The sequence below is a fragment of the Vitis vinifera genome, chromosome 2 (assembly GCF_030704535.1).
Source record: "Vitis vinifera cultivar Pinot Noir 40024 chromosome 2, ASM3070453v1".
Taxonomy (NCBI): Eukaryota; Viridiplantae; Streptophyta; class Magnoliopsida; order Vitales; family Vitaceae; genus Vitis; species Vitis vinifera.
Genome location: NC_081806.1, coordinates 3,956,489 through 4,026,302, shown reverse-complemented (window position 1 = coordinate 4,026,302; position 69,814 = coordinate 3,956,489). Strand labels below are relative to the sequence as shown.

Below are 69,814 nucleotides of genomic sequence, written 5' to 3'. Positions count from 1 at the left end.
TCTTCTTTTATAGGATTAAGCAATAGAATTAAAATTTCACTATTGATGGTTTGATCATAAGTAAGATCATTTTCCAAGTCAACATCATAAGAACGCTCATTAAGATAAATGTTATAGTCATTTAATATAGCAGGTCTTAAAGATTTGAACAACTTCCTTATCAAATGGATCTCCTAAACAAAGTTTAGGTAAATTTATAATCTCGGATTCTGGTGCCACCTAACTAGTCTAGAACATACATCTATACCTAGCGGGACAGTTCCATGTTGAAGAGAAAGAGAAGTATCCATCATTGTGGATGGAAGTTGTTTGAATTTTCCTGTTCTTATAATAAAAATTCTTTGTTGATCTAATATCCAGCTTAACATTATAACATTTTTAGTCTTCTTCTAAGTGGGGATTAATGTCATCCCCTCTCCACATTTTAATGCACGCACACATTATAACATCCAGCTTAACCTAGAAATATTTTAATGTAGATTACTAAAAACAGCCAAAATTAGAGTCGATTGGTTGTATTGGCAAAGATGTAAGCAAGCAATATCAGTAGTAAAAGCATTTCTTCTCGTACTTCTATACGTCATTTCCCACCTTTCTTTCTACTCATATTCTTCATCAGAAACTATTTCCTTTTCTCATCAGGACTCTTCATGCATCTAGTTGTCAGCCTACACTGTCATGACATGGTATCAATGACATGACAGCGTCCATATCTAGCCTACACTATCATCATATAGACCCCTACACACCTTACACTATTTCACCACCATCTCATCTGAAACATGAAGTCGTTTATAGATTCCCCTCTAACATTGAAAGTATCTTTTTGGATGGGTAAGGAAAAGACACTTTTGGATACAGAACATATACCATCTGGAAGTGTCCAAATTCCTAATCAGTAAAGATTACTTTTTGTAAAGAATATTGCATATTGGTTCTTTTGTTTTTTGACTTGTTTGTCATGTTGCAGTGACAAGGAAAGTTAATCAAAGCGGGCATCAACCCAATGCTAGAAGATGACAGACTTTAGAGATTCTTGCTTGCCTCACTCAATGTAATAATCTGACTCATAAAATTTGAGTTCAACTATAAATTACTAAATGAAATATTACTATTGTGAGACCAAGATCGATGTTAACTCACGCCAGTAATGACTAGCAACATTAGTTATGGGTAAACAGAAGTTGATGTATGAACATCTAACTCTTATAAGCATATTGGAAGAGTTTTATTTCAGATCGAAGTTGGAGAGAATGGAGTTTTATTTCTTGTCTTGGGTCACACAATGAGAAGGGTATATACAAGAATGCATGTATTTGTGTGAAAGTACATATGTGTTCATACTGGTACAATACAAGAATTGGCATATGTGATCTATATTTTTATTGGGAGACTGGTTCCCCAACTGGTCTCGACCAAAAAGAAAAAACCTATAAATTAATCTGGCCATTATAAATTTTCCTCCTAATTTCCCTTTTGTGGTCTAGTACAAATATTGAGCATAAAATTAAATGCATTCAGAGGAAATGATATGAATGGATTAAAGAAATTTAGAGACTGGCGCATTGCAAGAGCAATTAGATCTTTGAAGACGTGAAGTACAAGTCTTTTTCCCAAAGCCTTGCTGTCAGGTAGAGTACACACCTTGGAAGCGTCAAAGGGTGAGTGACATAAAAATTTTGGTTAGGCTAAATAAAAATTAGGTGAAACCCACAAAGACCTTTTCACAAAAGTAAACTCTACAGTACTAATGTTTTTTCATGCAAGGACATGTATGAAATGAACTGCTCCATTTTACACCCATGGATATATAGTAATTATTAGGTAATGGAGTAGAGGAAGATGTTTCCTATGAAGGCCTATTGTTGGATCTCCTTTGTAGAGGGAGTAATCAAAGGACGAATCAGGATCAATACAATGAGATTCTCTCACCATTTTTATCTCCCCCCGTGAAGAGAATGGAGTTGGAATTTGAGAAAGGCGATCGAGAGAGATATTCCACAAGATTTGAAAGATGAACCACAAAGGAAATCCAGCGAAACAAAATCATTGTGAGATTTACTTCAAAGGAAAGAAAGAAAACAGGAAAGAGGAGGACCGCCCTGTGTGTGACAGATAAAGCCTGATATCATAGTACTTGCCTACTGGGTAGCCTGGTGTACCAAGCGAGAAGGCCATGGCTTATAAATCTTAATGCATTTTTTGCCAAATCCATAAGAAAAGACGAAATATTTCACATACCCATTGGACCATTACCATTGTATTTCATTGGTTTAAGATACACATAAATTAAGAGCAGAAAATGAAGAAGAAAAGTAGGGTATTTGTGAATGAGGTGATGATAAAAGTACCTGGAACTAGAGAACTCAAAGACCTTTCCTCTTGGAGAGAAGATGATGAGTGCAACTTCAGCATCACAAAGCACTGACAGCTCAAAGGCCTTCTTCAATAGCCCACTCCTCCTCTTTGAGAAGGTCACTTGCCTACTCGCTGCATTCTCTATCCTCTTCATCTGAGTTTTTCCCCTCACCATTGTTGCACCTTCAAGAACAAAGGGAACAACAAGGATTTGTATTCTAAATATGGATGAGATATCTGGATATGCATCTCTTTGAAGCCAAAACTGGAAGAATAAAAGAGACATATCCAGGACCCAGAAAAGGTTTCCATAAATAGAAAAAGGGAAGCCACGAAATCTCACCCAAAGTAGGAAATTCCCAGACAAGCGTTTCTGGTGTAGAAGATCTGCAGAGTGTGAAGCTCAGAAACCCTAGGAAGATTTCCAGAGGAAAAAATTGACAGCAGCTGGTGTGTGACTGATTTTCCCTGCCCCTTTCTTTTCCTTTCAAGATCCAAATCCAAGCTACAAAAATAGGATATCAATTCAGTTATTAAAAAAAGACTCGGGAGATCGTGAAGACCACAACCTCATCTCTTTCTTCTTTTGGTAAACTCTGAAAAAACACACACCCAAAAAAAGGCAGAAAAGTATAAACCTAAAAATAAAAATAAAAATAAATGTTATAATCAGTCCACTATTATTATTATTATTATAGAGAATAATTGCTATGAGGAATCTTGGACGACCTTAAGCGGCACAGAGGCTCGATGCCATTGGAGTTGCTAAAGTGACACGTGGTGGAAAGCCACTGACAACCTCCGACTCCGGTGAACCTCGGAGTTGGAGAACAGCGTGAGGGTTGAAAGATGGGAAACATTCCTGTCGGTGACCAGTCGTAATTGCATGCAAAATTGGAGCACTCTGTGGCCACCACTAAAAAGCTATAACCACAACCCCTTCCTTTACTTGCTTATTTCAATAATATTTCATCAGTGGTCCGTACATCTTTTTGACAGACGTCGACTTTTTCCGTACAAGTGGGAGGACCAGTGGCCAATGAGGTGGCGCCACGTCGGAGCACAACCAGACCGTGTCACGTGGATCACCTTGTGTGGCGGGTCAGGTGACTTAGGTCCCAGTTTTGGGCGGTATTGGTTATCCACGAAACAGAACTACCCACTGGACTGGGCCTTCCGTGGATTTTTGTCTTTTCCTTGTCATTTATGGGCTCTTGTTTAGATCAGGAATTGTGGGCTCCACTGCCGAGTGTGGCCCATTTCCTCGTTGTGCTGTAATGGATTTTAATAAGTATACCAAGAAGATGGTGTTTAACACAGGGAGTGAAGGGGACCATGCCCACTTGATGGACCATTATTTTGCACGGGTGAAAGCTGCATTGGCCCAGTTTTGTGTGGGATAACCGGATAAGATTGATGGCTACAGAATGGGTTCGGGACAGGTAACCCGCATTCCGACATTATCCCATCTGTATAAACCCATTTCCAGCCCGATTATACTAAAAAAAAAAAAATTAAACAGGGCAACTTGTCTCACGTTTAATTTTTAAAATTTAAAAAAAAGTTAATTACATTAAAAATAAATATATTTTATAAATGAAAAAAAAAAAAGACTACCCCATTTGTCATCCCAGTGGCTCAAAGATAGAGCTGAGAATAGAGGAAGAAGAAGGAGAGGCCATGTGATGGAGAGCGACAGTGAGTAGTGGTAGCAGAGTGGTCTTCCTTTTTTGCCAAGACGTATACGAGATGTCATCCTGTTTGCTGAGAGGCACCCAACACCCACCACCAGCTCTTTGTCTTTCGTGGACCCGCATGCACACGCTCCTCACTCCGACTGTCGGGGTTTTTTTTTCTCTTTCTCCTTTCACTCATCATACCTTAATTTTTATGCCCTCATCTGTTCCCAATTTTCTTAAATTAGTTTCCTTTGTTGACTTTTTTTCACTCGTGTAACGGTCCAAAACATTCACGTTTTTTCTTTTGTTTCCAACCATGGCCGCGGCCGTTGCCGACATCTTAGGCCTAAGGTTTCAACCAACCCAAAATTGCTTTGTGAAGGAGATTACACTAACGTTAGTAAAACTCAAATAGTATTATCACCTCATGGTAAAAAGTTAAATGAAATTTTCTATCACTAATAATCTAAATAATTTCATTTTACTATTATAATTGCATTTATAATAATAAATAAATAAAATCAAAGTCAACACAAAAATAAAGCTTTTATTCCACATGTTACATGGCATATGATTAATGCTTAGCTTTTTTTTAAAATATGATATAGTTACCAATTTATCTATAAATCCAAAATGTGCTTTTACTCTCTTGTCATATCAAAAAAGTGGCTTTTCAATACCATATTTTAAAAAAATCATTACAAAAGTGACAAGTAAAGAGTGACCATGTGGTCACATAAGCTCTATTTCTCTATTTTCGATAATAATCTTATTTTTTGTAGTTAAACTTTTTTTTTATATCTAATATCATTCTTTATATTTATATCTCATTTCTTCGTACTAAGACTTAATTCTCAACATTTTTATTCAATAATTTAAATTTAATCAAAGACATCAAAAGTTCAAATTAAACAATGTTGATTTGTTGTTTATATGGATTATGGATTATGGATCATGGATTATGAAACTTGTGAAAAGTTTAAGTGAAAAACATAACATAAGAGAATATGGAAATTAGTAGCATATCCAGAAAATAATCTAGCTATTAATTTAAGAGGAGCAAAAATTAAACAAAATGTGTGTAGTTTAGTAATAACGATAATCTATTCAAATCCCCTTATATATATATATATATATATATATATATATATTATTTTTTTTTTTAAAAAAACATGCATTGGATCCACCCCGGATAAAAATTGAAGAAACCAAAATACCCCTAGACATGCATTGGATTCGTCCCTAATGAAAATTCAAAAGACCAAAAACCATAATCATATGTTTGATAGTTTATTTAGTTATTTCTCTTGTTCTTGGATCATTCCAAGATAATTATAGTGAATAATTTGTTATAGTTTTGATGGTAACTTAAATCTTATTATGTTTAATATACTCATTGTTTTACTATGAATGTATAACGAAGTCTTATGGGCTTTGTACTTAAAATAAAAATAGGTTTTGGGCTTGTTATAGTAGGTTATGTTATAATATAAAACCGAATTAATAAGTTTGGACGTTGGGCTTTGAGCTTATTATAGTATATTATTGTATGCTATGGTATTATATAAAGCCAAATTAATTGCCATTGGGCTCAAAATACAAATAATTACACTTTAAAATTCAATTGAGTCTGAGGCCCAAAATAAGTTTTGATGTTGGGCCAAAACTGATTCAGTAAAATCAAACCAAGCTGGCCTTAAAATGTTTGGGTTGGTTCGATTTTTCAACAAAAAATAAAAAATAAAAAATCGAGGTTAATTCGATTCTTTGGCAGACATAGACCGACTTTGTTGGTTCAGTGAGCTTTTCTTCAAATTTTAAACCCGATCAAATTGACCTTATTTGCACCATGGTTGGGATCCAAAGGGGAAGTTTGAAAGAGGGGAGAAAATGAGCATGTGTAATGGGCCTATTTTTGGGCCCCATTGGCCCAAACAGTCATAGGAGAAACTACCATAATTGGTCTTCCACAAATGACGGAACCAGCCCAGCCCAGCCCATAAAATAGTAGCTGTTAATCGATTAAAACTAAAAAATTTGGATAATCAAGAGACATCCAAACGTCTCTTGTGATCCTATAAATAAAAAACTTTATATATATATATATATATATATTTGAAATAAATAATAATAATAATTAAAAAATATTTTAAATAATTAAGATATTAAAAAAACTCAATTGTTATTCATAATACCATTTTTATTAATATAGCATTTTACATTCCTAAACTACCCTCCCTTATTCCTTCCCCCCTCTCTCTCTCATCCCCAATCTCACGTCCCAATTACCATTTTTTTTATTTTTTATTTCCCAACCCCACCTCACATTTTAGAATTTTTTTTCTTTTATTTTTATCTTCCTTTTTATCTCTACCCACCTAACCCCCACCCCACCTAAACTTTGTTTTTTTTTTTTTCTCATTTCTTTTATTTTTTCACACTCAATTTTTTTCATATTCTTCTTATATTTTAAAACAAAATAATTTCTTTAAATAATAAATTATAAAATGATTTTTTCACCAAAAGTATATTATATAAAATGATTTTATGATATTTAATGTTTTAACATGAAATTCATAACTCAAGATTTTTAAATAAAAATTATTATTAAAATTTAAAAATAAACATTATTTAATTCGAATGGTTTTTTAAAAAATGTTTTTTTTTTTTATTGTGTTCAATATGATTTTTTTTGTAACCCAAACAGAAATATTGCATTAGTTAAAATTTGCAAAAAAAAAAAATTAAACATTGAAATTAGTAAAATTGGTGAAAATTGGCAAAAACAGATCTTGTTAAAATTAATAATTTATGTGGCTACTATAATGTTTTCTTACAAAAAATTAGTAATTTAGTAAATATTATAAACAAATAAAATAATTAGAATTTTATATTTATTATAAGCAAAAATTTATGTCATTAAGAATTTTCTAACCATTATAAACAAAAAGTAATTTAGTAACTATTATAAACAATAAAAAAATGTGACTTTTATAATTATTATAAGTAAAAAATTTAGCCCAACCATTGCTGCCCGTGGTCGCCGACTTCCATTCCTGCTCCAAATCCTAACTGCCGCCACCTCCCACGACGCCAGAGCCCCACCCACGTCATCAGAGCCCCGACTAGGTGGACGGTTTTTTTTTAATAAATATATATATTTCTTTATAAAAAAAATTATAAATCTTACCTGAAAATTGTCATCAGATGATTGAATTTTGTAATTCATTATATTTCGTATGTGATTCGCAGTCTTAATCAATTATAATTTAGGTTTAATATATTGAGAGGAGATTAGAGAAAGTTATTTATTAAAAATCGTATATGTGAAAAAAAAATATAACAAAAAAGTGTTACGTTTAATAAAATAGATGTTGCGAATAACAACCCCTAAAAAAGTTTAGTATTTCAAAATTTGAAATTTTTGAAAACATGAAATGGTTATATATATATATATACAACTCTCTTAACTCTTAAAATACAAGTATACAAATTAAGAAGGATGAATAAAAAATAGTAAATTAAAATTTAATCTACAAATCCCACATTTCATAGTAGTTTAAAAACAAAAATAAGAATTTTTTTTTAGTCATAGTAAATGAAACAAAATTTTTTGTTGGGCATTAAATAATATCATCCTTGGCATCTTCTACGGTTCTACTTCTACCCACTCCTGAAGCTCGCCAACTCACACACCCACCAAGACTGTTGAGAGCAATGATAACTTCATCATCAGTCATATTCGTTTTAAACTGAGAGGACACTGAGGCCCGAAAATGGTTGAAATATTGTGCCCCTGATACGGATCAAAAGTCAATGTCTAAAAGTTGATCGAACGTTGTTGATATGGTCGGTTCAATTAAAATGGTGGCATAATTAAAAAATTAAATATATAGAAAAAAAAAGTATAATATAAAAGGAAAAAAAAGTGAGAAGTCTTTGTAATTTAGTGGCCTATAAAAAATGCAACAAAATTAGCACTTACCCAACTGCGCAATGCTCCATAGATGATTCACCTAAACAACTTAATGTCACCTGAATGGATGGATTAATTAATTAATATTATTAGATTAAAGTTTATTAGAGAGAGAGAGTAATATGAAAAAATATTGAATTTTAAAAAACGTAATAATTACTTTTTTTTTCAAAGATTGTAATCAAGTGTCTTTAATCGAGTTCTTAATGATACATGGATTGAGAAAATTTATGAAATTTTGTATTTTATATTTTGAAAGTATATAAATTATGTCATATCAAAATACATTGGGAGAAATGTGTTTTGGACTTTGTTAGGTTCAAAAATTAAAATTTGACTCATAAAAGATATAAAATTGATGAAAATGATATAAAATGTGAAGAGACCAATATACCCCTCAATACCATAATGTTTGACTAATTTTTTTATCTTAATTTTTTTTAATAATCATTTTGAAAGTGTATTATTTTTAGTTATTTTTATATACACAATTTTAAATATATATATATTCCAAGATGTTTTATTTTTAAATAATAATAATAATATATATTTTTTTAGAAAATGATGTATTTTTTTTCAAATCCTAAATTAAATTAAATTTTATTGAGTTTAACAAAATAAATAAAAATTAAATTAATGATTTTCTACATTATTTTTTTTATAGTCAATAAATATCATTTTTTGAAAGATAAAAAATCTATATCATTTTTCTAAATTTTCACAATTCATCTAGGTCTTGTGTTTAAATGAGGAATTTATATGGATCAAAACTTAATTTTTAAGTTTAACTAGGTAAAAAACATAATTGTTCCAAATACATTTAGATATAACATATATAGGTGTTAGAGCCCAAAGAAAAATTAATATTTTTAAAAAATAAAATTTTAACTTTTAAAAAATTGATTAAGATATTTTAACTTTCAAAAAATTAATTCAATAAAATTTTATAAAAAAAAACTAATTTACCTTTACTCAAACCTTTTTAGACTTGGGAAAAATCTAAAATATATGATTCATTTGTAGAGAATAAATAAAAAAACAGTTTTTCATATTTGAGCATTTAAGTATAATTTTTAATTTTGTTTTTAAAAAACATTCTTCAATACTGATCTCAAAACTTCTTTTTTAAAATTGTTTTAGAAAATGTTTTGAAACGTGCTAAAATTATTTTCGAAAAACGTTTTGAAACAGGTGGGGAGCTTTTATAACCCAAACTATACCCATCGTGTTGCTTTATTTCAATTTTAAAAAAAAATTAAAAAAAAAATTTATTTATCATTATCCAAATACGAGAGAGGGGTTGCATCTTTTATCAAATATTTCAGATATAAAATTCAAATTATTACCAAGAATAGAAAATTTTGTACCCTTGCTAAATTGTAGATAACCTGGTCTTAAAAAACAATATTAAAGTGATTGTATGTTTTTGAAGCATGAGAATTAATATTCCGAAATTAAATTAAGTAAAAAACATTTCAAAAATGTTTATTTTTTATTTTAAAAAAATGAAGGGGAGAGGGAGGGGCTTCGGTGGTGCCGTCGGTGTGCTTTATATAAATCGGGTCGTTTCGTCATAAAAGAGAAAAAAAAAAGGGAAAAAAGAGAAAGGGTGGAAAATTTCTCATCATCTACGAACTCTGGACCTTCTCTCTCTACAAATCTCTATCTTTCCAGTCCTCATCAATGGCATCCGAAGAGCAACAGCAGCCGCAGAGAAGAGAGGAACCAGCCGATGAATGCCTGCATAAGACCAAGGTGGTCCAGTTTCTCGGGCGCACCACGCCCATCATTCTTCAGAACGAAAATGGCCCTTGCCCTCTTCTCGCTATCTGTAATCGCCCTTCTCTGTCTTGCATTTCTAGGGTTTCTGATTTCTATTTCTGTTTGTGCAATTCTTGTTTTTTCATTGCTTACTTTCTCAATTTTGGGGATGGTTAATGAGGAAATGCGGGGAAGTGAGGGAGATATGGCCTGTGTGCGCTTTTGATTGTGAGTTGTTTGGGAGATGAGAATCTGTGCACGACTGTGCCCGATAAGGTTTCTTGGCCTAGTTGAGTTGAGTTTTCCAACTTCTTTGGAAATTAGAAGACGAGGAGAAGATAGGTGTACGAGGTTTTTGTTTTGGCTTCTTTTTCGTCTATTTTCTCACTTGCCTAACGGACAAGGAAAATTTTATTTCATTTCTAGGGTTTCTGAATCTTTTACTTTTTCCTCTGTATCGTCTATCCGTGCTTACTCGTTATGAATCATCTCAAGAATGCGAGGAAATGCAAGAAATTATAATTTTGATTTTTAGGTACTTGATTATTTGGGAACCTGGATAACTAGAACCTCCATTCAGCTTAGTCTCATGCCAGTATTTGGCTTGGTTGGATTTTCAATTTTAGGAAACCAAAACAACAGAGAACATAAGAATAAATAAAAAAATTCTTTTGTTTAATCTTTATACCTAGTTTTTCTCAGAAACAAAAGGTAGGAAATCTTTATAAACTTCTTGTTTTTCTGTTCTTATTGGAATCGCATGCTGTGCATCTAGAAATGCTCACTCCACAACATGTATGTATATATATACATTATGCATAAACTTTCACCTTGTCAACACTGTCTAAAGATTTAACCTATTATGTGTCCTCTTTTTGTTTTCTGGGAATTAGAATCAATGCTGTTTTGCTGATGAATGATTGAGTTTGCAATAGGTAATGTTCTTCTGTTAAAAAACAACTTGAACTTGAGTCCAGACATTGCTGAAGTCTCACAACAGAAATTGCTTTCTCTGGTGGCGGAACGGTTAATCGATTCAAACAGTAATATCAATGTAAGATCTGCTTTGTCTTGTCATCTAAATTTGTCGCTAATTGTATATGTTAGTTGAAAACCTCTTTTTATTTGGATGCAGAATAAAGATGCAGGGTATGTTGAAAATCAACAGCAGAACATTTCTGATGCAATTGATCTGCTCCCATGTCTTGCAACTGGAATTGATGTGAATATAAAATTTAGAAGGTTGAAACTTCTGCTTTTTCTTTTTTTCAATTGTTTATTATTATTATTTTGCTATCGTCATGATCATCTTGACCAAAAAGATAAGTGGGGTTTGCAGAATTGGTGACTTCGAGTTCACTCGAGAATGTGCAATCTTTGACCTTCTGGACATTCCACTGTATCATGGTTGGATAGTTGATCCCCAGGTGTGCTCTCAGGAGCTTATTATCTCATTCTTTTAAAGAAGTTTTCTTATTTTGAAACATTAGAGTTTCTTTTTTCTTTTCCTAATTCAGTGTCCTTTAAAGATTGTCTTTTACCATTATTTCATTTCTTGTACTTGATTGGCTTGAACATATTGGAAGGATATCCATTTATCGTGTCTATCACCTATTACAAGTTTATCTCCCTATATATTCAACGTATTAATATGAAGCCTGTGTGATGCTTGGGAGGTAGGCAAAGGGGACTAAAGCTAAAAGTTACATTCTTAACAAAGAACTTTGTGAAAAGCTTAATACAAGTTTGTATCACTTGATACTATGTAATATTTAGTGGCTTTTTTGGAAACCCCCATAAGGTCTTTTGTACCAGGCGTAGGTGCTGGAAGGGAAACTATGATGACAAAGACATTGTCACTTATAAAATATTATGGGCAACCACCCACTTTGTGATCAGCAGATGGTGGCCTTTCTGTAATATATAACTAAATCTATCAACAGAATTTCTATAGATCCTAATTTTTAGCAAACAAATATTACTACATTCTTTATCTGTAATTGCCAAGCAACCCAGCAGAATTCTTAAAATGAAACTTAATATATGTTGAGAAAGAAGAGATGTTTTCTGATAAGATATCTCACAATCCTGAGAATTTAATAAAAAACTCATCATAAAATTGCCAAAACACCAAAAGAGTAAGGCACTGATTGGATGGAATATGTTTTTCTGTGGTAACCGCCTTTTGAAATAGTGAATTGAAAAATGAAAAAATATGTAGAAAGAAAAAGAGAGGTGGTTTTATGTGTTTAGCATCCTCTACTTGTAAGCTTGAATTCCGAATAAAATAGAACATCCAAGATGCAAGCTAAAATTACCTACATTTTCTCCAATATTTCTCTCCATTTACATTTAAACAAAATTATACACAAAGCAATTAAAAGCACTGCTGTAATCCTCCATCACGTGGTCTTGACAACCATCTGGATAGGGATGTTCTGCCAGAAACCCACCAAGGACTTCTCTGTTGCTAATGTTGGCTGGAAATGAAAGAGATGTTCAATCTATCAACTCAGCTGGTAAGACTAAGAAGATGCCATAGTTGCATGTTGAGGATGTTAAGAGTGGATCCAAGATTGTAGGGTAGTGGGTGGGGTTGGAGTGGAAGGTGGATGAGGATAGCCTGAGTTGTACTTGTACAATTAGAAGTTCCAATGCATGAATCACCAATTGGTGATGGGCCTTGGGGTTGAGAGATCAAAGTGAGAAAATGGTAAAGGTGATGAACAAGTAGGTGCTACAATTTGAAATATGAGGCCTTGACCTTGATTTATAGGAAAGAAATTACAGAAGTAGATGGAGGAGAAAATAGGCTTCTTGGCTATGGTTTGTTGGTGTCACACATTGGTCAACTGAAGGGGTAGATGGGATTTGGTCATCTCTGTCTGATTAAGTTGAGAATAAATTGTCTTGTTTTTATCATGCACTGCATGATGCATGTGAATGAATTTTCTGTTCATATATTTTAAAACTTTTAGTACTAATGTTTGTTATCAAAGCATTTAAACATGAGTGTTAAACATCTATTATAAATTTCTTTTCTTTATTATTATTTTTTGTTTCAAATTGAGTGATGATATGAGCACAACAACAGAAAAATGATGGTTATTATTACATGAATCTTTTATACTAGCCATTCTATGAACTGTTAGGCTTGAAGTTGGAGCCTCCCACAAACCCTCCCAACCCTTTTTTTTTTTTGATCAGAAACGAAAAAGATTATATTAATAAAAGAACAAATACAGAAGAGAAAAAAGAGACAAAAGAAAGAGAAAAAAACCAAGGGAAGGATGAGAGGTCCTTCCTACACAAGAACCAAGGAAAACACCCAACAATAGAAAACTAAAAACAAAAGAAAACCCAACAAACTTCAAACTCTTGAAACGCAAACCCCAATCCAATTGATTTGTAGAATGCTTAGAGGAACTCCTCTAAAAGCTTCAGTACAAGAAGCCCATAGAGAAGAGTAAAACCGAATCAAATCCCAGACCACCTCTTCCGTTCTCTCTTTATCCTCAAAGATTCTATTATTCCTTTCTTGCCACACCATCCAAATCAAAGTAAGGCAAGCAATTTGCCAAAGAATCTTGTCTCTTACTGAGTTCCCCAAGCCTTTAAAGGAAATAACCAACATATCCTCAATGCTCCTTGGAGGAACCCAAATCACACCTACTAGATTGAACAACCTGTGCCAAAGTCCAATGGTGACGGGACAATGCCCTTTACCGCTGAGTCAGGCTTTAATGACATACACGTACACACAAACACACACATTTGAACCAAACAAAGTCGAAATGAAGCATCTTACCTAAAAAGGAGAACAAGCTACACTAAGAGTACAAAACCATGATTCTGATAGAGCTTCAATAATTTATGAAAAGTTTCATTGGCTCATATGGAGCTGGGAATATTAGGGTTTCTTTTGCTTTAGTGTCCCCATGATCAATTTATTTCATACTGAGGATTGTACATACCTACATCAAACTTCTAACAATTTTTGCCCCAAATTCTTTCTGTGATGATTTTTTCAAGATTCAGTTTTTTGGGTAAGATGGTGCCATTTAAGTGCCTACACTTCATTGCTCTCTAGATGGGCATTTTGCTTATGGCTTATTATTACTTCATTTTTAGTGTATGTTGTAGTTTCCATTACACTCTATTCAAAGAAGATGAGCATTATCTAGGGTTTTAGGATGCATAGTGGTCATTCTCCCAACCACCTATTTAGCCCTTCCTTTGGGAGACAATTTTAGGTCCTCTAGGATTTGGGATGGGGTGGAGGGAAAATTCCAAAGAAGGTTGTGGAATAGACTGTACTTGTCAAAAGGAAGAAGGCAAATTATGATAAAAAGCACTTTGTCCAACTTGTTGATTTACTTAATGTCTCTTTTTGTCTTTTCCCAAAGAGGGTAGTTATTAAATTGGAAAAGATTCAAAGATATTTTCTTTAGGGAGGGGGACCTTTGGAACTTAAACAACATCTGGTGAATTGCTCTATAGTTTACATGGACAAGCAAAAAAAAAGGGTTAGGCGTAAGAAATTTATCCATCTTTAATGAGGCTCTTTTGGGAACAAGTAATTGTAGGGAAGTATGGGCAAGAAGAAGGGAGTTGGTGTTCTAAAGAGGTGAGAGAGGGTTATGAAGAGGGGGTGTGGAGGATCAAGGGTGGTTGGAGGCTTTCAAGGGTAGAACAAGTTTTAAGGTGAGTTTCAAGAACAGGTTGGAGTTTTGGAAAGATAGGTGGTGTGGGGACACTTCTTTAAGGGAGACTTTCCCAAAGCTCTAATCTATAGCCTCTTTAAAAATTGATTGGATAGCTGATGTATGACACAGTGGTAGTTGGAGCCCTAGGTTTATAAGACAATTGCATGATTGGGAATTGTAGGAGGTAGACGTACTTTTTAGGAGGTTGCATGAGCATTCCATTAGTATGAATACTAAAGATAGCTTGGTGTAGTTTACGAAGACTAACAACTCTTTAGTTAGGTCCTCCTATTTCTCCTTATCAAATAGGAGGGTGGAGCGGTTTCCTTATGGTGCAGTATAAAATTCCTAGGTGTCATCAAGAATTAGCTTCTTTGCTTGGGAAGTAACATTGGGTAAGATTTTTGCCCTAGATGTTTAGGCCATTTGGAGTGAGAGAAACAAGAAAGAAGAGGAAAAAGACTTAGAAGGCTACTTCGTTGTGTGTGTTTTGGACCATTTGGAGGTAGAGAAATAAGAGAGCATTTGAAAATTGTGAAATTATGGACTAGGCAATTAAACATTCCTTCTCGTATCTCTTCTGAGATTAGGTCAGAGTGGCTATTGAGGATTGTTTCTTGTCCTTGTTAGACTTTGTGGTTTGGTTAGGCTAGGCTTGATGTAAGGTGTGGTTGCTGGTTTTTGTGCCTTTGCACTGTTCTTTTTTTTTTTTTTTCCTGCCTTTTGGCTTTTTCTTTGTATACATTGTGTATGCCTTCACACTTTTTCTTTCGTTGATAATACAATCTTTACTTACCTATCAAAATAAATTATACTTCAGTTTTATCTACATGTACACCTTGCAATCATGATAATTCTTTTTCTTTAAAATCTTAGATGTCTCATTTTTTGAAGCATGCTAGTTGGATGTTGGAAAAAAAAATATATCAGATGCTGCTTATCAGGGTGTCCAATTGGTTAGGGCAAATGCTGAGATGTGTGGTAGAGGCGCATAGTCCTAGGTTTGATGCCTACCATTGGTTGAATAATTTAGATTTATACACTGTGTGTACTTTGGTGCGCCCCTTTTTGGTGCTTTAATACCATTTTCATTTACCTATAAAAAAAGGAAAATGGCTGAATGCCATGGATTACTAGTTTTGGTTATGGTTGGCAAGGTCAGCACCCCAAGGTTTGGGCCCCCATGGAGAGTCCGAAGGGCTCAGCCATGAAAAGTTTCTCGGTTATTAAAAAGAAGAAGAAGAAGAAGAAGAAGATCAGATGCTACCAGCAGAATGACTGTTTTCTTGCCTGGGGCCACTTTGCTGCTTAGAATGTGGTTGATGCAAAATATCTTGACTAGGTTTCAAGCATATACTAGTGTTTCTATATGACATTCGGATTGATGATTGATTCTTCTTGTGCATGTGTACCAGGATTCTGAAACTGCTAATGCAATTGGGTCAAAGTCCTATAATGCTCTCGTGGGGGAGCTTGTTGCCCTGGATTCAAGAAATATGGAGGGTGAGCCTAAGAGTACTCCTGAAGAAGACTGTATCGATTTTGCTGCTGCTACAACTGCCACTTTAGGAGTTCCTTCTCCATCCCTTTCAAGAGCTAGATCTTTTGAGGATTCTCCACATTCTATCTCTGATAACCAGACAGTAAGAAAAGGAGACCTTCAAGAAGAAGCGGAGCTGTCGAGAATTTTGAAACTGTCTGAGGCTGAATTGTCAACTACAGTGGATGATTCTCTTATAGTTAATGCTATTGGAGGGATTTCTATCCATTCAGATTCTGTTGTAGTTAATACTAATGGAGAGATATCTGTCAGTTCAGGTGCAAGTTCATACCCCAATAAGTGTATGCCTGTGCCACTTGTGGAGACACTAGAGGTGCACACTGGTGGTACAGACCAAAATTTTCATCAACAAGAAGCAGCCATATCAGATGACTACAATGCCTTAAGCAGGGATGAGAATAATCTGCCATCTTCCCAAACTACTCCTGCAGAAGGGGTTTGTTCATTGTCAAATACTGATGGGGGAAGTCACATCAATCAGCCAGCTTCTGAAGAATCTAGAATGCATTTTCCAAGTGATGATGTGGTTGATAAGACTAATGGTGAAAACTTGGTCCAGAATGAAAATGCACCTTCCCCTTCTACCAGGAGAGATCCTATATCTGCAGATGAGAGCAGTGTGGTTATTTTAGGAGGGGATGAAAAAATTCAGAAACAATTCACTTCTACAGCCAATGTTCATGAGCAAACTGATAATCAAAGTGCTTGTGGCACAACAGAAGCTTCTGGTTTATCTACTACTAACACAGATTTGTCTGGTGGTAGAAGACTGAATGTAGTTGTGTCAGCAGATTTTACGCCAAGTGTTGATGATGGTGAACCCATATATGAAGGAGAGGAGTGCATATTGGATTCAAATACAACAATTTATGAAGACCGAGAGCCCATGTATGAAGGTGAGGTGGTTCTAGCGGAACAAGCCGACAAAGACTCTGTGGATTCTTGTAATATAGGTTTCAAGGATGAACTCACTCCACTACAAGGTAAGTGGTGTTCCTTATTGGATAAATTGATGTAGATGTTCTTAAAGTTTATTAAAACTATGAACCTTCATTTTATTCACTACAGGGGAACTGGTCAGGAACTTTTTGAAGAACAATGCTAATCAATTGACCGTTTATGGGTGTGTTGATTTCTTGCTTTAGCAGTTCTGATCCTATCATCTATGTGTTCTTCTATGCTGGGTATAGGAGATTCTTATGTTATTGTTCTTCATATATTTATATTTTTTTTTTTGCAGCCTCTTTTGCTTACGAGATAACTTGAAAGAACGCGAGCTTTGTGTTTTTTTCCGTAATAATCACTTCAGCACCATGTTTAAGGTCAAGTCCAGGCTAGAATTTTTTTTCTTTTCCTATGGTCTAATCAGTGGCTGATCAGCTGCCAACTACTCCAGCAGCAGTTGAAAAATTAAATAAAACAACTCCAAGACTTTAGATCCTATACTTTTAAATATCTTTTGAAGGATAATTACTCAATCTCATCTAATCTGCAGCTAGATGGTGACCTGTATCTTCTGGCTACAGACCAAGGTTACATAAATCAGCCTGATTTGGTATGGGAAAAACTAAATGAGGTAAGATCATTCACTCGTTAATATTTTTTAGCTGGTGGCATGTGAATCATTAGTTTCTTGAATCTTTGGTTTGGGTCACTAATCCAGTCCTAGTTGAAAGAAAACTTAAGTTTCTCTTTTAACAATCTGCATTTCGCTAATTGTTAATAGAAAATGCCCAAATTTTTTAGTTAAGAAATAGCTAAATTGTCATCTCTTGGTGGGCTTTCTGAAAGTACATTTTGAAAAGAAAAGGAAGCAATCAAATAATTTTTTTTTCTTGCATATTTTTTTGGGTGAAAAAACAGTATTATGAAGAAAGCATATTCATTTATGTTGCTGACATGCTGAGGTGGTGATGGTGTTAGGGGGCATTGGACCCCCCCTAAAGCATTTTTGTTGTTTGAAACATTGATCTTTTCACCTTTTTTCCTTTGTTGCTTCCACATAGTATTGAAATACTAATCAAACAGTATCTCACAAAGGATTTTATTTTCAAAATTTTAGAACCTTTCAAAATTTTATCAAAAACAAAAAATGTATTAAATATATACAAAAGAAGGATGAGGAATCCTCCCTTAAATTCAACGAACTCATCAAAACGTATGTTTAAAGCATGAGGGGAGCCTTGTCCTGGTTTGAGGAGATGTAAATTTTGTTTTTCTTATATGGGACTAAAACCATGTTCTATGGGTATCCTTGTATAGTGGAGGAGTTTAGACCTTTTTGTTAAGGGTTTTATGATTGTGGGGATGATTTCTCATCCTTCCCATACCTTTTATTAACAATTAATACATCTTTGGTTTTTGATTAAAATATATATATATATATATATATATATGTTTAAAGCCTTTAAACTACTGAGAGTGTGTTTGACAATGTTTCTCTTGTAAGTGTTTTTAGTGGAAGTGTTTTCTCTAAAAGTGTTTTTGGAAGAATCACCTATCAAGTGTTTCTCCAAGAAGCAATACAAGCGTTTTTCAACTTTTTAAAAGCATGTTCTAATTTTTTCCAAATGTGTGATTTTTCTTCAAAAACACTGTTAAGCAAACTTTAAGTAGACCTATACATCAGTAAAGTAGTACCACTTGGGAATATTCAAAAAACAACTCATTGCTCCAATATTGGAAAGGAGATTTCAGTTTGCATAATCATGGGCTTTTTCAAAGTCAACTTACAAACCATCCATCTTCTTGGACTCATCAATTTGGAAGCTATTGCTTCATTGGCCATGAAAGCTGCACCCCAAATTTTTCTGCCTTCCTTAAAGGCATTCTAAGCCTCCAGCGCTACTTTCTTCAATTTGTCATGCAACGCTTCTGTCAAAATTTTATACAGACCCCTAACCATGCTAATGGGCATTTTCTTTAATTTCCTAATTCAAGTAGATTGATATGTTGTTTTATCTAGGGGTGCCACATTTAGGATTTGATATTCCAATTTTGATTCTCCATGCTTTTCAGGTTAATGGGGACAGTGTGTTTATGACCAGTAACTTTAAGGAGTTCAAGGTGGAAAGTCACAGCAGCGGCACTTGGGATGAACAAAATGCTATGGCCAGTACTGCAGTATGTATTTCTTTTTTATCTACAATATTTGAATCTGTCATTAATGGCTACCACAAAACTAATTAACATTCTTATGCCTCAGGACTATTTGGCTAGCATTGATAATTCGGCACAAGGGGCCTCGGATTTGAAGTAATTATTCTAACCCTGTGCATATATTGATCTCTCAATCTTTAGTTTGATAGAAGACCTTTAGTGATAACTACACTTTATTTGAATGGTTTGATTGCATTCTTGTGGTACTTTTAACTTCTAGACCACGTGAGTTGCTTTACTTTATGCTTTCATCAATCTCTTTGCACTGTTTGTATTTCTTTCTTCTGTGGCAATGAATTTGTACTCACAACAAAGTTTTTAATCTTGGTTTTAGCATATATGGAAGTTTGATGGGGGGGAATATGTCTGAAGTTCCTAGATCACAAGTTATCCTAATATATTGCAATTCAATTTCTTGTGCTTTATGGAACTTCCCTTAAGAAAAGTTGTCAGATATCGTATTATCCAATTTTCTTTTAGAGAGAGATTCTATTTCTTGCTTGGAAATTTGCCTGTTGAGCTGTAATTCATAATTGTACTGTATATCATTATGGCAGTTCTGATCTGCAACTGGCAATAGCTCTGCAACAGCAGGAGTTTGAGCAACAGCCACAACGTCAGAATATGCAGCAACCATCTAGTAGTGGAAATTCAAGGCTGATCACTGGTCCTCAGGTAGACACTAAAAATTTTGCTTAACTACCAATGCTTCCCTTCCTCTGTAGACATGCACAGAGACACATTCTCTCACTCTTGAGACCTTTGAATAATTTCCACTTTTCTCACTTGACTTAATGTAGTGCCATGCCTGGATTTTTGGTGTCTGAGTTTTTTTACTCGAGACTATTTGTTAAGTGCTTTCTGCTAGTTGTTTGGGTAACATTGGTTTGTCAGGCCAACCTGAATGAACCTGTACATTTGAGCTAATGTCTCAAATATAATATTTGAAATTTGTTAATTTATAGGAAATGTTAGATTTAACATGTTCATTTAGATCATTATAAATGTTATTTTGATTAATGCTCTCTGCTTAATCGGGGTCCATTATGAAACAGATTTCTCATTGTAGGCACCATAATTTCTTTTTATTGTACAGCATTAAAGGAGGTAAGGAAAACAAACATAATTTCTAGCATTTGTTCTAGGCCTTAAGACACTAATAAGACAACTCATCCGGTCTGGTTGAAATAGAATTTGGTTGATCTTGTTTGTAGTGGTTACCCTTTTTCTCAGCTGATATGTGGAGAATGTTACCTTTTTCTTTGGTTCTGAAAACTTTGATTACTTTGGTTCATTGCTTATCAAGAATACTCCCTAGACTCTGCCTATATACCTACTGCTTCCAACCTGTTTGCTGAAGAGACTGCCTGTACCTTGGTGAGATTCTTCATAAAGAGAAAATCCTGAACACCACTAGAAGTACTGCTCTTACCTGAGCTCGAGCTAGTTGGTTTACAAGGGCTGCAGCATGAGCATTCTCAGATTGAGAAATCTCAACCTGATCTAAGGTTGGGTTGACTTAGGTTGAGGCTTTGCCAGCCAGACCTCAACCCAATTTACCATATGCATAATAATCATTTATACATTTTTTATGTTATATGACTATATTTTAGGTGCCATACATTAATGTTTCTTTGTGAATGCAAATAAAAAAAAAAAGAAATCGTGATGATTTAGGTATGATAATTAACACTTTTACTAGAGATAGGTTGATATTATCTTTATTTATATCTCATTAAATACTTGATCTAAAAAAACAAAGCTGATAAACTAAAATATGAAGCTAGGCATGAACCAATCTCACAAGTAATGATTATTATTATTGTTATTATTATTAATAGTAATGATAATAATAAACATTATAATAGTAAAACCTATAATATTGCTGATCTAAAAAAAACCTATAACAGTGCTAATCTAACCAAACCCCGTACTGTCTACAATGTCCAAGAAGGGCAACAAATGATAGCTAACATACCAGCTTGACCACTTAAGTAAAGAATTGAGAACCATACCTTTCAGCTCTATGCAGACCTTTCCAGTTACAGATATAATAGGAAACCTTGTTTCTTTTTTCTACCAGTTTCTTTGAAATTGTGATGATATTAACTGTATATTTGTTGGAAGTTTTTATGTTGTTCTGTGGCTTACTTTAATTTATGTTTTATAAAAAAGCATGATTTTGTAAAAAATTTGGTTCTTTGTGTAGTACTTAACGGATTATGCAATTAATGGAGTAATCAATAATGTAAATCTAAACAAAGAATGAATTATTTCTCCAATCCAAGCAACCCAAAGAACCTGCCCCAAATCCAAACAAACCGACTTCAGGTTGAAAATCTGACTTAAGCTGAGGTTGGACTGGTCTTGAGTTAGCTTTTGGGCCCACTTAACTTATCCAAGTTGCAACTCACTGAACCTCTTTCTTCTATGTTCTAATAAATTGTTGTCTTTAATTGACAAAATGATATTGTTGCATATCCTTTCTCTTTGATATGAAAAATGTATTCAAACACTAATACTCTTATAATAATAAATAGGACTTAGCCATGGATAAGCTAGAACAAGCACTGTTTTGGAACACCTAAGTGAAGCACTTGGCTTGATGGCTGGGAATGCACTAGGATGGTCATTATTGTATCAGAGTTCTCTCTCTCTCCCCTCCTGCTCGCTCCCCCCCCCCCCCCCCCCCCAAAAGAAAAAAAATACATGTAGATGAAAAAATAAAGTATGCAGAAAAAGCTAATTTTATTTTTGGACACCTCATGAAAAATGAAATCATTTCATTTGTTTCACACAATATTCTGCTGCATCTGCATTGTTGGATTCTTGTTGTAATATGAAATTTTCGTATTTGCATCCTTTCTCAATTTTACTTGAGTTGTCATTCATTATTTGTTTTTGCTTCTGCGTTATAGAGAAATAGGTATGGTAATGATCAATTTTCTTGATTTCTAAATTTAACTATAGAAATGAGATGTTTCATGTCTCAGGATAGGCAATTTGGATAATTGGTATTAGCGGACTGTAATTTGATTTTACTGAGAGTTGAAACCAATGCACATATGAATGTCAAATAGGTTAGGATTTAGAGTATTAATATGAAATTTACCTTCTAAAACATATTTTGCATAAAAACCCAAGGTCTAAATGACTTGGGACACTTGTCCGCTTATTCAACATTTAGTGTTTCTTTTCTGATCCTCAGTTGAGATTTTTGGTTATGAATTTATATATGATTGATGGTTACCCCACACCAAAAAAAGAATTGCTTCTGCTTCAAATAAACCAAGTTATAAATTTATATATGATTGATTTTTGTCTGAAGAATTTATAAAGAAATAGATCCTCAAGACCGGAGTGTAGGTGTCTGAGTTGTTTTCAAGTGCCAGAAAGGTCATCCATGTAGCTGTTTCAAAATAAGTGGGGGTTTGTTGGGTTGGGTTATTGGGGCATCTCTTTGTCATAGTAAATTGGAAATCGTCCTTTCAAGCACGGAGCAATAAAGTTAAATTACATCAACAAAGTCTCTTGCTTGTGCATGTTTCACGGTGCAGCCAAATTGCCACAAATATTATTAATGCAGTGCTAGTGCTGCAATTTTCATCAATTCTCTTCAGCAATCAATCTGAATGTGAATGTTGTGCTTGGTTACTAAATTGATGATATTTTGCAGGCGCCAAGAACCAGTGGCAGAAACTCCTCATCTGCAAGGCATGATGCAAAATCTTCAAAAGAAAAGTGTATTGTGATGTGACGTCCGCATGCCAAGGAGTTGGAAATTTGTACTGTAAATGGTGTGAATGTCTTGCCTCTCCATTGCATCCCTAGACAACAATTTAACCCTTGGGTTTTTTTTCTTTTTTCTTTTTAACCTCATGTGATTTCTGATCTTGTTTGTAAATAAAGAAAAATATATAGTCCCACATTGGATAGGCCCTGCAATCCTATGCCCTTTTTCTTTTCTTCCTTTTTTTTCCTCGTATAATTGGCTTTTGTACTTTTTCGGGAATTATAGGTAGATGTAATCAAGCCCCCTCGTTCATTTACCGTGTAGGGTTGGGTGGTGGGAAATACGGTTTTACTTATTTGAGGCCTTGGTAGGGTACAGTGGAGGACCACCTAGCCCATGTTGTCCCTCCCCACTTGCCCCTATCCATACAACACCATCCTCCCAAGTGATAATCAAAAGGAAATAGGGATGATTCTTTCTATGACTATGCCCCCACAATTGAACTGAAAATTTATTGGGTAATTACATGTGTGATGTTGATATGGCATAACAATTTGACCACAGGGTATCAATGAGAGAGTATCTGATCGGTTGTTGTCCCCTTCATCTTTAAGCGAAGTAATGTATTAATTTCATAGGGCTCCAACTCTGTCTGCATCCAAAGCAGTTGAGCCTTAATTCTTGTTGAGAGGTAGCAAGTGTTAAAAGATGTGCGTTGTCACTGTAAGTTAGGTTAAATAGAGGGTTGTGGTGTACCGATTCTAGGGAAATAAAGAGAAATTAACAGGAATTGGTTATGGGGTCGCATTTATTTGGTTTCGAACCAGATGGTGATGGCGACGGTGTTACTGATTTGGGGAATTTTGTTTTATTTTAATCTTTCCCAAACAGCTCAGGGTGGATGATAGATTCTCAATTCTGCACACAGAGTACACATCTGAAATCTGTCTTGCGTAGTAAATGGCCCATGTACCCCCAACTGCGGTGTACCCAGAAATGTAATGAACAGAGCTACGTTCTTGGGTTCCGAAACCATGGCCTCCTCGTTGTGCAATTTACTCCAAATAAATTCACATGTGTGGCTCGGTTTTTAGCTTTTTAGACTCTTGACTCGTATCTCTCTCTATCTCTGTCTCGCTGAGTGAGCCTGTGTTATAAGAGACTGGGCGTTCAATCCCGAGGTAAAATGGCCTAACAATGAAAAAGCAAGAGGGGGAGGACTCCTAAAGTCATCATGTCCTCCCACAGTTGGGTGTTTCGTGAACTTTTGGTCATTCAGTCGTACAGTTAAACAAGGGCTACAGCCCCCCCTACACTCTCCAATCAAAATATCAAATTCACCTTCCTTGTGGGGTCTCCATCTAACCTTAGCTGAACATTCTAACACACGTTGGACTTCTGACTATCCACCACCGACAGGGGACAATTACCCTTTTTTTTCTTTTTCTTTTTAATTATTTGATGTTTCATTATTGCCTTTTATTACAATTAATGACAGAGCACCAGATAAGACGAGTCATAATAGAGGCGGAGAGTGGAAAAAACTAAAAGGGAAAAATTATAGAAGATTATATATACATTATATGAATTGGATAATATTTTTGTATTTTGAAACAAATGAAGAGTGATGCAGAGACGGATTGAGATTTGGGTCTTGATTTGATATTGAAGGCGGAGAGACGGGGAGAGGGATATAGAAGAGAAAAGAAAAAGAAAGGGGGAAAAAAAAAACAAGAAGGAAAAAGAGCGGAGGATACGTTGGGGAATGGAGAAAGGGACAAGACCGCAACATTTGTGAATTGGGACCACTTCCACCTTTCTCTCTTTCTTATATCTGTTGTCTTGGGAGGGGACCACTCTACACATGTCACAATCTTAGGACTGTGAATACGACAAATCTACAGCTGTGATGGTGACCCCACTACCCACCACCACCACCTCTTCCTCCTCCTCCTCCACCACCACCTCCCCCTCAGTCTCCACTTCTCTTGCTTCTTCCCTGATTTCCAAGTTTTAATTAATCTCCAATGATTGAATAATCCCACATCATACCCATCATGCTAACATGATAAGAAAGAAAGACAATGTTGGTGAGAACGAGGGTAAGAAATATAAGAATAACACCTTTTCATATTCATTCTCACCATCCTCCAATCGAACAATTGTTCTGTTCTTCCCGCATTATAATACTTCATCATCTCTGGGTATCAATATTTTTCCTAATCTAACGGAGCGGACGGTTGTGATTTTGTTTTCATATTCCTACTCTATACCGCCAACCACATTGGATTTTCAAAAGTCTCAATAATTAATACCTTATCAATATGATATAAAATTAATGCAAATTTACCAAATTAAAGAAAAAACCAATGAAGTAAATGGGATATAATTGTCCCATGCTTCATCCCCTTTCACTTTTTTTTTTTTTTTTGGTCTCTCTTTATTTCACTTCCCTAAGTGTACTTTTGGGTTTGTCCTCTCACTTTTTGTAGCCCATAATGCAAATTCATGAAAAAAAAAAAAAAAAAATTTAAATGTGGGATTTCGTAATTCAATCATTATGGGTTGTAACATACAAAATTGAGTACCTAAAATTGTTATTAGGTCATCATCTTGGTGCCAAAATGTCAATGGAATCCATGTCATTTCACATTCATTTTTAATTAAAAAATATTAGACTTTTGATTTTTCCCCTTTTTTTTCTCGACCTTATCTATAGTATTTAATTATTGTTACAAGCTGTCATAATAAATTAAATAAAAATTTAGTGTTGGTATTGTACGAATCAAATTCTTGTTTTCTTGTGATCTCCAAGTTGAGCTCAATTATGAGGTTTATAGTCTACGCCCAACCTCCACGGCTCCACCTCACCTACAATTGAACAATTTAAGCTTGCCCTCATTTATAAACTCCACCTTTTCTTACTCCTATTTATTTGAATTTTAAATTCTTTCATCCTTGCAAGTACATTTGTCTATATACCAAAAAATAATAATATTTATTCTTTGAAAATATCTTGTTTCAAAGATGCCGCTTTAAAAAATTCAAGTTTTAGTTGGGTATTTTTTCAAAACAAATTTTTAAAAATATGGTAAAACATATATACATATATTAAGAATTAATGAAAATAATTTCTACTTATTTTTTATTTTATTTTATTTTACTTATATAAGAATATTTTATTAAAATTTTGACATTTTTATTTTTTGTATTCCAAAAAAAAATATTTAAGACTAAGACATGACTTTAAAAAGTAACCACCAAAACTTTTAAGTTGGAGTGTGTGTTATATAAAAACCGGTAAATGACATGAAATAGTATTTATTTATTTATGGATAATTACTTGAAAGAGAAGGCAAGAGAAAAATTGCACTAATTTGAGAAAAACATTACCTTAGCCTCCAAACACATCCATATTGAACCTGTTCTTTTCCTTGCTTACAACGTAACATTTCCACTTCAAACAAAAGGAACTCAAAAATATAAAAATATATATATATTTCCACCGTCTCTTGCTTAACCCCAAATTTAGCCCAAGTATATATATAATTTTTTGTTACAAAAAAAGGAAAATGATGAATTATGGACACATCGATTTTCTTCTTTTAAGTAAATGTAATATATATGCGATATTCCGATAGTGGAGAAAATTCCTAATATTATATAAGTATATATTCTTTTAACTATATATACACGTTTTAAAGTCAAAAGTTTAAAACATATAATATCTATACGATTCAATATGGGTCGTTATATAACAATATCAAAATTAGGTTTTGGATTTTAGTGTGAAAATTCATTTGAGCTCGTGAGAGGTATTTGTCTATTTGACTCTATAATTCCGTAAGACATATGATATTTTATATCGAATAGAAAAAAAAGTTTTTAACACTATATATGTACGAATAATTCTTAATAATATAAATATATTTTAAAGTTGTGAGAAATATATTTTTAGGACTTTGAAAGAGTAGTATTTATAATGTAAGTATTTATAACAAAATTAATGATTAATTAAAGAGTGCCAGCAAGCAAATATTTGTTTGAATATAAATAAAAAAATAAAAAAATATACAAAAATACGAATGAGTGGGTGGTGAGTCATTTTGGAGAGGTAACAACCAGATGAGAGTAAATTTCAAAATCCAAAGAAAAGGGGAAATAAAAACGAGAAAAACGTAGAAAAGAGACTAAACTGAAAAAGCAAACACCACCCAAATTGACTATGGGGAGACGGTACAGTGACAGCTCAACCCTCGGCCGACTTTCTTAAATTGCAATACATAACCACCCTCATTTTGGTTGGAGCCACCCCCCCTTTAATGACTCTTCTCTCCCCTCCCCTCCCCCTTCTTCTCTTTTTCCATACGCCCATAATTATTTAATAATTATTAATAATGATGATAAAAGAAGAAAGGTATGGAATTGGGTAAATAGGGGAGGCAGCTTGGAGGGCAATAAATGTTCACCTGAAAATTAAGGGGGGGTATCTTTTGAGGGAAGTCAGCATAGCTTTAGCTTTAAACAGTGATGCCCAATGAAGGGTTACTGTCCTAATTGAAAACAGTGCTTCCTCCATTATCACCCTCCTCAACCCTCTCAAAGACTCAATCCAATAATATATTATAAAATCAGATTCTAACAAAAAAGAAAAAAAAAATGGTGGACTGCCCACATCACGCCCATTCACAGTTGGTGGCTACAATTAATTAAACCCTAATTCCTCTCATAAGCCCTACTTAAATTCAAGCTTTGGTTTGATCAGAGACTTTAGTTAGGGTCAAGAAAAAATATCAAGGAAAAAGAGGGGGAAAATGAAAGGAAAAAAAGAAAACTCAGGAAAAAGCAATCAAATTGTCAGGCCACAGAGGCAGCTTTATCTCTGATCGCTTTACCTCACAGTCACACCTCTCTCTCTCTCCCTTTCTTTCTTCCTCCCTCCCTTCATGGTAATGATTCTATAGCCCCTGGGCTCTCCATCTCTCTCCCTCTATTTATATTTGAAAATTGTGGAAGCTTTCTCTTTCTCTCTCTCTCTCTCTCTCTCTCTCTCTCTCTCATCTGGATGCTGCTTGCTTCTTTCTCTTTCTCTGTGTATGTAAAATCTGTGTGTCTACAGAAGTGGTGCAGAAAGTTGTGTGTCTCAGATCCCGATATACGGCCTCTCTTCTTACACCAATAACGAGAAAACTGTCTGCTTTTTTATCTTCTTTCTCTCTCCACCACCATCACCACCCCCTCCCCCTACTATAAGGGAGAGACACAACCCCTCCTCTTTTGTGGTCCTCAACCTCTCAACCCTACACCCCTCCCCCTCTCTTTTCCTTTCTTCCTCTAATTGTTTTTTCCTTTTTCACTAGTTCTCAGCTTTCTCCACCCACCAGCAACACTTTACTTTGATTCAAAAATACAAGAACCAATATGCAGGAACCGGGTTTGGGAATGATGGGTGGTGGCGGAATTGGTGGTTTGAGCGACGGTGATCAGCAGCAGCGCCAGCTCAAGGGGGAGATCGTCACACACCCACTATATGAGCAGCTACTTGCAGCTCATGTAGCGTGTCTCCGTGTGGCCACGCCGATCGATCAGTTGCCGCTGATCGACGCGCAGCTGACGCAGTCCCATCACCTCCTCCGCTCCTACGCATCGCAGCAGCACCACCACGGCAACTCCCTCTCACCCCATGAGAGGCAAGAGCTCGACAACTTCTTGGTACACTGTTTCTGCCAACACCCATTTTTCATCTCCCTCTATCTTCTTGTTTCCATTACTTTGTTGGGAGTTTAACATAAGCTTTTTTTCTCTCCTGGTTTTGTTTTGCTTTGTGGGTGTTGTTATTACAGTCGCAATATTTATTAGTTTTGTGTACTTTCAAAGAACAGCTTCAACAACATGTCAGAGTCCATGCTGTTGAAGCTGTCATGGCCTGCCGTGAGATAGAACAAACCTTACAAGCCCTCACTGGTACGTTCCCTCTCTCCCTCTCCCACATATATGATTGCCAGATTTCCAGATATTTTCATATCAATTTAGCTGGTTCATTTGCTTTGGATGGAAATGTTTTTGGTTTTCTCCCTTTGTTTTTTGAGGTTTGATACGTTTGGTGGGCGTGAAGATAAGAAAAGATATTTGGGGTTATTGTATGTTTGTGTACCCGTGCAAGGGGTCGGTGCAGTGTTTGTGTTTGGGGCCTACCCAAAGGAAAATGATAGTTTATAGTTAAAAGGGGTTAGTTATAAGTTAGGTGATGGAAGGAAACAAAGGAGTGGCAACACCACCCAACGCCAACCAACAACCGATAAGGTTGCATTCGAATATTTGGTTTCTAGAATACTTTTTAGTTTTTATTCATCATGATCATCACTTTTCTCTTTGCAAGACCAATGTGTTTTCCTTCTGTTTGTTGCCTTCCGCTGTTTGAGTTTCAGAGACTTTTCTTTTTGTCCAATCATCATTGTTTTTAGTTGGAAGATGGGATCATTCTCATTTAAAATGAGATAACATAGCATTTATATCTTCTTGTTTATTTCCTAGTGCTGCATCATTCATTGATTTGGGTCCATGTATCTGTCCTTAAGGGCACAGACATATGGTAATAGAATGAAGGAATAAGATCATGCACTAGGTATTTGTAAGGTTTGGGCAACTTTGATGGGCTCCCTTCAGAAAAATTTGAGCTTAGATTACGGGCTGGAATAAAGATGATGGAGAAATTCTTCTTCTGCTCATCATGCATAGGGATTCCACTGTGTTTTCAGTGTCCTTTCATCAGGAGGTTATGATTCCTTCAGACATAGTTCATTAAATTTATGGCCTATATTGAGAGCTCAGATCCTAGCTAGTTCACTAGGAAAGGGAAGTACTAGTTGATGTTGTATAGGTAAGGAAAGAAACACACCATTAATATGCTGTGTTGGATTGGATGTGTTGGGTTGGTCTGATTGAAACCTATTGCATACCCAGTTATTTCCTTTTCAAATGAACTCCAACTTGGGCACTGGTAATGATTTCTTCACTACAAGTACTCTTCTGTAGAATAGTTATATTTTCCCATTCCATTAATATAAAAATTTAGATCTATCTCCTTACTAAATCTCCAGTGGTTTTGGTGCAACAAACAATAAAGGAAATGGATTTAAAGAAAAAAAAAAAAAAAAAGAAACCTAGAAACCTCCTAATGTGTTTGGATACTTATGTTCTTAGACTATAATTATTATCTGATCATGAGCCATGGGAGATGGGTTTGGGACCTAGGTCATTTTTCTCTTGGAAGCAAAGGGAGCTATGACTTGATCAATTATATTTAAGTATATATGATTTATTGTCATTGTAATTTAGCTTGTGAGGCACCTCTAGCTTCTTAGATTGATTCATTGTAATTTGCCTAATCTTAAACTTCACAAAGTTAATCTATTTCAATATTCAATAAATGATCCGTTGAAGTGAGGTTGCTCAAGTTAAGTTTGGGAAGAAATGTAGAAACCAAACCCAAGTTAAGCTTGGGTTCCTTAGGCTACTAGCAAAGGCACTTGAGCAAGACAATGAATAGGCTGAGCTTGAAATATTCATGAGTGGGTTGCTCATTCACAAACCATATTCAAGGAAAGGGAAAAATGAGAAGGAAGGCCACTTTAAATACATTGAAAACAACAAGTATAATCAACAAGAAACAATTTGATATGGTTCTATATTAAGAATATTTACAAATGGATGAGTTGATAAGAGATTATTTACCAATACAATAGCTGTAAAGCTATATGAACTAATCTTAATTTCTTGAAAGATTATGTTATTTCTGTTGGAGGATCAAACATATTCTAGGCTTCTAGCAAATTTTTTCATGTCTTATAAAGTTTGTACAGGTTTGTTGCATGTGTCAACTGTTTATTTGCATACATACTTACATGAGTAAAAGAGCTAAATGGATTGGAAACCAAACAGGTCCTATATGTCTTGATATGTGATCCGGAGAGGTTTAGGTCTGTTTGGAAAGCATTTTTTTTCTTCTAAAAAACAGAAAACAAGTTATAACAAATTTTGGTAGAAAGCAATTTCTTGAGAATTTGTTCTAAAAATAAATTTTAAGTGTTTTCACTTTTTTTTTTTTTTCTTTCTTTCTTTCTTTTAGAATGTTATAAATAACAATTGCCCATAACTTTGGTAATACCTTGGTAGACAACGAGATAAAAAAAGTATATATTTGAGTTTTTAAATGGAATTTTATTCTTTAAAACAACTGAGAACTCTTCTTAAAAATCATATTTTAAAATTTTTCCAAACAGGCCTCAATTCTTTAAAATTTTCAATCTTATGACATAAGACCATTGTCAAAATGCATACACCTAATTGTCTCACCTCAAAACTCCATCATTTACATGTTATTGGATTTTTGTTAACTTATTCAAGGAAGGATTGGATTGGATTCCACTTCAATGCATGTGGGAATAGAACATTTCTCTATCTTTAACTTTCTAATTACGTGTGGATGATGTGCAAATCTGTGGTTTCAAAGTCATGTCCCTTCCACTACTACTTGTTTTCATAGTGAATTAAACCACATTAAATGGAAGCTCTTTTTTTTTTTTTTTTTTATCAGTTCAGAGTTTTCTTTTGAAGAAAATTGCTTTATTTTGTTTTCCATTGATTTATTGAGAAAAAAAGAAAAAGAAATTACAAACATATGAATATAATTATTTTTTATATTCCATGTTCTTTGGTCAAGAATAAGAGTAGAGATCAAAAAACAAATTCAAGAAAATGAACACTTCTATTAGGGTAACTTAATTAGAGGTCAATGTTTTTCCAAACCAATAATATAAATTTTTTGTACCACATTTTCTTCATAGCCAAACAGTTTTTTTTATATGTATATATATACTACATTTTCATCATAATCAAATGGATTTTTCCCACATATTTTATTCTAATGCATGTTGTAAAAGTTTACTAATGATAAAGTCAATTATTTATTTATTTATTAATTCCTTGAGCCTTTTTATTTTCATTCTATGAAATATATACAGTTTGAATTTTATTACAACAAAAGAATGATACACTTCTCATGTTTGAATAGAAAAAATATGGCATGCACACAAACCATGATTTGCATATCTTTCATATGTCATTGCCTAATGAGGGGTGGGAGTTCTATCTCATTGAGCAATGAAAACACTTCATAAAATAAGTTTCCAAGTTTCAACCCATTTTATCCTTAATATAATACTTTTGAAAATGGAAACATAAAAAGAAATACTAGAGGATGCATACACTTTTAACATACCCTACCTTATACCAATAGACAAGACAATGCAAATATATAGTTGAGAAATGGTATGAAGTATAAACACAACACCTCTTGATTCTAATATTGGATCATAGTCTAGTCATAATTATCTCAAAATAAAAAATAAGAAATAAAAAAATAAGTTTTTTTTTCTTTTAGGAAAGAAAATCAACTTCTCATTTGATTATTTGATTGTAAATTTATATTTCAAAAATAGGAAACATAACAAAGCTAAAAGTTTTAGTTATGCTTAGGTTTTAAGTTAAGAAAAGTTAGGAGAAATGATGGAAATATGACTTTATGATCTTCAAACTTATTTGATATTGCTTACTTCTTGTTCCCTTTTTCTTATTACTTTTTCATTGATTTTGGACTTATGTAGTAGATGGACAAATTTATTCCAATTTAAATTAGTTATAGACCAATCAATAGGAGTAAATTTATAACTTTTTCCTTCTACCTTTTCCTTGTTGCTTGATTGTGAAGACAAACAACTAGGCAATGAGACCTTCTATATGTCTGAATGATGATAACCTAATTATAAGTGGCCACTTTAATTCCTTTTATTGGATTGCTTTTTAAGAATTAAAAGATACAGGGGACAAGTATTTTAAAATGTCAATCCATTCCTGTATTGACATATATGATTAAGTTATATGGGCTTGGGCTCTTTTCCTTCTTTGTCTTCATTATTTTTGGTTATTTTTAGACATTTTGTTTTTGTTTTTGTTTTTTTTCCTTCTCAAAAATTCAATAAATGATTTCATTATATGACTCATCACTAGAAAAGTTATTTGTTTATGCCCATACAGCAGAAAATCATTGGACAACAAAAACTTGTACTTCTTAGTGGGTCAGGCTTTGAGGCCAACCCAGATGAGTTCAGCCTGAAGTCTAAATGTAGGTTTAGCTCAGCCCAATACAAAGTAGACATGGACCAGTTCCCACCAAACATGCTTCTCAGCCCAATATGTAGCCCAACTTCAATCAAATCTTATTTTTTCCTATTCTTTTTTAAGGCAAAAATCATAGAGGATAGTGTTATATTTAAGTTTTATTTCACAAGTGACATTTCCTCCTAGTTGGTCAGGCTTTACCTAGGTTTTTTTTTTTTCATGTACACATTCTTTACATGGTGAACATTTGACCCATTTAGGAGTTGATTTTGGTAAGAATCATTTTACTTTGTAGAACTTTTATTAGCAATGTTTTTATTAAAAACTTTTTGAGGGAGATTTAATTATTGTTTCAACATAAACTCAAAAGTGTTTTAAGTAATGTGTTACATATAACAAAAAAGAAAATGATTTTTGGAAAACATATATGTTAAGTGTTGGATTGAATCCGTTTGAGAAGTGCTTCCTCATAGAAATCAAGGATTCGACAAACTTTTAAAAATTACTTTTAAAGATTGTTTAATACTCATTTTAGTAGTGATTTTGTTAAAAATCACTTTCATATTGCCTATCATCTTGGTCTATTGTTTGACTTAAGACAACATGACATGATAAATAAATTTGCTCTATCCGGATAGATATGTTCCTATGAGCGAATATTCCAGATTAGTGATTTTGACTTACCAATCTATTGTTGTGCCATACTTCTTTGCCACCATTTAAATCAGCTCTTCTAAATTATCTGCAGTATTGTTGCATGAGTAATATTAAGATTAAGGGTTTGATAGAATGCACAAAGAGTTCCCATTTTCTCCATTTTTTTTCTACCTTCCAAGAAGGAAGTTCTCTTTGATTTTGTAGAATTAGATGAGGTTTGGTGCACATGAAAACTTAACATTTGAATCAGATTCAATACATAATGACTTAGGATGTTTGGCTTTAGTATATGACTTAAAACTTAGTATTTAATTCTTAATTAAAATATTAAAGTTATCCTCATTAGTATTAAGTAATGAACCTTGCTTGGAAAAATAATGGAGATAAGACTTGATGGTTGCAGTAGCTAGAGAGTTGATAAGAAGCTGAGACTTGAGAGCTATCTGCAATAAGACTACATAACTATCTTGATTTAGAAAAAAAATGACTTTTTCACTTACTTTTAACTTAAGTCTAATTTTTAAGTTATTCTATCAAATATACTCAACATGCTTATTTGGTACCTGCTTGCAAACTAAATCTATGGATATATAATGATATATAATGCTGTGATCATAGCTTCATGTTTGAGGTATCTTTCATTTCCATATATTTAACTTCCTTTTTTTTTTCTTTTCTTTTTTTTTGGCTTTTTTATAGCGATTAAGGACATGCAAAAATGAAAACATGGTCTGAAAGATTGTTCTTGTGCATGACCTGCAGAAATTATTAGAGATAGTCTCATAGGGACATGGCATAATTGAGAATATTTAGTAAGATATTTGGGCTTGCATGCAATATAGTTGGTTGGTGACTGAGTGAAAATATAATTTCAGGGGTGAGTCTGGGTGAGGGGAGTGGTGCAACCATGTCTGACGATGAGGAGGAGATGCAGATGGATTTTTCATTAGATCAAGGAGGGGGTGACGGGCATGACATGATGGGGTTTGGTCCACTGCTTCCAACTGAATCTGAAAGGACTCTCATGGAGAGAGTACGGCAAGAACTGAAGATTGAACTCAAGCAGGTGATGTTCTTTCTTCAATATTCATCTTCCCTCATCTTGCTCTTCTCCTGGTTACTGGGTAACTCAAGTCATAATACAATAATTCCTCAAATGTTCTGCAGGGATTCAAATCAAGAATCGAGGATGTGAGAGAGGAAATTCTCAGAAAAAGAAGGGCAGGGAAACTACCAGGAGACACAACCTCCGTGTTGAAAAACTGGTGGCAGCAACACTCAAAGTGGCCATACCCAACTGTAAGCTCTCAATTTGCCCATTCCCTTAACCTGAGAGTGATTTGTTTAAGACAAATTGTTCAAGTGTTTGAGGCATTCTTACAGGAAGACGACAAGGCAAAACTAGTGGAGGAGACGGGGTTGCAGCTAAAGCAAATCAACAATTGGTTCATCAACCAAAGGAAGCGCAATTGGCACAGTAATTCTCAGTCGGTGACCGCCTTAAAGTCGAAGCGCAAGAGGTAGAGAGATCAGCATCATCATCGTCATCATCATCTAATTTCATACTAAAAACGGCAAGATGAAGAACATACTTGTGTGTCAATATAGCAGCTGCTTATGTAACCTCCTGGGCATGCAGATAACTCTCTAGACCAAAAACACCTGAAGCTGGGAGTTTGAAACAACCCCTGGAAGTTAGAGATCAGGTACAGAATGTAATTAATATATGGGCATACATATAAGGTTGTAGATTCCTAACTTTTTAACAAATGTAAGATGCTTTCCATTATCTCCCTTTTTACCTTACTCTTTCTTCTCTTAAATTCTTATTTTCCTCCTACTGGTTGATTACTGCTACTTCTGAAACAAATTGTTGCAACAATTCTAAACCTTTTCACACAAATTTGTATAGACTACTTCATTAGTAGAGAAGATCAAATATTGTAATATCTTGATTTGAAAAACCAAAATGAAAATGAAAATGAAAATGGGCGAATGTTAGTTTAAAAACACAAAATAAAATAATCAACACAATGATTTATGAGGTTTTAATATGGTTCAAGAGATACTTTTTCCATTATATCATAAAGAATATTACGTATAATTATTGTGTTTTCAAAATATTTCATGTTTTCTCAACTCTTCTACTTGTATTCATACTTTAAATCATGAGTCTCTCGCTCTTCTCATATCTCATTATTTCTCACATCTTTATCGGTCTCATATAGTTTTTATAAATTCATCTCTTTCTCGTTATGAAAACTAAAAAATTATAATATTGCAATAATATACCAACCAGATAAACATTCTATACAATATTTAAAAAAAAAATTATAATAATTAAGAATTCTACGCGTTTTCCAACAGCGAAGAAGAAATGGTGAGTTAATGGGGTATGTTTGCTTTGCATGAAAATGCATGAGAGACGAGAGGAGGTCAGGGTTGGATCTGGGAAAACAAAAGTAGTCTTGGGTTTGGAAAACGGGTCTGAGCTTGTACCCTAATACCCTAAATGTGAAAAAGGACGGTTCCTTGGAAGAAAAGAGGTGCAGTTTCTGAGTTCGCAGAAACCCCCCATCCAAAGCCGCCAATCAGTGATGACTCACAGGACAGTCAATGGCCAGTCCACCTACGCTACAGACTACACACGCCCTTCTGCTTTCTAGCCATGACCAGACTCAGTCAAGGATAAATTGGGTTGCACCATTACTCCAAACTTACAATTAATTTCAGGAAATTTTGTTGACCTTATTCCTATTAATTTGCATTATCAAAAGGCTTCGAGTTAGGTTGGGTCGGGTTTGCACCTAACCCGAGTCCAACCCAAACTAATATATAAAATATAAATTACAAATATTATAAAATGTTAAATTTAGTCCGGATTTGACTTAAATTACTAAACCCTCGATCAAACCTAATCCAAGCATAAAAAATAGGTTTTCAAACCCTCACAAACATTATTGAGTTCCAATTGGCTCAAGCTACCTGCTCACAGAAATTATACCCATGATTATGAAGATTATAATAAAGTCATATTGATCCAAATTAGAAATGTAGATACAAGGGGCTGTTCTAAATATATGAATGGACCGTAAGTCGAACATTGACAAATGAATACATAGGTTCTAGACACCACATTGGAATGAATCCCAATAATGCCCAAATCAAATAAATTTAAAATAATATATGATCATATTATTCTTCCATAAATTTGAACCCAACTATTTAAAAAAAGAAGAAGTCATGTTCATACCATTATTAAAATAATATTTTTTTGGTCTTCCCCCCAAGTTGTTAATTAAGAATGGACTATCAAAATTATGACTTCTTTTTCCCGTTTATATTTTTTTAATGCCATTTATTAATGCTAAGGTCTATAAATATAATTAAAAAATTAATTTTAATACATTTCATCCATTTTCACAGCCCAGCCCATTCTAACCTACGGGCTTATATTGTATTAAAGGCCAAGACCGGCCCAAAAGGGTACGGGTTACCGGGCCCATGATGTCATTCATCTTCTTCAAATGCCTTTTGCCCCTCCAAAACCAATTTGAAAGTCGTAGCTGAGCGCATTTTTTAAAATTTTATCTTTCAATTTTCCTTTCGCGAACAGCCAAACTACGTCATTACTTAATCCTATTATTAAAAAAAAAAAAAAGGGCTCCACCTTCAGGCCAAACCTGTGGGAACCCTGGAAACAGATTGTTTTGATTTTCATTTGACGGGAAAATATGACACAAATGATGGAAAATTGTCTGCGGAGCTTTCCAAGGAGAAGCGGCTCTTGGTTTTCTTCTATTGGCCAGCGGACGCCTTGTAATCCTTATTTGAGCAGAGAATCTGGGAGAAACTTGTCAATAGAAAGAACAAAGAAGACCCAAGAAAAGGATTTACATTTGCGTATTCATATTGAGAATTCCACAGTTGAAAGTTTATTGGAAGTGGGTCCACACCTAATCTCTAGATTGGTAATCCAATTGTTGTTCTTATTGTGCGTATTCAAAAAGAACATGTCATATATTTCCGTTCAGTACCAGATTAAGAGATTTCTTCTCACAATTTCTTGATATCCCGCTTTGATTTACTTTTACGGGTTCAACCCTCTTCTCTCTTTAGCATTCCTGCCAGTTCAACTCTAAATCTGTTGTTATTGAGATTTAGTTCAGATTCTGAAAAGCTGCCCTGTTTTTGTTTAGGTGCCAGTTCTTTGCCTGGTGGCTATGAAATTTCAATCCAGTGTTTACAGAAATTGGAGTTCAGTAAAATCTTGATTTTCATTTCGTGGTTTAAACATCTGGGTACTCTAATTCGCGGGGCTAATCCGAATTCCATTGGATCAAAATTCTCTAATTCTAGATCAAATCACAACTTTGAAGGCTGTTGTCATTCATATTCATTCATTTAGAGCCAGAATTGCTTCTTCATTACATATATCAAAGTTTCAAGTAGCTAGCAGTCTTGTTCTATGGCTGAATCAGCATATGTCAATTCAGCGCCTTCTGATGGCTATAGTCAGGGTCAAGAAATTGTGCCATTTCCTACCGCTAAGGGCTCATTGAAATTTTTTCTTCTACATGGGAATCTAGATATTTGGGTCAAGGAGGCCAAAACCCTTCCTAACATGGACATGTTTCATAGATCTCTATCAGACATGTTTGGCAGATTCTCAGTGAAATCTGCCCCAACAATTGAAGGGCACAAGCCTCATAAGATAACCAGTGATCCGTATGTCACAATTTCTGTAAGTGGGGCTGTGATTGGGAGGACTTTTGTGATTAGTAATTCTGAAAACCCTGTTTGGATGCAGCATTTTTATGTTCCTGTTGCACATCATGCTGCAGAAGTGCACTTTGTTGTGAAAGACAGTGATGTTGTGGGCTCTCAGATTATAGGGGCTGTTGGCATCCCGGTGGAGCAGATATACTCGGGTTCAAAAGTTGAAGGAACTTTTCAAATCCTTAATGGGAGTGGGAAGCCCCGTAAGCCTGGAGCTGTCTTGACTCTATCAATCCAGTACACACCAATAGAAAAGGTGACCCTTTACCAATTTGGTGTAGGGTCAGGTCCTGAATACACTGGGGTCCCTGGTACATACTTTCCCCTTAGAACCGGCAGCAAAGTCACACTTTATCAAGATGCCCATGTCCATGATGGCTGCCTTCCAAATTTGAAGCTTGATAATGATGTCCAGTTTGAGCATGGGAAATGTTGGCATGACATCTTTCAAGCAATAAGTCAGGCTCGTCGTCTGATCTACATCACGGGATGGTCTGTGTATCACAGTGTTAGACTGATACGAGATACTGATAATTCAACAGAATTCATGTTGGGGCACCTTCTGAAGACCAAGTCCCAGGAAGGTGTTAGAGTGCTGCTCCTTGTATGGGATGATCCTACTTCTCGAAGCATTCTGGGTTATAAAACAGTAAGGAACGAAAGAACTTTCTTTAGTTATGATTCAGTCTTTTAGTAGTCTAATTTGGATTTAATGTCATGCCATGTTTCCTTTTCTTTATTGTGTACAAAATGTAACCATAGCTGAATTCTCACACTTGGTTTCATTTCTTCTCTCTCTTTTAAATGTCATTACTTCAGAATTTTTTCTCTCTTTAAAACGTCTTTACTCCAAAAATTTGTTATTCTTTTCTCAGTCTGTTGATTCTGTGTGCTATGGGGATGGGCTTGCTGGTTTGATCTTGCCTGCCTACTGAAAAGGGAATGGCCACTAGTTTGGTTCTGATAATATAGGAATGCTTGCTGGTGATTTAATTGCAATTGAACAGTAAAATTAATGTTGTTTTTAGCCTCTATACTATCTGTTTTTATGTTGAGAATGATGGTTTTTTCTTTTCTCTCTGTGTCAGTGTGTATATGAGGTGAAAGTGTGATTGGTGTATCATACTAATGAACTATTTAAGACAGACATGCAAATACTTCTCCTTTGGTAAAGTACAATTAACAGTATCAGAATGTTTGCTTATTATGTTGATTATGTTTGATGTTTACACAAGGGATTGGGTAAAATACCTGTTTACATGTTTGTCCCACTACAGATCAAAGTAGAATAAATATTAAAAGGCTACCTTGATACATTGCCTGTCAAATATGATGTTTCATGCTTAGGAGGTGGTATAAACCAGATTTTTTTTGAAATAAGTATCAATGATGTCAGAGAAGTTTCCTATAATATCAACTTATGTGTCATGTTGTATGGTCGGATGTGACCTGAGTTTTCAGGTACAAGTCAACTTGTGTCATATGTGGTTAACTTTTAGAGGGAAATTCTACAATGTTATGACAATGAAATCTTAAAATTATGGGGTTATATTTGAAGTTTACTCTAGAAAGTTTCTAAAGCAATCTCCAGGATTAGATTACAGTAGTCTGAGCTGTATCAGTGGGACTGGAATGAAGGGCAGGCTGGAGTTAGGTGTCTAAATAATGAACCAAATATATTGCAAAAGAAAATGACATAAATTCCATGCTTGTTCCATGTGCATATGCAATGTGGTCAGCTTTGTATGGCCATAAATTTGTCAACATTTCTCTATTTTGAGTGATCTCCTTATTTTGACTGCTTGAAAAATCTTTTTGAGACCTGTAGTGGCTGTTTCTGCTAGTTTGAAATATAACTGTTTAGCTTCAGAAGGTGGCTAAAAAATTTATTAATATAGTGAAAATTAGGGGTGTGGTAATTGTTGGAGAGTTCTAGACTCTCCTATGAGATGGCTGAGTATTTATAACTTATGTCTATTTAGGTTTAGGATTTTGAAATTGTTCGTATGCTTTTCATCTCTGTCATTTCATTGTAAACTTTTTTATCATTAGTCAGGTACAAGAGCCTAAATATTAGTTTGTGTAGTCAACACTGATATTACTATTTTTGTATTAGATCCAATCAATCCTGGGTACCCTCTGCATCAATATGGTTCTTGTCCATTCCTCGAATAAGCTCATCATGCTTAACTGTGCTGATCAATCTTTGGCTTTTGGTTGTATTCCTAAAAGGTTCATTTTTTAGTATGACATAGTACAAGACTGTCATTTGTAGAGCAGTTGAAAGATTGAAAGAGATTGCCCAAACTACATAATGTTTTATGCTAGCATGATTGTATTGTGTCCTTACAGCACTCTGCACAATTTCTACCTTTATATTATTTTTATTCCTTCCTTCTGTATGTCCCCAGATGGATAGAATGGTGAGAATGATTTGTGTTGGATAAGGCTTTGTTGTGTTGATAAGTAGTGTTTTATGCTTTTATCGTTTTCTTCCTGATACTTTATTTTCAGTAATCTTAACATTCTTATTTGGTTGCTAACTTGTCGCCATTAATGCATCTACTTTTTATTTCCACATTGCTCACCTAATTAAATAGGCAACTTGATTATCTTTCACTGAGTACTTAAAAAATTTGTGATATGTAGGATGGGATCATGCAAACATATGATGAGGAGACTCGCAGGTTTTTCAAGCACTCTTCTGTGCAGGTGCTACTTTGCCCTCGATCTGCTGGAAAAGGACATAGCTGGATCAAACAACAGGTTTGATATCAATTGGTCTCGTCTCTTATCAGACAGTAATGTCCATGCCCCTACATCTAGATCTTCGGAAAATGTGATACTTGTTTTAAAATCCAACGGTGTGTACATGCCCAGAGATTATTGCCAACAGCTTCATAAGCTATATCCAATGTGAAAAAAAAAAAACAATAATATTGGAAAGGGCTGTATTATTGCTTAACTTACCTGCATTGCTTTTGTTTACCTGTATATGAGGCTTCCTGATGCCTGTACATTCCAGTTCATTATCTGCCATGGAAAATTTGTTGAACCTCTGGTTTTTATTTGTGTTTTCAGGAAGTTGGGACAATCTATACCCATCATCAGAAGACTGTGATTGTGGATGCTGATGCAGGTCATTATAAAAGAAAGATTATTGCTTTCATTGGAGGTCTCGATTTATGTGCAGGGCGATATGATACTCCGCAGCATCATATTTTTAAAACATTACAAACAGTTCATCAAGATGACTACCATAATCCTAATTTCACGGTAACAATTCAATCGATTTCTTTGTTGATGCAGGATTTTAGTTTTTGCTCCACATTTGGAAATTATATTCTTCACTTCTCTGTCCCTTCCTTGATGTTCTGCTAGTTTAACAGGTACACATAAACATGTAAGAGTGGCCACAGCACTTGGATGCTTAGTTGGTTGCTTTGTTATATTCCAAATTGGATATGTTATACATCTTAGTAGTTGGTTTATTATTGGTAATTCTCATTGAGCTTATATCAATCGAAAATTTGCTACATGAAATGAAAATATTGAAGGAAACCATATAATGAGAAAAAAATTGCCTTTAATAGGTCTCTTATGAGCTCTTTTCAAATCTTTCATGATCATAGTGCTATTTTTTTTGCATAGTTCTTGAATGAAATTATCTAATAGGCCAAACCCGATAATTTAGTTTGAGAACATGTTATAAATCCATATGTTCATTTGATAGAAAGGCACTTAGGTCAAGCATGGAAGGTTCATAGTGCATGATCTGTCTATGAAGAAATATGTTGCTCATTACTTTTCTTATTATTGTTGCTGTTGTTACCATAAACACATGTTAAAATCTTACATACCATATCATGAATAATAAACAGCAAGGGGTATGTTCTTGTAGCTCCTAATATCTGGCTTCCAATTTACTAGAATGAAGAAAAAAAGCTTGGAAGCACTGTGCTATGAGGTGTAATGGAATCAATCAAAACTAGGCTAATTAAGTTGCTACTAATCAGATTTTGCTGCTGTCATATTTGTTTATTCTTTCTTTAATTTTAAACTATTTATCTTGTTACCTGAATAGGGGCCTACTACTGGATGTCCACGAGAACCCTGGCATGATATGCACTGTAGAATTGATGGTCCTGCAGCATATGATATCCTCACCAATTTTGAGGAGCGCTGGTTAAAGGCTTCTAAACCCCGTGGACTTCAAAAGCTGAAAGCATCATCATATGATGATGCTTTACTCAAGCTTGAGAGAATTTCCGACATCATTGGGATGGCAGATGCCTCCTGCCCAAATGAAAACGATCCAGAAGCTTGGCATGTCCAGGTAATTTGGATCCCAGTTGTCTGTTTGCATCAGATCCTTTGCAAGACCTGGCTATCTATTGAATGCTCTATCTCACTTGACTGACTTTTTGAACAATTGAAGGTCTTCCGTTCGATTGACTCCACTTCTGTGGAAGGCTTTCCTAAGGAACCAAAGGAAGCTACAAGCAAGGTGAGAAAAAATTTTGGCAAAATTTTGGCCACTTTGTTCCACTTGAGTGAACATGTCATTCTAATACTGTTTCTTAGTAATGGTTAATTAACTATTGTGTTAACTATGTTGTAACAGAACCTGGTTTGTGGGAAAAATATACTGATAGACATGAGTATACATACAGCATATGTCAAGGCTATTCGTGCTGCTCAGCATTTCATTTATATTGAGAACCAGTACTTCCTCGGGTCATCTTATAATTGGGCTTCTTACAAAGACTTAGGTGAGTAACTGTTAATGCTTTAGAGTAAATTGTCTGGTTTTGATCCAGATAGAGGTTTTCTTCATGGTAGCTATTACACTGTATTTCCTCGTAGTGGTTTGAGGAAGTAATGTTAGTAAGGTTTTCAAGTTTCACTACCTTGATATTGGTTTTGAATTATGCAACAAAATTAAAGAACCTTGTAATTGGTGCCCAACATAGATAAGCGGTGTTTGACATGTTACCTATAAAGAGTGGAATGAAAGTGACAATTGAGGATATACATATCTCTCAATGTTGTTTTGGATATGAGGTGTTTGAGAGATTAAAAGCCAAAATGGGAGTGTCCTCATTGCACCTTGCCAAGCTTATGCATTTTATAAAGAGGTGGTCAGTGTCATGGCAGTTATGCTTGGCGCCACAAAGCTAAATTATTTGCTGGATTGCAATTTATTAATTACATTTCATATTGGTTAGTTGGATATTCTACTTTCTTCCTTCACACAGGATGGCCCACAAGTAGGTGGTATCCTTGCTCACTATATTGTTATATTGTTTCGTCATGTTCAACTCAATTACTTAGAAGACATAGTTCTTGCTTGGAACCTTATGATTTGATAGCATATGTTTGGCTCTTGTAATAATCAATGTTTTACTGATTTTATTGGCAATTGGCATTTGCACAATAGAAGCAATTTAAGCATAATGCTGACTTGCAGGTGCAAACAATTTAATACCTATGGAAATTGCTCTCAAAATCGCTAACAAAATCAGAGCAAAAGAGAGGTTTTCTGCATATATTGTTATCCCAATGTGGCCAGAGGGCGTTCCTACAAGTACTCCTACACAGAGGATTCTTTTTTGGCAGGTAGGCTTCAATAATGGTTTAAGTATTTCTTCAGAAAATGCATCTGACCTTGGTGGAAATAGATCAATGAGGCATCATGACAGCTTATAGAATATTCATCTTAACGAAAGAATGATGTCTTATTTACTTTCATGATTGTAGGACTCCTGCAGATTGTTATGCTTTATCAGCATATTTTCTGTAATGACTGAGGGTGCATTTCCCATGAAATTCAAATTGCTCCACATGATGTGAATATCGCTTTGTTTGTGATATCCCACATCAGATGCAGGAAAAAGTTCTTAAGCACTATGTATGTAGTGGGCTTCTCCTAACTATGTAAATGTGTTTTAAAGCCATGAGAGTCATTGGCCCAAAACAGATAATATTTGAGGGAGTTCGACCTGTAAGGGTGTGTCTGTCTGAGTTGCGCCTCATAATCCCATGGAACACAACCATGCATGGGGCCCTATTCCGGATATATAAAACTCTGGAGCTACTAAATTTCCATGAAATCTCCCACTTGACCCTAGTGGAGAGTACCTTAATTTCTTTGAAGTTCATGGAAGTCACAGTCCTTGGAAATTATAATGCATATTAGGTTTTCATAGATTCTTTCGTGATATTCCAGTCAGTGAACCATTACTGCCTTCATGTGTATTGACACTGTTGGTAGAAATGTCAGAGACTCTTATTGCTTGACTTCTTAGGGAAAGCATTAGTTCTCTAATTTGTTGTTTGCCTTTCAATATCCACTACTAAGCCTTGTGTTATGGCCTTTAATATCAAATAAGCTTACATCCCTTCAATTAAAGATTCTTTTGACTGTTCAGTCTTAATTAACATCTTTTTTTATCAGATAGCCCTAGAACTCCATAAAATCAGCTTCTCTGTCAGATGATTCTTAGGAACCTTTTGACATAAATAATTTAAGTTCTTCTCATTTTCCATGAGATTGTCACATATGAATCAATTTTCAAGTTAATTGTAATTTTACTATGTCAAAGAAATGGTAATGAGATGTGACATTAAAATTTGGGATGATATATCACTATTTGTAGTTCTGCTTCTTGCTTAAATGATGTTATTGCTGATTGTGCAGCACAAAACAATGCAAATGATGTATGAAATGGTTTACAAGGCACTGCAAGAGGTTGGGCTTGAGAACCAATATCATCCACAAGACTATTTAAATTTCTTCTGCCTGGGGAATCGCGAGGAAGGAGTTGACACCTCAAATGCAGGAAATCAATCCGCAGCAAACACCCCTCAAGTATCTACTAACCCCCTAATACAGTTTCATATCTTGTTTTCAGATGTTATTGTTTCTGCATTTCCCACTCATACTTCTGCCTTGAATTCTGCTATTGAAAAATGTCATGAATGTTGGTTATCCAGGCACTTGCTCGTAAAAGCAGACGCTTCATGATTTATGTCCATTCAAAAGGAATGATAGTGGATGATGAATACTTGATAATAGGGTCTGCAAACATCAATCAACGTTCCATGGAAGGAACCAGAGACACCGAAATTGCAATGGGTGCCTATCAGCCTCATCATACATGGGCAAGAAAACAGTCTAGCCCACATGGTCAAGTAAGCTTCATATATCTTGCTGTCTGACTGATAATGCATGTTTCAAGTTAGACTTTAAAGCTGAAAGTTTATAGAATTTAAATCCATGGTAGAAACATATGATGGCAAAACATTTGTGCAACCATTAAGAAAACCATCCTTGGATGAAATTGGTGTCTGAACTTTTCTCCATTAATGGACCTATGTTCATCTTACAAGTTGTCTGATCATTGCTAGATAAACCCTGAACACCTGGAACCTTTGCTTTGATATCTACTAATCAAATACACAACCAACTGATTAGTGTATCTACCAAATGCAGATATATGGATATAGGATGTCACTATGGGCAGAGCACACTGGAGTACTGGAGGAATGTTTCAAGCAACCAGAAAGTGTTGAGTGTGTTAGACGGCTGAGGTCCTTGGGTGAGCTCAACTGGAGGCAGTTTGCAGCAGATCAAATAACAGAAATGAAGGGACACCTTCTGAAGTACCCTGTGGAAGTGGAGAGAACAGGGAAGGTGAGGCCTCTTCCTGGGTCTGAAACATTTCCAGATGTCGGTGGGAACATAGTGGGGACTTTTACAGCCATTCAAGAAAATCTCACCATATAATCCCCCAGTGGCTACTACTAATAAGGACCAGAGTTTGTGCCTCACAAATGAATGAAGCCAAAGTCCACAATCAATCTCCAGTGTTTTTTACTCCATTGATACTTTTGACTGCTACGCATTATATGGACGGTTGTTTGCCGACACCCCAACCGATCGTTATGTACAGGATGTGGATTTATGTAGCCTGTGCATCTCCATTAAAGTGGGTGTTTGGAGTCTTGGACCACCCCACCTAAACATAGAAAATGTAAAACATGTATAAGTTTACTACTGCTATTATTGGTTTTTATTTATTACATTGCTTGTCGGGAAAGCTTGATTTCAATAATGACGGCCCTGTCTCATCGGAGGTCTCCTTAAAATTTGATTTTTCTTTTCTTTTCTTTTACTTTTTGTTCTTTTATTTGACTTGAATCTTCATGGGTAATTTTTAGACACCAAATTTCTTCAGTGGTTTTGCAGTTTGTTATTACTTATTACCCTCTCAAACGGATGATTCTTGTCAAGATGTCTTAAGAAGTCTTGCTAAGGTTAAAAAACAAATATTTTAAATTTTAGATTTTAAAATTTTATTTAAAAAAAACAAATAAAGGATAAAAAAGAAAAAAAAAAAATGGAAAAAGGAAAAGGAGAAGGCAAGGGGAATAAAATCATTCCTTTTCTATTTTCTGACGTAGCCAACCATTACAAAGAGTATTCGGTCGTTGATGGGAAAAAATTAAGGGCAGTTTATAAACTATCCTTGAAAACGGTATGGATAAAATTGTCTTTCTTATTTATGACAATAAATAAAAATTTATTTTTAAAAATAATTGTCAATAATTTTCAAAAAAAGGAGAAAAATAAGAAAGATATTTTAAGTATTTTAATAATATTAATAAGATTTGTATTTTAAGGTGGGAAATATTGACGGGGACACGTAATCTTGCCGCTTAAAAATATTTTAAGGTAATTTTTTTTCGCATCAAATCATTTTGGCTGACGTGTAATTTTCAGGTGTGGAAATTATTTTTATGCCCTTTAATAAAATATTTCTATTTAAAAACGCAAGTGGGAAGGAAGATACATGTGACATTGGATGCACCGAGAATACCATACTCCATTCCATAGAGACGCACATGGGCTGCCAGCCTGCCACCGTTCTTGGAGATTCGAAATTTATAAATCCAAGTACAAAAAATGTAAGGATGACCGATTGGAAAGCAGGTGGAAGCACGTCCTTGTCAGTAGCCTCACACTCGTCAATTTAACCTTTCCTCAACACCACAATTTCACCCTCGACTCCAAATACATCTCTATATATAAGTTGTAATACCACCCTCTTTCAGAGTCTCAGATCTCATCTCTCATTTTTTATTCACATCATCACACACACACACACTCTCTTTCTCTCCAATGGGTTTTCCGGCAAACGGCGCGGCGGCATCGGACAGGAAGTTGAAGTTTCTGATCTATGGTCGGACCGGCTGGATCGGTGGCCTGTTGGGGAAGCTGTGCGAAGCTCAAGGGCTGGAGTACAGCTACGGCTCAGGGAGGCTCGAGAACAGGGCGTCGTTGGAGGCGGATCTGGCGTCGGTGAAGCCCACACATGTTTTCAACGCCGCCGGAGTCACTGGCAGGCCGAACGTGGATTGGTGCGAGTCGCATAAGGTGGAGACTATCCGGACCAATGTGGCGGGGACCTTAACGCTGGCGGATGTTTGCAGAGAGAAAGGTTTGGTGTTGATTAACTATGCCACCGGCTGTATATTCGAGTACGATGCGAATCATCCGCTCGGGTCAGGTGTCGGGTTCAAGGAGGAGGATACGCCCAATTTTATCGGATCTTTCTACTCCAAGACCAAGGCCATGGTGAGTCTGTTGATTTGTTTAAAATTTTTCCATTTTTTCATTTGGATTTGTTACTCATCTTACACTGTGTTCATTCCAATTTTGATTTTGCATTAGTCTCTACATCAAGTCTTGGTAGATCTCTCAAGCAAAAATGCATTTCTTGGATAAGCTTGGGTTCTTCCTGGGGCTATAGAATCTGAATTTGATGTATAGATGCCTGATAAATCATCTAAATTTATGTGTCGGATCTGTGATATTGCGTCTGGATCTGGTTTGTTTCTTCAAAATTGCGTGCCTTTACATTTACAACGTGTAAGAGCAATGATTCCCTTTTACAGTCACGTGATGATGTCTCGAGCTAAGAGTATAGACGTCGAGCTGCTTACATAAGCCGGAAACTTGTGAAACGTTACCCATGTGACAGTGGTGTTACCTCTTGTATTTCTTTCTGCAATGGATTCTTAATATTGAAGGATATTTAACAAGTCATTTTCTGAAAGATTGTAGGTCCAATCCGTACCATCATCATTGATGTTTTTATTCCTAGTCAATGATATACTGATGTATGATTGTTATGTCGCCTAGGCAGTAATGGAAGTGTGGTTGGCATGATAATTAGTCCTCCTAACAGTGATTTCCCTTTCTTGGTATCTAAAAGGTGGAAGATTTGCTGAAGAACTATGAGAATGTATGCACGCTGCGTGTCAGGATGCCCATCTCATCCGATTTATCCAACCCTCGCAACTTCATTACGAAAATCACCCGATATGAAAAGGTGGTTAATATTCCAAACTCAATGACCATATTGGATGAGCTTCTTCCCATCTCCATTGAGATGGCAAAGAGAAACCTCACCGGAATCTGGAACTTCACAAATCCTGGAGTGGTCAGCCATAATGAGATTTTGGAGATGTATCGGGATTATATTGACCCCAATTTTGCATGGAAGAATTTCACTCTCGAGGAGCAAGCTAAGGTGATTGTTGCCCCAAGGAGCAACAATGAGCTTGATGCCAGCAAATTGAAGAAGGAATTCCCCGAGCTCATGTCCATCAAGGAGTCCCTCATAAAATACGTGTTCAAGCCAAATCAGAAGGCCACAGGGGCTTGAAGCGGTTAGGTTTATAACTCTCAGTTTCTTTACTGCTATTTATTACATTTTGTTGATGTGGGTTGAAGTAATCTTGGTATCCATGGTTGCCTCTTCCCAAGTGAAATGAATGATTGAGCTTAATATGTTTTCGGTTGTTGTATTTGTATTTAACTTGATCATGAATAAATTAGTTGGGATGTGATTTATCAACTCACATATATGTGTTATAGTTTTATTGGTACTAGGAAGTAGGAGCTACTCTGTGTTTGAAGATTGGATCAAGAATCCACTTATCCACCACAAGAAATAGGAACAGATTTGACTTCTTAAATCAGAGGGAACACCACAGCTACAATGACCAATTCACTGGAAACAAACAAGTCGCGAACACCACACCGACAATAACCAATTCACTGGAAACAAACAAGTCACAATGACCTATTAGTTTGATTTTATTCTACTGTTTGTCTGTTGTCTGCCTTTCTGATATAACCCACGCCTAGGCAAAGCTTACCTCCTCAAATGGCTAGAGGACCCAACCACGTCAGCCCATAACAAGAAAAGACCAAAGTTTTATTACCCTTTCAGGAGAGGCGGTGAAAACCTGTTCTCTCCAGGATTCCAAACTCTTGACTACGGATGGAGTCTTAGATGGAACTTAGTTGTTTCCAAGGATCCCATTCTTGTGATAGATGGAAGAACCTTTGAAAACTGGTTTCTTGTGAGACATGGAGTAGGAAGAATAGGTAGCACCTGGGAGAACTGTGTACACCACAAGTGGGCTTCTTACCTCATGGACCCCATCTGTCCACCATATTGCACCAGACATGATGGGCTGTTGCGAAATCTTAGGTCCATACACCTTCACTGTGAATGATTTCTTCTCTCCGATGGCAGAGAATGATATTACGGATGGCTCCACTGTGACACTGAGGGTGGTAGGCACGTACATGCCGGCAGTGTAGGTTGAGTTGGGAGAGCCAACATTAGTAACCGTCCTGGTGAAGACACCCATGATTTGGTTCCCATCTTCCACAGCTAGCGAGAATGAGGGATAATTGAGATCCCAAGCTCTTCCAGGCTCTGTGCTGTTGCAAACACTGTCGTCCCCTGTGACAAGTCTCAGTGTGGAGGTGTTGTAACCCTGCTTGCAGAGGAAGCTTATGTAATCTGCCTCTGATGCATCATACACAAGTCCGGGATCTGTTGCATTCAAGGGGTTGATGTGACCTGACCCATAAGCAAATTCGAGGTCTTCGTGCTTCCTTGGGTCCATCACATGAGCTATATCCATGAAAACATCGATACAGTGAGAGAATTAAAACAAAAAAATTAGTTTGCCCACTAGCATGAGGGCAAGACATTGAGACTAAGTCTCTGATCCTTCACCTGTGGTCATGAGGGCAGATTTAATTGCAGCGGGAGACCAGTTGGGGTGGGCAGCCTTGACATAGGCTGCGGCACCACTAGCATGAGGGCAAGACATGGATGTCCCAGAGATAATATTGTAGTCGACACTCCTGGTGTCCAGATAGTAGATGGAAGGTGGTGCCACGGGTGACCAAGCAGCAAGGATGTCCACACCAGGGGCAGTTATATCAGGCTGTAGATCATGCATCCAAGATTAACGTCTGAACCCATGTGGTAGGGCTTGAGTGAACATGATGTAAACACTGAATTCAATCAAAATAAGCAAATCATCAGCTCACCTTAAGAATGTCTGGGGTGATCGGGTTGGGTCCTCTTGAAGAAAATGAAACTACATTGGGTGCCATGACGTCGTTCCAAGTCTCACTAAATAGAATAGTCGCCAAAGGATTTCTGAACAAGGGTTTGGTTTATTTAATTAACATGATTGCAAAATCAAACTTAGTGACCAACATAAAAGAGGGCTAGTCCAGAAAGTAACTCACTTGGCAGTTCTGATGTAATCCAAAATTGCAAGGCCATCTTCTACACTGATTTGAGTTGCTGGTAATGGGTAGTTGAAGGCATAATCAGTTATTAGATCAGCCATTATTGTACCTACACCATCTGCCAAAAGAACGGTAGAACCATCCCAAAGGGTGTCACAGAGAACAATCTTTCCCTTAATTTTGTACGAGTCCAAGGTATCAGGTAGGCAATATCTTGAAAAGTCCGAACTGTAACCAGCAGAAACGTTTGCAGCATCTCCTCCCCAGATCAAGGGAAATGTGGTCCCGTTGAGCTCAAAGCTGTTAACCGAGAGTCCCTTCATTATGCCAAGGTAAGACAAATAACCGATATCAGCAAATATAAATCTGATTACAGGTAGTAAAACACAGAAGGTTCAATCTCAAACTCACAGTGTAGACTTGTCCATTGCTAAGCACCACCTGGGCGACAAATTTTCTGTCAATGCTGCTGGCAGCAACAGTCAGTATCCAAGGCGCGTAGTTGGAAACTGTTACTGGAAAGGGGCCAGAGTTACCGGCAGAGCTTGAGGTTAAGATACCATATTTCATGGCATGGAAAGATCCAATAGCAATTGGGTCTTGGAGGTATTCCAAAGGGAAGTCAGCTCCAAGAGACACTGAAATGATATCTACACCATCTGCTATAGCATCGTCGAAAGCTGCAAAGATGTCTGCAACAGCACATCCATAATACCAGCAAACTTTGTACACAGCAATTCTTGCATTAGGCACTGCACCTCTTGCAGTTCCCTTAGCTAGTCCAAAGTAGCTTGCTCCATCCACCTCCCTGCCTGCAGCGGTTGAGGCTGTATGTGTCCCATGCCCTAAGGAGTCCCTTGGAGATTTGAAGTCTGAAATGTCATAATATCCTTCACTGTTGTAGTATCGTGCCCCAATGATCTTGCTGCGTTGTAAAACCTTCCATTAGTCTTGAAGCCCATGAAGACATATGCCATAAAGACAAGCATTTATCCCAAAGTCTCACGACATAATAAACCTGTAACCCCATGTTCTACCTCAAGTTTCTCTTTGCATAGAACCTTATTCTACAATATTTAGACTGATACCAGGGATGAAGTCACTGACTTTTTCTTTTTCTTTTTTTTCAATTTTCTTATTTCTTTTGTTACAATGGTGATATGATTAATGACAATTTAGCATAGGAAATAATTGTAGGGTACTCACTTGTTGCAGGTGAAATTGGCACCTTGGCATGTCCCATTCCATTTAGAAGGTGGGGAGCCAAATCCTTCATCATTGAAGCTTTCAGATTCTGGCCAGATTCCTATAAATAGACAAACACGAAAAGCCTCCAGTTTATAATAGTATCCTGGAAATTCGAGTGAAGCCAGGTAATAGTGCTTGAGATTTGAACCTGTGTCTAGAAGTGCAACAATGATTTCTCCTTCTTCGGACCCTCCAACAGTGCCCTTGCTGAAGCCCATGAAGTCCCATGACCTTGTTGTGTGAAGCTTTAATATATGGTTTGGAGTAACTGAAACCACTCCCTCCATTTCTGTAACACAAATCATTTGTTTCAAGTATTAACACTAACACATACTCGTCTTGTTCATTCATTCATCACACTTTATGGTAATCTCACCTGATAATCTCCCTACTTCTTCATCAGATAATCTAGCTGCAAACCCATTAAAACTCCGGCCATAGCTATAAACCAGTGACTCCTTGGCTGATGAAGTGCTGTAATGAGATAATGAAGGTATAAATACAATTCTATTATGGGGGGAAAAAAAGGACATGGAAAATAATGACGCGTTTCTTTCTAAGTTTGGGCTCCATTGTTTTAACTAGCTACTAGGACTAAACTTCAGAATATGAATGGCAGCAAGCAGTAGCAGCAAACCTTCCAAGCACAGTTTCAAGCATGGAGTGGTGAATTGGCCTGAGTGGCTCATCGCCCAGAGGCCGACCTCCCATGTACACAACATGAATCTACACATACATAAACTCCAATTCCTCAGAAATCAAATGCACAAACATGTATAGTATATCTACATTCAAAAGTTAAGGAGTATCAAAGCTATAGACTCATTTATCTCTACCTTCTTCTCGTCACCCTGGCATTTCATCACAAATGCTACAAAGAGAAGAGCATACAAAAGAGAAGTACACAGCCCCATCTTGGCCATATCTAAACCGTAAGGCACGATGCCTTAAGAATGTAGGACTTATGAGGTATTTATACAAGCAAAGCATTGATACATACTCTGATATATCCGCACTCTCTGTTGTGTAGCTTTACTGGCACAGGCCTGTCTTTGGTTGCTTCTGGTTTTGGGATTGTCGCCAACGTCTGAGCTCAATCAGCAACAATGAATGAAGTAAAAAATGAAGTATTCTTATGAACAAGCTGTTGACATTGATTTGGTCGTTCCATTTCTCTTGTGGCACTTGCTATGTTTCGCTTGTCTGCAACTTTGTTGGCGAATAGAAGTTGTTTTGCTTGGTGGTGGGACTGGTTTGGCCTTTGCAATTTGGATAGTCTCTTACATTTTGCATTGCTGTGTCCGTCAAATACCATATTTTATAATTTTATGGGTATATCTCTTGGGAAACTTCATAGAATCATATTCTTAATCCTCTGGGTCAATCAATTCTTAGATGTTTTTTAGTACTTTCGTTTCATTTGGTAAAAGAAATGTGTCATTTTTCTTATTGATATTTGTGACCGAATTAATCAGAAAATCAACCCAACTAATCAATTTATACAACAGGGCAGTGACTGGATTTAGTTTTTGTTACCCTCTTTTAAGACCAATATGCACATATCACTAATAAAGAAAGTGCGTAACGTTAAAAGAGTTATTTTCCCGTATCACACGACTACTTTTTCTAAAAATTTAAATTTATAAGATTTGAGTTCATAATATATTCGTACATTCAAAATAACCCTTTCTCATATGTAATTTTTTTTTGGGGTTACACGTTAGCTTAATAAATAAATAAGAGAAATAAAATAATCCTTTTTAAATTTAATAACTCGAGAAAATAAATTTATGTACACTCTCTGACGTGTGTAGTTTCACTCGAGTTTACATATAAGCTTAATAAATTGAAAAAAATAAAGTAACTTCTTTTTAACTTAGTAAATTAAGAAAATAAATATAGATTTGATCATATGATCTATGAAGATTATAAAATTTGAGTCCACGATGAACAAATGGAGTTGACCAAGTCATGACTTATAGCTAAGACTCGTTATGCTCACCCATCTCTTGAACCCCAAAAATGAAATGAGTTTCATTAAATTCTCTTAATTTAACAAAAGTAAAAAGAAAATTATTAATTTTTGTTGTGGTGATGTATAATAGAAGAAGATTGTGGGTGAAATTCACATGATGATGAGTGTTAGTTGACTAGGTTTAGACTCAAGTGCCACCAAACAGCACTAGTAATATACCCAGGTGGTGACTGGTGAGCAGGTTTCGATGTGGGATTCAAAGTTCATGATTGTGGTCCAACTTTCATGTTGGTGGTATCATTGTTCCAATAGCCACTAACATTTCATTTTCAGCCATCAGGGTCCGAGGAGCCACCTCGTTTATGTGTCAATGCTTTTGTCCCCACATGCCTACTGAATTGAGAAAAAAAAAACAAAAACAAAAAATCCATCCCACCCTATACAATTTGGTCACTTGGCACTCAAATGATCAGCTCTTACCTGATAGATCACAAGCTAAGATATTTTCCTCTAAGTTTGTATTGAAATCACTAAAATATCTAAGTAAAAAATCTTGAAATGCTTTTTATTAGAGAATATGTCCAAAATGGGTTTTGAAAAATGGAATATTACTCTGATCCCATTTGTCGGTGCACATATATATAGTATATGTCTATATATAGTGGGGGCAAAACTTATTCCTTGAGGATAGGATGCCTAAGTGTTAGGTTTTGAAGAAGCCTAGCTAAGATGGGTGCTTGTGTGGCCTCCATTTATTAACTTATATATATATATATATATATATATATATATATATATATATGCCCATATGATCCCTCTGGGTAGGCCAGCAAAGGGTTAAAAGGAAATGGTCTACCCATTTGGTGATCATTCAATTATGGAGTGAATGGATGACAATCATGGGATGGGGTTTCCGTCCTATTCCATACTTGGGATACTCACTTCCTTCAATGTTCTTCTCCTCATTTATCATTATTTTCAATCAAAAACTAGGTGGGGTTTTTTTTTTTCTTTTCTTTTTTTCTCCTGCCTTTTTGCTAACATTTGTTTGGCAACATTAATGTGATTACTTGAAGGAGCTTCATAAATGCAGCATGTTGTCCAAGGGCCATGGGGCTTTCGTGCTGCCAAGTGCTTTGTGGGTTGGGAACTTTTACCTATGTTTGGTTACCAAGAAATTTGAGAGAAAATATTAGAACAAAAGGAAAAAAGAAAAATAAAATAAAAATGAAAAAATTAAATAATTTGAAAATATATAAGTTTTTAATTAATTTTAATTATATTTAATTTTTTTAATATTTTTATTAAAAAAATAAATATAAGAAAATTATTAGTAGTATTATTATTTTTTCTTTGTTGGGGATTTTTTGAAACTGAACATATCAACTTGTTGACATTAGAAAGCATGAGTTAATGAAGTAGAGATTTAACCACCCAAATTTGAGGTTAAAAGGGTTCACTTTGATAGTTGAAGGAAAAGGGGTAGGATAAAAGAAAAAAAATAAAAGGGAAGAAAAATGATAAATGAAAAAAAAAATGGAGAAAAATTAGTGTTGTAGTATAATTCGAGCGAGTAGTCTTGTTTAGCTGCCACAAGCTGGAAATAAAGATAGCCAACAGTTCCATCTAAGTTCTTGAAGAGGCAAACGGTTATAATCCCTGCATAAAAGCTATTCGAATGATTTGTCCATGTCCATTCCTATGATGTTAAAATTAGTAAGTGACTTAAGCCAATCAAAATCATTTTCAAAAAAAAAATCTCTCATCTTTGTAAAGTCCACATGGTTATTTATACATTTTACGGTGTAATGTCTTACCAAGTGTTTTAATAGTACCTTAGTTACGTTTGATTGTACAATATCGATGCATAATAGTTGTCTCGTCATGATTAGTCGCTGATAATGAAATATTTCTCATAACGACTGTAGTTAATATGGAGCATGCTAAACATACAATCTACATATTAATGGATATGTAAATGCATAATAGACAATCATGCCTTAGTCATACTATATCTATATAGAATTTATCCATCTGACTTACTTTAAGTTGAATCAGTCATCGGCTAAGGGCCATAGGGTCATCCAACTGAGGGTGGTTTCCAATCGATACTTCTAACCAAACAGTCAATTGAGAGAATGGTGCACTTCAAGACCACATTAGAGAAAGATCCCACAATTACGAAGAATTTGAACTTAATAATTATTTCTTTTACTATTTTTTAAGACTTTGTCATCATTCACAAACGGGAAAAACGTGAATAAATTGGTAGTCAACAATAGAGAACAAGGAATCGATGATTTACTCTAAAGCAGTGCCCGCGAGGCACTCGATTCTCTTCTCTGCTACTATATGATAGTAAAATACCCATCATGTGGACCCACTAATACCGTACACGTGGCTAGGCCCATTCATTGATCTGTACAGACGCACTAATCCTGGTCCCATCACCGATGTAATCCGGTGGTAGAGATGAGTCGTGCAGTTTTGAAGTCCTTTTATTTCCTGGTAATTTCCGTTGACTTGGATTGGATCAGTGAACACTGAATAGGCATAACAGAGGGGTCATAGTAAATATTTGAGTGGCACCAAAAATCAAATAAAATGGAAAGTATAAAGGTTGAAAGAATGATGAGAAGTGAGGGTTTAGAGAGAGTTTGTAAGATGATGATGGTGTGGCATAATTAATAGTAAACTTGCTTACAAAATGTGGATTAAGTGTCATGTACGGACCCACCTTACCGCTATCGTACCAAAGTCTGAATCAACAGGACTTAAATTTGATCATACGTATAAATTCAAAAAGTTATTTCATGTATTGAATACGGAATAGATGTTTAAGGTTTTTCTCAATGTATCATGAATCATGATAAGGTATGCTATACACCCACCATTTAATAAATAAAACCAACTCAGCGACCCAGTCACTCTCACTACCTAACATCTGTCAACCTTCACGTACATCATTTCATATAAGCCTACGGTCAGGATTCACCCACCTCAGATTGAGGGCAAAGGGTGGTGGTGGACATTGTGGACCAGCTCAAATTGGGTTAGTGACGTACTGGGCCCCCATCTTCGCTGCTTTCATTCTCGATCAAACCACCCCCTAAGAGAATGGACCACAAAAAATGAGTGCACATCGGGCCCACCTATTCTCAAGTCACAACCCAGATAGAGATGGGAAACCGTTGGGGCCACTGGGGCCCACATCCTGTCTACCCCATGACAGCTTCCCAACTTAGGCCAGGCCCACATTAGATGGACAACCATTTGATTTCACTCGCCCACCACACGCTGGGAGAGAGTCTGGAACACATTTGCGGCCTCCTCAAGAAGTCAAGGGATAGGAGGCGTTGAAGTGAAAACGCGTGGGTGGCATTGCGGGATTGGGGATTGGCATTGAGCATTTCTTGGGGTAGGTTATGTTCTGATGGTTGGGCCCACGCCCCACAACGAACTCAGCCCACTACGGCCCACTTGCACGTGGGAGTCTCAAAGTCACGTGGGGGTAATACTTGAGAGCCCAAATCCACATATGGGTGTGACCCGAGTTCGAATGGGTTAAATTTCCAAGAAAATCCACCCGAATAGGAAAAAGTTTTCACCCCAAAAGGGCAAACTGCTGTATCTGGTGGTACCTTTTGGCTTTGACGTACTTGTACCCGGGGAGTTGCCCCTCACCATAGTTTCCTATGGATAGGAAAATTCTCCCATTGTACTCACCAATTTTCCCAAATAACCAAAAACTTTCCAAAATGTCCAGAAAGCACTTTTTTCTGGTTTTCTTTTCAAAAAATATCCAGTACTTGCCCGAGCCGAAAAAGGCCTCATAAGTCATAACCCATATCTCTTCTTCAATTAAGAATTCTCTACTTCACCCCAGCTTCCCTCCTTCACTTCGGAACTTAAATCCAAAAAACAACAAACCAATTCGAGATTTAAATGATAATCATCATAATACTATGAAATAGACAGAAAAAATGGGCTTGATGGTAGAACTGTGGTGTATATTGCAAGGCAGCACAAATATTCTAAGGTTGATCCATTTGAAACAAAGATTAAAAAAAAAAAAAAAAATTAAAAACACAAACAACCAAAAAAAAAAAATATAGAGAGAAAAATCTAAACACTTTTTTTTTTTTCTTATGAACTAACCCTTTTCTCTGTCCTCTCCTCATGGCTTGGAAGATTGTGTTTGTTGATTACCGGACCTACCCATGAACTGTAGCTCCTTTTTATCATAAATTTCCAGAGAGAAGTCTCTCAGCATTTGGGGTTTAGTAGCACTGGTATTCGTTGTAGTTGTTGTTGAACTTACACACGGAGCCATGGTCGACTTCTTCGCCGCTCTTGCTCCGGCGGTGCTGGTGGTTGCTGAGATCGTTGCGCTGTTGCAGAGCACCGGCGGAGCTCGGACGTCGAGAGCTGGCGGATGATTCATTCCAGGCTGAGTCGCTGATACGAATGAAGAAATGGGTCGGGCAGACATATTGAAAACGGGGCTTACTGAGGGTGAAATCGTCCAGAGTTGTGGCTGGTTTGGGGGTCCCGCGACGGGGGTTGCGGTCGGTGGGATCATCCAGAACGTGCCAGCTGCGACAGCGTTGGGTGGGATCATCATTCCGGCGTTTCCGACGGCCCATATGGGTACGAGTCCTTGTGGGGCCGCTGCCGCCACAGCGGTGGCTCCGACCGGGGCAAGACCCGACGACACTGAAACACCATCGTTTACGTCATAAAACTCACTGTTCGCCGGCCGCTTTCTTTTCTTTGGAGCCTCTCCTTCTGGGTTCGATGACGACGAAGTAGGAATCTTGAGGGTTCCGCCGACGGAAACTGCAATAGCAGGGACAGTGCCGGTTCCTGTAGCTTCGATGATAGCCTGCTCAGCGTGTTCGAGCAACCACCGCACGGTCTCACCATCAGACTTGTGACCCAGTTCCCGGGTCAGCTGAAAGATCCTGGCAGCACAAGTGGCCGGAATCCGGATTCTCCGACCACGACCCTCCACCTTGGTGTGGCGGTCCTTTGTAGAAGAACGCCGTCCCGACGATACCGGCATGGGCATCGGAATCGGCATTGGCATCTGCATCTGAATGACCGGCACCACCCCAATCGATGGCGCCTGTGGCTTCTGCTCCGCATCTGGTTCCGAATCCACCGGCTCTTCCTTCATCGACAAAGCCTGAAACGTCGTCGTTTGATCGGAAGACGAAGGCTTCGACATCCCATTATCGTTGGCGTTGTTCTCCTCTTCAGGCTCTCCGGCACTGCTGCTGAGATCAGAGGTTCCAACTTCGTCGTCTTGATCGATCTCGTGTTCCTGCAACGACGCCATTCCACAAAAAAGAGACCCAAAGTACTGTTTGGTTCTAGAGAAAACTGAAGACCTCTTTTCTCTTTATTACGTGTTTTTGGTTTTGATGAAACAGAGGAAGAGGGGTCAGAGGAATTTTAAGGGCTAATATACATGGAACTGCCATAGAGGGAAAGAAAGAGAGAGAAAACCAGGGACCAAGATTAAATAAAATGGGAGGATCAAAAGAAGAAAACGGATCAAGCCTCAAACCCTAGGATTTGTTTAAAGGATTGTGAGAATCGACGGCGGAGAATGGATCAAAAGAGTCAAGCGATGGATGGGATAGGGGCACGTGTTGGGACCTACCCTAGGCCCACCAATAGGTTTGTCATGGGTCGTTTTCAGTGGACCACCCCACAGATGATAGGTGGTCTCAACTCTCAACCAATGAGCTACACGGGTTGTGTCAGAAAAGGTCTGAAAAAGGTTTTTCATTTTTCTGACTCAATAAATGGCTTTGATTGGTTGCCACCACGTACCTTTGGTGGTCCACGTACTACCGGAAAAGCATTAGTATTACCCCACCCTCACAGTTGCACTTGGCCATGGATTGGTACATTTAGATTCCTCCCCTTTTCTCCTAACTTGTAGGTGAAATATCGATTAAATCTCCCTTTTAACTTCGAGAAGAAAAGAAAAACAATGGCTAATTGGTTTTTGGCATTTTCTTGAGCACAAAATTGTCCTCATACTCTTGAAATCTGTCAAATTTTATATGATATTGGAACTTCTTTTTCTTTGGGTTCCTCCTCCCTAAAGTTGAGCTACTCCCCACAAGTATAATTGCAAATGGAACACAAATTTGAATGCTGATAAACACCCATTGCCTTACCAAACACCACCACCACCACCTTTTGTTGTCTAGAAACCAAAGGGGCCACATCTGTTGGTTCCTCTTATCACTCTTTCACGTTTATGAATAGCGGCACTATTTGCCTTGCTCAACCCCGACATTGTTGCGGCCTACAACCATTTAGCCACTTGTCTCACATCCTTTCATGTTTTGTTTTCCTACAAAAAGCGTTGGACCACTTGTCCCATCTCTTTCTTTCTACACTCTCCGACTCCATAGAATTTTATGTCGCCCAACTCCTGTTCCTCTCACCTGTCCTGGGGATTACTCGTTTGAAGCTCTTTTCCGTTTCTGTTTTTTCATCATTTGGGGCCCCAACCAAACAACAACTCTCCTCAGCACCCATCCTATTCCTATTACAGCCATTTGACTTGGGTGTCAAGTTTTGCATTTTTCTGAACCAAAGACATCACACAGAAGATGACATCCCAAGTTCAGTTCTCTTCTCTCTTCTTCAGTTTCTTAAATTCCACGCACAAGGGGGAATTTTTGTGACTCGATCAATTTCACGGAGGAGATGGGTATTACTTTTCTCTACTTCCAAAGGTTGCCTTTTCGGAGGCGGCTTTCAAGGCATAATGAGCAAGTACTTCCAATAGAGGATAAAGCATTAAGATGTTAATCATACTTGCCTTGATCAAAGAATGCTGATTCCTACTTTATGGAGATTTAATTTTTCTGTTGAAACAGAGCATGAGCATTAACGACGGTAAAGTTGTGTTGCAACTTGCAACTGAAGTTAGCTCTCAAGTTTGAAAAAGAATAAAAAGTTCGACGACTTTTGAGTTTAGACTGACAAATTATCCTCCAACAAAATGGGGTTTTGGTATTTGAGTAAAAGTGAAAGACAACTTAAATGGGCAAAAATGAAGCTAAAGCAGACTTAAATGAGATAAAAGAGAGAGGTGAAGGGTCACAGATAAAAAGAATTCCACTGAAGACAATTAAAAGTGACAACACTTAAAGGTGGAACAAGCTAGTTGCTTTATGAAACAAAGCTATAGAAGCATAGATTTTCTCTAGTTGCAGACAACAACATATAAAAACATTTCAGCCAACCTCCTGGCATTACATCTGTTGTTTGTTATCAGTGACCATTGGCCAGTGAACCATTCTCACAGGTGCAGCTCCCAGCCTTCTTGCTGTAGAATCTCCGGTACATGGAATCAACTTCAGTAAGATAGTGAGTGCCTGGAGGTAAAAGGCTACAGTCCTTACTTGTCACAAAGTCCTTGGCCCCATACCTATGTTCCATTAACTTCAAGATTTCGACAAATTTTTCTGGAGGAAACTGCACAAACAAGAAAGCAAATGTTCTATTAGGATGAGTCATCCTTTTTTGTTTTCCCCCTTATCTACAAGCTGAATTGTCTTTTAGAATGTATGTGAAATGAAAGTAGAATTGACTTTCATGCATGTGCATGTTTAGTGATATGATGGAAGTAGAACTGACTTATGCCACCCATATTGTAAAAGAGAATTCACTCATACAGAGATATGAAGCCAGTACTGGCCCAAGGTTTAAGTATTATACATAATATCTGATGAAAGTATACTGAACTTGATCATATCTTATGTATGAAGAATAACGAGAGTACCTCATGCCTTGCCTTCAACTTTCCAGCAACATCCATCACAGTTGCAATGTTTGACAAGCTAAAGGGATGTTGACCATCACGAAGTTGAAATGAGAACATTGTTGCAGTTAAACCACTTCCATATGAGAACATCACAACCCGTTTGCCACTCTGTAAATGATGAAAGATATCACATTTAGAAGGAAATACTAGCATGTAACGTGGGGGCATCAGACTGTCAACCCTGAAAGTATCTGAAGCACTTACCAACTCACTATGTTTATTGTGAAGAACAGATACAAATGCTGCATAGAGAGATGCAGTGTACATGTTGCCAACTTGCTTGGGTAGCAAAGTAGATGGTTGCACCTTTGCATCATATAGTGGCTTTGCAACTTGTTGGGATGCCTGTAGAGGGACATTTAGGTGAGCATCAGAAAGGATCCCAATCTCAGCAACTACAAGTGTGTACAACACTATTCCACCACCAAGAATATAATTTAAGATTCAAGAATTATTTTCATCCAAGTAAAATAATCAGAAAAACATCATGAATATGAGGGCCAAATCAAGACTGATCTGTACAGAAAATGATGAGGTAAGTTGGAAAATTAACAGACTTATATTTTGGAATTATTAGCAGTTCCCTTGGATTTCAGAGTAATTAAAGATCTTCCCAAATAATGCAGGAAGTTCCACAACAAACATGGATACCTCATAAATAAGTAGATGCTCACTATGCCTACAAAAAAATTGATCTAAAATCTCCAAACTTAAAAGGAACCAAAGAGAATTTTGTTGAATTTCTGTTCAAATGGGTATCAGGAAGCAAAACCCCTTATCCCCACCCCTCATCTCTTCCATATTTCTTTTTATGTTCTTGGATTGCAGTTGGGATTCCAAATATACCTTTTCAAGATCCCGGTTTTGGTAGCTCTCATCACCGGATAAACTTGAAAAAGGTTCCAGCTTTTGTTTACCAGCTTCATCGACAGAGCTGCCAACAAAACCTAACATATCAGTGACCAGGAGCATATGTATCAAATAAATAACTTCCTATATTCGCTTTAAAAAATAAACTTCTTGAAGTTTGAAGATACTATTCTAATCAATAAAGAAACGATTAGAACCTGGCATTTCTCACGACATCATTGAACACTAATCGAGCAAAACTTTTCTGTACAAGCTGCAGCAATTCAAGGAAAAAATCAAATAAATTACTGCTTCAAGTACTACAGAATGCAATTAAAAAAACCAGAAAGAAAAATACCAAATTCCAAAATAACATGGCACCAAATAAACTACCTTATTATATGGAGAGTGAAATACGAAGTAGTCAGCATCAGCAATGGAAAATTGCTTGCCCTCCAATTTCTCATACCTATAGAAAGCAAGAAGATGATGCATTTGCATGGTATAAATAACCACCAAAATCCAAGTTAGAAGAGAGGAAAATGCTTCCATTTAAATAACTACTTACTTGGAACACAAAAGTTTATAGCAAGAATCAAGTGCCATCAGATAACAAGTCTGTGAAAGCTTCCCATCAACAACCTGGAAACATAATTTTAATAAGTGAAAAAACTGAAAATTGGGGTATAAGAAACAAGGCATGCACAAAACCATGGAAATGGGTTTCACAAAAAACCAGCACAATAAAAATCAAGTAGTTTCTTTGCAAAGGCACTTATCAGTGAACTTTTTAAGAGTAAGTTTTTTAGTTTCTTGATTTCATAAGCATTCTTAATACCAAGGTTCACTTAACCCAGTTACATGCAAACCATGAAAGAGGTAACTCAGGTAAGAAAAGAGCACATGCATATCATGGAGCAATCATATGAAAGAGTGTTCTCGGTTTCAATAATGGAGGTTTCCATGTTACTTTTTACTTTATTTCACAAAACCGTTCCTTTATTTTACAGAACTGTTTTTGCAGAAAAGTGAAGCATATATCATTGATTAAGAAAAGCTATGCCAAGAAATCCTACATTATTTGATAAAACATATGCTTATGAGACTGTGACCCAAGTAAAAGTGGTTCATATCTAAATGTCTTCAAGGCAGCATGTTGACTGTACTCCAATATTTATTTTAACAAGTTAGAATGGAGTAATCAAAGTTTCTCTCAAGAAACACCTTCTCAAGCAGAAGGCTCACTTTGCAGAATAAATTATCAGATATTGAAACATAATGGTGATTGAGACAAATATACCATAAATTTCAATAAACTTCATGAATTATATATTTTTCTAGTGCATCAAATTGGCAATGTTGATTTTCAAATAATAAATTCCATGAATTGAAATGCACATTAATAATATTATAAATTCAAATGGCCTCTATCATTCTCTTAGACCTCAATTACAAATTAAAGAATATGCTATACTTCACAACTTACAAAAAAACGTCAATATTGGCAATGCAAGACAATTGACAACAACACAAAGGGAAAAGAGGGAGCAGGAAGTATTACCGGATATTCACTAGCAAGATTAGGCTTGTAAAAATCATATGCATGTGACATATGACTTCCCCTCAATTTGCTTTCAAATGCAATAGGAGCATCAGGCCCTACTAGCATAGCAATAGCAGCTGCTCCTCCAGTAGGCCTAGCTGGTCCTTCTGCATAAACCTGATAAAGGAAACCTCCAGTAAGGAATAGAACATTGCTAGCTTATAACACATGAAGAAGATTTAAATCTAGATATATTTTGATGCATAAATAAGACTAAACCCAACCCAGTACATGCACCAAAAGACTCAAAAGCCCCACTGCTGTAACCTTGTACTTCTCGATACTGATGTCAGGTTATGTGAAAATTTTTGTGCTCTAAATATCATAGAATTTTTTAAATACAAGTCCTTCATCCTTGCTTTCAGCAATAAAGATGATTACTATGCATTAACCAATATTTTTAAGACAAACAAAGCAAGTTTGAAGTCATAGTAGTCCAATTATTTTTTTTTATCAGAATAGTAGTCCAATATAGTCTAAAGTAGATGTTCATACCGCACTGTCTGTGCAAACAACAAGTCCATAGCGTCCATCCCATGAACTACTCTCCACCCAGTTGACACAGTTGAATAAAGCTGCAGTTCCCCCATAGCATGCATTACTTGAATCAACACCTTCAATGTCATTATTTCCACATTCCTGCTTATTTTACATGAGGAAAGAGCCATATAAATGCATGAAAAAACAGAGATCTAACAATAATAAAACGTAGAAAAACTGCATCAAACCAATCCTGGTGTAAGGGAAGATCTATAGCAAAGAGGTACATGCAGATAAGGCTGAAGTGAAATGTCTCAAGCTGAAGATTTTAATAACAAAGAAAGGGAGCATGCAAGAAAAAACAAGTAAAACCTTAATCAAATACCAAACAGATGGAAACAGTGGCATTCTTTGCTGTGAACCACTATAGCCATTAAGAAACCTCTGCAATACCAGCTAAAATATAATATTTTCTATCATAGGCAAAAATCTTAGGTTTTCATATTATCAAAATGGGTCGAAACAAGGTGAGGCTCAAATTTTTCTAACAGTAACAAAATAATGTTGCATATCTATGAGCCAACATTGAGTCAATGAATTAACGAGTCTAACTTGTGCCTGAATTGGATAAAGCCCTGAACCCCACCATATGTTCCTCAATCATTGATGTTCAAAACCACCATAACCATATGTTCAAGAGGTCCAATCACGCTTAGCCCACAAGAGATAGGAAACAATTTCAAATGAGATGAGCACATGTATCACAATGATTTGGAAAAATACCTCGAAAATTTGCATCAAGAAAGTCTTAATGGATTTGCTTTTGTCTATCACAGTCTCGCTGCCTACTTCCAGCCGACCAATTTGTTTTGGGTCAATCCCATATTTCTCGAGGAGGGAGGTAACAACTGTCAAACTGTTCAATGAAGAAGCTATTATAAAATGGTTATCATAAAAATGGTCTCATGGCCTATGAGTATGACAACTCTAGCAGCCAATTTTTTTCCAATATAATACCAAACTTCTTGATTAATTCAAGGTTCAATGTCATGTAACATTTGACATTTACACCACAACTTCATACTGAATGTTATAATATATTTTAACATTGATGAAGATGTTTAAGCTCCACTTATCTTCCCAATATGAAAAGTGTAAGATGTGATTGTCAAAAAACTTTCATAACTTCTTGAAAGATAACTGTCATCTTATTAAAAGGTCCACAATTTTATTTTATTTTTTGAAATGGAAAAAAAAAATCAAGAAAGATCTCTAAGAAAAATGCATGGAAGATAGAAGTTTCGTAATGATAAATCAGCTCCCTTCCCATTTTTAGCAAAAGAGGACCAGAGCCTCTCAAGACATGCTGCACAAATATAATTATCTACACCTTTCTGACCAAACGTTACCTTAATCAGTGAATATCCTAGTAAATAAGGAGGCTTCATTTGCAAAGTGAGAAACTACAATAAATGTTGTTTGCAATACATAGGAACAGCGAGGATCAAATGTAGATTCACAACCTCATTGAGATGACATCTTCCACCTCCGAACAGAATGCCATACAGTCTTGTCCAAGTCCAATAGTGTACTTTCCCTTACTTGCACCATCATGAACTTCCAGAGCTTCCTATTTTGCATTCAAAAGAAACAGAAACAGATAAATTCAAAAGGTAATGTGTGATTAAGTGATTGGTTTACAAGATTTTGCAAATCTAATATAATAGAATGCTAACCACAACTTTAGAACTTTAAAACGAAAAAAATAAATAATTATAGCCCAGATACTTTAGAAAAGCCATAAGACCATTTATTTGACCAAATAATATATTATGATCTTTTTCTCACAAAATGAGGGATTTAGAAATAATATTGGAAAGGAGATTCTTTTAAAAACAAAAACAACAACAACAATAATAATAGCAATAGAAACTTTGCATTAAAAAACATGAAAAAAGAGAGAGATTGCACACAAAGAAGATATGTTGAAAAGGTAACTTGAAAATAATTTGAAAAGAAAGGGTTAAGGCACAAAATTAGTTTTCCAGAGAACAAAGAAAATAGAAAATTTAAAACACCAGACGGCAAACAATTTTTATAATTTAAACTTTCAAGGACCATATCCAATCAATTTTATTTTAGAATACCAAACAGAGTAAAATAAACTGCCAATACCAAACATCCGGATCTCCATCTTGAAAGACATGCTTAACACTTACCCTTCTATTTCAATACAAAATAAACATCATTCTGTCATTAATTTTTTAAAGTATCATTGCCACATCAATGAGATGCACCTTTTAGTGACTGATTCCTGAGTAAAGTATATTTCAAAAACAAAACAAAAATAAAATAAAATAAAAATCAGCAGATCAAATCCACATGCATATAATTGAACTGATGCAATTGTTCCACTTGCATCTGCTCTAGTGATTTTTTGCCCCCTCCTTAATGGGAAAGATCGAGGATTGGAGTCTTTAAGTTCCAAGACTTAGATTTAAATCATGAGAAGGATGCTGATAATAGTAAGACCATAAACAAGCAACCGTAGAACCAATTCATCAATTAGGAGTCATTCGACAAAATTTGCACTATACCGTGCAAATTAAACCAACCACGAGCAGAAAGATTCACACAAGAGAAAAACACAAAAAATGCATCAAAATCCAAGGTTCACAAATAGAGAAAAAGAGCGATCAATGATCCAGATTCATATTTCTCCATTTCACTGCTGAGAAAATCCAAAAAAGTCAAAACGATTAAAATTTCGAATCTGATCAAACTTAGCAGACACTAGTTAAAACCGAACAACTCTCCCTTCCTTTCTCTCATTTTTCCTCCATTTTCTCGGAAACCAAACAGAGGACAAAGCCACTGGCAAGAAAATCAACGATAAGAAAGAGAAATCAGAGGCGAGATCAGTCACCTGCTGAACACAGGTAGGAGGGAAGTAGATGTCCATGGCGAGAATTCCCACATTTTTCGTCATTTTCTCCGAGCTCAGTTTCTCGAGAAAGTTGGTAAATGAAAAAAAAGGAGAAATTATTTCTCTCTCAATCTAGAGAGAGAAAGAGAGGGAGCGAAAGGAGAATCCTGGAAACCAGCAGAGAGGTGTGTAAGGATGGGTCATAAGTTGCCGTTGAAATATATAGAGAGGCAGGAGAGATCCCTCCAAATGCAGACTTGGTGAGTTTTTGAGCGAGTTGGAGTCATCCGGTCATGTGGCCTTCCCTCTTTCCCACTTTCCACTGTCCCCTCAATTTCCTCTCTTTTTACATCTTCTGCCATCATGTCCCGATGAACCACAGAATCACCCTATTTTAATGTTTTTACTTTTTATTCCCACTATTTTCTAATGCTTTGCTATTCTCACGCCAAGATGTTCTATCCTTTCTCACAAGCTTTCCGCCTAAAAAAAAAATTAATATATTGTAAGTTTCCAACATGACGCATATATTTTGGACTTTTTCCTTTTCTTTTTTTTTACTTTATATTAATTTCCCAAATTTTAAATGATTTAATTCCTTTCCATCCAGAGAGGCTAACAGATCATCTCTTTATAATCACGAACAATTTTATTATATGGCATCTATGGATATTATTTTTTTCCAATTTTATAATTCGAATATAAGAATAAAAAGAATTAAATATAAAAATAAAAATGAAACCTAGGATTGGGCTGTGACGGCAAAAAGGCACACGCATTCGTGACATTAGTTTGCACTCCGGAAACGACGGAAAGGCATTTGTGATAAAACCAAGTACCGAATACAGATACATTTCATATTTCCCCTGGCACAAGCCCGACAGGCGACAGCAAACCGTAACCCCTTTGCCTTGTATGCAACCCACTGAAACGGAAATCCACCCAACCTTTTCGGTTCGACTCATCACCACCCTTGATCACGACATTTATCTAATTGCTCATGGTTTCCTAAATTCATTTCCCACCGCTGATTTTGTTGAATTTTATTAATTTTTTAAGTCCCCGGCCATGTCATCGTGTGTTTGGACAGCATGGAAAGCAGGTACACGCTGGATGTTATATACGGCATGAATATGTTTATTTTGCCAAAGACACTCGAATTTGACAACTGCATTTATGCTCTAAGGGATCGGTCAAAGCGGGAGCGGATAACGTACAAGCGAGTGGACGTGGTCGATGGGTATGGCTCACGCGATGGGACAGCTGCGGGGCCGTCCATGTGAATCATTACTATTTAATACATGAATCGACAGTTCCGAAACGTGCCGCATGACACAAGTGTGCACGTGCCACACACCCTATTACCTTTACGAAATGGACCCTTTTGAGTATCTGGCATGCCCTTGTCCTTGGTGTAAAGTGCAAAATGGGCAATGCCCTGTCTTTTTTGTGTGAATCATATTATTTTAGGTACAGATTCGGTAACTCTCACAGTCGGACTTAAACATGTCGTATAAATTTAGATTATAGATAACGGTATACAGTATACACAATAAAGGTTTATATATGGCGTCATCTAATCTTTTCAAAACCAATCCAAATAATAACGTTCATATTATACTAATTAATTAATACTTTTAAAATATAAAGTAAGAGTAACTTCAAATAATCAAAGCACACCCAACTCATAAGAAGTCAA

The 69,814-nt window shown here is 36.0% G+C and overlaps 8 protein-coding genes across 13 annotated transcripts in view; 4 read left to right on the top strand and 4 right to left on the bottom strand.

The window, feature by feature from the left end:
• The window catches only part of LOC100246102 (agamous-like MADS-box protein AGL19), an 11,826-nt gene extending 8,827 nt beyond the window's left edge, over nt 1–2,999 (bottom strand). Inside the window, exons 1-2 of the mRNA XM_002275659.5 lie at nt 2,702–2,999; nt 2,352–2,541 (exon numbers count right to left, since the gene is read on the bottom strand). Coding sequence (XP_002275695.2) covers nt 2,352–2,533 — 182 coding nt within the window. The 5' untranslated portion in view covers nt 2,534–2,541; nt 2,702–2,999. The remainder of the gene's footprint in view (nt 1–2,351; nt 2,542–2,701) is intronic.
• Nucleotides 3,000–9,543: 6,544 nt separating this feature from the next.
• On the top strand, nt 9,544–23,170 carry LOC100263264 (uncharacterized). 3 transcript variants are annotated; one of them, XM_002275701.4, is made up of 12 exons: nt 9,544–9,844; nt 10,710–10,828; nt 10,910–11,016; nt 11,114–11,201; nt 15,896–17,024; nt 17,110–17,164; nt 17,282–17,363; nt 17,537–17,617; nt 19,060–19,164; nt 19,247–19,296; nt 19,758–19,875; nt 22,877–23,170. In XM_002275701.4, exons 1-12 carry the CDS (start codon nt 9,697–9,699, stop codon nt 22,955–22,957), a joined length of 2,163 nt encoding a protein of 720 aa, XP_002275737.1. In that variant the 5' UTR covers nt 9,544–9,696; the 3' UTR covers nt 22,958–23,170. The 3 variants fall into 3 exon arrangements, with proteins under 3 accessions (XP_002275737.1, XP_019072924.1, XP_019072925.1); XM_019217379.2 differs by having other exon boundaries at nt 9,580–9,844; nt 10,752–10,828; XM_019217380.2 differs by having other exon boundaries at nt 9,732–9,844; nt 10,668–10,828.
• Nucleotides 23,171–27,242: 4,072 nt separating this feature from the next.
• Nucleotides 27,243–35,430, top strand: LOC100259923 (homeobox protein HD1). The gene is made up of 5 exons (XM_002282195.4): nt 27,243–28,645; nt 28,777–28,897; nt 34,645–34,835; nt 34,937–35,068; nt 35,153–35,430. Exons 1-5 carry the CDS (start codon nt 28,355–28,357, stop codon nt 35,291–35,293), a joined length of 876 nt encoding a protein of 291 aa, XP_002282231.1. The 5' UTR covers nt 27,243–28,354; the 3' UTR covers nt 35,294–35,430.
• A 1,961-nt stretch (nt 35,431–37,391) lies between these two features.
• Nucleotides 37,392–46,701, top strand: LOC100252995 (phospholipase D beta 1-like). 3 transcript variants are annotated; one of them, XM_010663129.3, is made up of 11 exons: nt 37,392–37,740; nt 37,969–39,197; nt 41,198–41,314; nt 41,630–41,824; nt 42,633–42,884; nt 42,987–43,055; nt 43,173–43,320; nt 44,019–44,167; nt 45,249–45,419; nt 45,545–45,742; nt 46,044–46,701. In XM_010663129.3, exons 2-11 carry the CDS (start codon nt 38,238–38,240, stop codon nt 46,335–46,337), a joined length of 2,553 nt encoding a protein of 850 aa, XP_010661431.1. In that variant the 5' UTR covers nt 37,392–37,740; nt 37,969–38,237; the 3' UTR covers nt 46,338–46,701.
• A 719-nt stretch (nt 46,702–47,420) lies between these two features.
• LOC100254814 (bifunctional dTDP-4-dehydrorhamnose 3,5-epimerase/dTDP-4-dehydrorhamnose reductase) lies at nt 47,421–49,477 on the top strand. The gene is made up of 2 exons (XM_002282303.4): nt 47,421–48,188; nt 48,829–49,477. Exons 1-2 carry the CDS (start codon nt 47,733–47,735, stop codon nt 49,279–49,281), a joined length of 909 nt encoding a protein of 302 aa, XP_002282339.1. The 5' UTR covers nt 47,421–47,732; the 3' UTR covers nt 49,282–49,477.
• Nucleotides 49,478–49,665: 188 nt separating this feature from the next.
• On the bottom strand, nt 49,666–52,209 carry LOC100247874 (cucumisin). The gene is made up of 6 exons (XM_059741869.1): nt 52,198–52,209; nt 51,591–52,118; nt 51,177–51,496; nt 50,973–51,084; nt 50,653–50,866; nt 49,666–50,547 (listed from the first exon to the last, which is right to left on the bottom strand). Exons 1-6 carry the CDS (start codon nt 52,207–52,209, stop codon nt 49,922–49,924), a joined length of 1,812 nt encoding a protein of 603 aa, XP_059597852.1. The 3' UTR covers nt 49,666–49,921.
• A 4,381-nt stretch (nt 52,210–56,590) lies between these two features.
• Nucleotides 56,591–60,421, bottom strand: LOC100249539 (transcription factor TCP9). Of its 2 annotated transcripts, none has more exons than XM_010663110.3 (2): nt 58,561–60,421; nt 56,591–56,945 (listed from the first exon to the last, which is right to left on the bottom strand). In XM_010663110.3, the coding sequence occupies exon 1, from the start codon at nt 59,741–59,743 to the stop codon at nt 58,580–58,582; it is 1,164 nt and encodes a 387-aa protein (XP_010661412.1). In that variant the 5' UTR covers nt 59,744–60,421; the 3' UTR covers nt 56,591–56,945; nt 58,561–58,579. The 2 variants fall into 2 exon arrangements, with proteins under 2 accessions (XP_010661412.1, XP_002282409.1); XM_002282373.4 differs by lacking the exon at nt 56,591–56,945 and adding an exon at nt 57,196–58,309.
• A 1,102-nt stretch (nt 60,422–61,523) lies between these two features.
• On the bottom strand, nt 61,524–68,480 carry LOC100244379 (hydroxymethylglutaryl-CoA synthase). Its single transcript, XM_002282398.5, has 12 exons — nt 68,116–68,480; nt 66,713–66,819; nt 65,973–66,105; nt 65,205–65,348; nt 64,668–64,826; nt 63,675–63,748; nt 63,500–63,575; nt 63,325–63,380; nt 63,104–63,191; nt 62,462–62,602; nt 62,216–62,365; nt 61,524–61,908 (listed from the first exon to the last, which is right to left on the bottom strand). Exons 1-12 carry the CDS (start codon nt 68,176–68,178, stop codon nt 61,705–61,707), a joined length of 1,395 nt encoding a protein of 464 aa, XP_002282434.1. The 5' UTR covers nt 68,179–68,480; the 3' UTR covers nt 61,524–61,704.
• Nucleotides 68,481–69,814: the final 1,334 nt, after the last annotated feature.

Excerpts from the sequence above, each read along its gene's own strand:
- LOC100263264 (XM_002275701.4), top strand. The coding sequence starts at position 9,697 with ATGGCATCCGAAGAGCAACAGCAGCCGCAGAGAAGAGAGGAACCAGCC. Across the intron at positions 11,017-11,113 it reads GTGAATATAAAATTTAGAAG|AATTGGTGACTTCGAGTTCA; the intron begins GTTGAAACTTCT and ends TGGGGTTTGCAG. Across the intron at positions 19,876-22,876 it reads GGCTGATCACTGGTCCTCAG|GCGCCAAGAACCAGTGGCAG; the intron begins GTAGACACTAAA and ends GATATTTTGCAG.
- LOC100254814 (XM_002282303.4), top strand. The coding sequence starts at position 47,733 with ATGGGTTTTCCGGCAAACGGCGCGGCGGCATCGGACAGGAAGTTGAAG. Across the intron at positions 48,189-48,828 it reads ACTCCAAGACCAAGGCCATG|GTGGAAGATTTGCTGAAGAA; the intron begins GTGAGTCTGTTG and ends GGTATCTAAAAG.
- LOC100244379 (XM_002282398.5), bottom strand. The coding sequence starts at position 68,178 with ATGACGAAAAATGTGGGAATTCTCGCCATGGACATCTACTTCCCTCCT. Across the intron at positions 64,827-65,204 it reads TTGTTTGCACAGACAGTGCG|GTTTATGCAGAAGGACCAGC; the intron begins GTATGAACATCT and ends TTCCTTTATCAG. Across the intron at positions 63,576-63,674 it reads TATAAACTTTTGTGTTCCAA|GTATGAGAAATTGGAGGGCA; the intron begins GTAAGTAGTTAT and ends TGCTTTCTATAG.
- LOC100247874 (XM_059741869.1), bottom strand. Across the intron at positions 51,085-51,176 it reads GATTACATCAGAACTGCCAA|AAATCCTTTGGCGACTATTC; the intron begins GTGAGTTACTTT and ends ACCCTTGTTCAG. Across the intron at positions 50,548-50,652 it reads ATCTGCCCTCATGACCACAG|CTCATGTGATGGACCCAAGG; the intron begins GTGAAGGATCAG and ends TCATGGATATAG.
- LOC100249539 (XM_010663110.3), bottom strand. The coding sequence starts at position 59,743 with ATGGCGTCGTTGCAGGAACACGAGATCGATCAAGACGACGAAGTTGGA.
- LOC100252995 (XM_010663129.3), top strand. The coding sequence starts at position 38,238 with ATGGCTGAATCAGCATATGTCAATTCAGCGCCTTCTGATGGCTATAGT. Across the intron at positions 43,056-43,172 it reads CAAAGGAAGCTACAAGCAAG|AACCTGGTTTGTGGGAAAAA; the intron begins GTGAGAAAAAAT and ends ATGTTGTAACAG. Across the intron at positions 45,743-46,043 it reads AGTCTAGCCCACATGGTCAA|ATATATGGATATAGGATGTC; the intron begins GTAAGCTTCATA and ends TACCAAATGCAG.
- LOC100259923 (XM_002282195.4), top strand. The coding sequence starts at position 28,355 with ATGCAGGAACCGGGTTTGGGAATGATGGGTGGTGGCGGAATTGGTGGT. Across the intron at positions 28,646-28,776 it reads AAGAGCTCGACAACTTCTTG|TCGCAATATTTATTAGTTTT; the intron begins GTACACTGTTTC and ends TTGTTATTACAG. Across the intron at positions 28,898-34,644 it reads AACCTTACAAGCCCTCACTG|GGGTGAGTCTGGGTGAGGGG; the intron begins GTACGTTCCCTC and ends ATATAATTTCAG.